This window comes from Cynocephalus volans, chromosome 2 (assembly GCF_027409185.1).
Source record: "Cynocephalus volans isolate mCynVol1 chromosome 2, mCynVol1.pri, whole genome shotgun sequence".
Taxonomy (NCBI): domain Eukaryota; kingdom Metazoa; phylum Chordata; class Mammalia; order Dermoptera; family Cynocephalidae; genus Cynocephalus; species Cynocephalus volans.
The window spans coordinates 157,741,172-157,809,864 of NC_084461.1; the positions used below are offsets into that span (position 1 = coordinate 157,741,172).

The 68,693-nt window shown below is 49.9% G+C and overlaps 4 protein-coding genes across 17 annotated transcripts in view; all 4 read right to left on the reverse strand.

The window, feature by feature from the left end:
* Positions 1 to 4,495, reverse strand: part of PDLIM7 (PDZ and LIM domain 7) — a 15,999-nt gene extending 11,504 nt beyond the window's left edge. For both annotated transcript variants that reach the window (XM_063086546.1, XM_063086545.1), the window contains exons 1-2: positions 4,395 to 4,495; positions 3,311 to 3,417 (exon numbers count right to left, since the gene is read on the reverse strand). In XM_063086546.1, the coding sequence (XP_062942616.1) occupies positions 3,311 to 3,406 (96 nt within the window). In that variant the 5' untranslated portion in view covers positions 3,407 to 3,417; positions 4,395 to 4,495. The remainder of the gene's footprint in view (positions 1 to 3,310; positions 3,418 to 4,394) is intronic.
* Positions 4,496 to 10,187: 5,692 nt separating this feature from the next.
* DOK3 (docking protein 3) lies at positions 10,188 to 16,310 on the reverse strand. Of its 2 annotated transcripts, none has more exons than XM_063087803.1 (6): positions 16,293 to 16,310; positions 14,695 to 14,886; positions 13,426 to 13,731; positions 11,470 to 11,569; positions 11,193 to 11,365; positions 10,188 to 11,088 (listed from the first exon to the last, which is right to left on the reverse strand). In XM_063087803.1, the coding sequence occupies exons 2-6, from the start codon at positions 14,764 to 14,766 to the stop codon at positions 10,402 to 10,404; spliced, it is 1,338 nt and encodes a 445-aa protein (XP_062943873.1). In that variant the 5' UTR covers positions 14,767 to 14,886; positions 16,293 to 16,310; the 3' UTR covers positions 10,188 to 10,401. The 2 variants fall into 2 exon arrangements, with proteins under 2 accessions (XP_062943873.1, XP_062943872.1); XM_063087802.1 differs by lacking the exon at positions 16,293 to 16,310 and adding an exon at positions 15,537 to 15,656.
* A 542-nt stretch (positions 16,311 to 16,852) lies between these two features.
* DDX41 (DEAD-box helicase 41) lies at positions 16,853 to 22,480 on the reverse strand. Its single transcript, XM_063086298.1, has 17 exons — positions 22,280 to 22,480; positions 22,088 to 22,198; positions 21,635 to 21,794; positions 21,469 to 21,543; positions 21,280 to 21,340; positions 21,021 to 21,157; positions 20,529 to 20,601; positions 20,243 to 20,396; positions 20,029 to 20,165; positions 19,013 to 19,175; positions 18,653 to 18,784; positions 18,326 to 18,397; positions 18,092 to 18,188; positions 17,803 to 17,952; positions 17,627 to 17,698; positions 17,397 to 17,507; positions 16,853 to 17,219 (listed from the first exon to the last, which is right to left on the reverse strand). Exons 1-17 carry the CDS (start codon positions 22,304 to 22,306, stop codon positions 17,083 to 17,085), a joined length of 1,869 nt encoding a protein of 622 aa, XP_062942368.1. The 5' UTR covers positions 22,307 to 22,480; the 3' UTR covers positions 16,853 to 17,082.
* A 2,442-nt stretch (positions 22,481 to 24,922) lies between these two features.
* FAM193B (family with sequence similarity 193 member B) lies at positions 24,923 to 56,675 on the reverse strand. 12 transcript variants are annotated; one of them, XM_063086716.1, is made up of 11 exons: positions 56,354 to 56,675; positions 42,719 to 42,961; positions 41,698 to 41,938; positions 40,022 to 40,406; positions 36,934 to 37,135; positions 35,768 to 36,007; positions 29,271 to 29,468; positions 28,448 to 29,114; positions 28,223 to 28,298; positions 27,219 to 27,316; positions 24,923 to 25,314 (listed from the first exon to the last, which is right to left on the reverse strand). In XM_063086716.1, exons 1-10 carry the CDS (start codon positions 56,561 to 56,563, stop codon positions 27,220 to 27,222), a joined length of 2,559 nt encoding a protein of 852 aa, XP_062942786.1. In that variant the 5' UTR covers positions 56,564 to 56,675; the 3' UTR covers positions 24,923 to 25,314; position 27,219. The 12 variants fall into 12 exon arrangements, with proteins under 12 accessions (XP_062942786.1, XP_062942789.1, XP_062942791.1 ...); XM_063086719.1 differs by lacking the exon at positions 56,354 to 56,675 and adding exons at positions 50,375 to 50,430; positions 55,324 to 56,135 and having other exon boundaries at positions 28,448 to 29,468; XM_063086721.1 differs by lacking the exon at positions 56,354 to 56,675 and adding exons at positions 50,375 to 50,435; positions 55,324 to 56,135 and having other exon boundaries at positions 28,448 to 29,468; positions 42,719 to 42,856.
* Between the last annotated feature and the right edge of the window lie 12,018 nt (positions 56,676 to 68,693).

Sequence of the window (68,693 nt, forward strand, 5' to 3'; positions counted from 1 at the left end):
GGCTGGAAGGAAAAATAGCCACCAGCAACAGATGAGACCATGAGGGATGACTTCTGGGGAGCAGTGGGCCTTGGTTCAAGGAGAATGGGGTGTGTCACCTAGTGGCTGAAAGAGTCCATTTATGAAGGCTTCAAATGCCATGGGAAGGAACCAGGACTTACTTGGCCTTGAGGGTAGCAGGGCCACTAGCAGTTTTAAGGCCTGGGATGGTGTATTCCCCAGACCCCTGATAGAGGTGACCTTGACAAACCCCACTGGGCCCTTCTAGCCCTTTAGCCCGACAACACAGGCAGAGGCAGCTCAGCTGTCCATGGGTCCGAGCCCATGGGGCTGCCCAGCCATCTGGCCAGGGCCTGGCACTACACTGAGCAGGCTTCTGTGGGGAAGTGCTGAAAGGCAAATTCACACTTCACAGGTGGGAGCAACTGGAGGTACAGGCTGCTGGATGCCCCAGGAGGCTCCTCAGGCGGGCCAGTGCAGACTGAGCTGAGGCAGGGAGAGGGGAGGTAAGAGGTTCCAGAGAGATGTCAGAGTGTGGAGGGACCAGACACAGAGACTGACAGCACTGGGACAAGGGAGAGCTGGGTTTGACAGCTCTATTTCATGCTTGCATGCGAGATTAGAAGAGTAAGAGAGCTGGGAGGTCCCTTCTTTACTTGCTAAATAATAATAGTAAGAATAGCATGGGGCTGGCCACTTAGCTCAAGTGGTTAGAGTGCAGAGTTATAACACCAAGGTCAAGGGGTGGTTAGAGTGCAGAGTTATAACACCAAGGTCAAGGGGTGGTTAGAGTGCAGAGTTATAACACCAAGGTCAAGGCTTTGGATCCCTGTCCCAGACAGCCACACACACACACACACACGCACACGCACACGCACACGCACACGCACACACACACAAAGAATGGCAGCTTACATTTATTGAGTACCTAATGTTTCTACATATTAACACTGAATCCTACAAAATACCCTGTGGAGTAGTCTGGGGTTCTACCCATTTTACACATGGAAAAAACACACAGAGAGGTTAAGCAACTTGCCTCAAGTCACCCAGCTAGTAAGAAGCAGGGCCAGAATTTGGCCCTGACTCTAAGGCTCTGCCATTCCACAGGCTATCTCTGCTGAGGGGCCCAACGGAAGGGTCAGCCCACCTGGAAAGACTCCCTGTCCCCCCTGTTTGGGTTTGGGACCTGGATCCTCTATCTCACGTTTAGTTTAATCCAACCCCTTATACTGGGCATGGGGAAGTGACACTCTAGGGGTAAGTCACTTACTCAAGGTCATGGTGAGTCAGTAGAAGGGAAACCCGGTCCAGCCACTTCCTACCTATATGGGCTGGCTTTGGGAAAGTGTGGGCTGAGCCCCAGGTGGGGTCTTGGGGTAAGCAGGAGCAGCTGGCTCCTGGAGAGAAGGTAAGGATCAGGGACTACTTCCTTCCCTGGAGTGAGGAAGGCAGGAAGCACATGAGGTGTAAGGGAGTGGTCAGAGCAGAGAGGTAGAGAGAGAGAAGGAGAGAGCTCTGGGGAGGTGCTGGAGAGAGAAGCAGGGAGGAGCTTAGGACAGGGGAAGGGTGAGGCCCTGAGAGACCAAGGAGGGGAAAAGCCAGGGGGCTGGACACTGCATGGGGTAGGGGTGAGTCAGCCTCAGGGCTCCAATGAGCAGCCCAACCCCCCAGTCCCAGACATTACCTCATCTGCCAGGCCGGGCCCACAGCCAGTCCTAGCCCCTCCCTCCTCCCTCCATTCTGGGGTCAGGGGAGGGGGAGGGGGCTGGCCTAGCTCAGAAAAGACCACTCCACCCACCCACCTGGGCTTAGGTCCAGCTTCAAGGCTGGGCTCAGCTGGTGGCCCCAGCTACATGATGGGGCTGCTGACACAGAAGCTCAGGCACAGAGTGCCCCCAACAGGTCACACCTGAAAGTCCATCCCAATCAATGAAGAAATGCTGAGATTAGCCAAGGCCTATGGCTCCTGAGCCACACTGGCCAGCACTTTCCCAGGGAGGGGGATGTAGGGTAGGTTTTCAGGGTTGACAAGCCTTGAGGATTGTGTAGGGGTGTGTGTGTGTGTGTCAGGGGGGCCCTTGCCCTTCACTATTCTGCTGGCAGGGCAGGTTCCAGGAGAACCCTGTGGAAGGATTTCTGGGAAGAACACTGCCTGGCCACCAAACCCAACTCCCACAGACAAACTCTGCTTTGGGGGCCCTCTCAGCCTGGGCAGTGCTGGGACAACCCTCTGGCCCCTCCAGGCTGGGCTTACCCTGGGCTTCCTGCCAACAACTGCCTACCCATCAGGCACCAGGGTGGGCCTCCCTGGACAGGTGGATGTCGGGGCAGGATGTCCCTGCCCCCTGCTGACCCCTAAGCCACAGTCAGACACCAGCCCAAGGGCTGGCCTCACCCACTCTGGGCAGGCAGTTTGCTCTGTGTCCTATAACTGGACCCAACAGCTGGAGCTGCAGCCTGGTGACCAGCCGAAGGGCCCACTGCTAAATTCAGGGGTCCAGGCCTAGGCCAGCTCTTTTCGATTCTGCAGACTCTAGGCACTGTAGGCCATCCCAGCATGGGGCTGCATTCTTGGGCTTATAAGGCAATCCCCCTGCCACAGGGGAGGAGCTTGCCCCCAGCTCCGCCCCATCAGGGCAGGCGCTCAGGAGTTGAAGTCAGAGCCCTAGAGCAGAGCCCCAGCTCACACCTCTGCTCCAGGTCAAAGGCCATTGTATCCTAAATGGGACCAGTGGATGGGGATGCAAGCCCTAACATAGGCTGGGGAAAAACGCATTTCCTACTCTCAAAAAGTGCAGGCCATCTTGTGCCTCAATTCAAATCCCTGCTTTGCCATGGACTAGCTGAGTGAGGCCCTTCACCTCTCCCAAGTTCCCTTATCTAGAAAAACAGGATGACAGTTGCTATTCCCTGGGTGTCAATGAGACTGAAGTAAGGTCCTCCAGTCAGAGTGCCCTGCCTGTGGCCTGGCTCCAAGCATTGCTCCCTCAAGCTTAGACACTTCCTGGAGATGTCAGGCTCTCATCATGCAGAATGGGCCTCCTCCTGGCCCTCAGAGGTGGGTGGCCACAGGAGCTTGGTGGAAGGGCATCACGTACAGCACAGTGCTAGAAGAGTTTGGGGGCTCCTCTCCCAGCATCCACCAAATTAAGAATCCTTGTAGGAGGTGCCTGCCACATCTTTGGACTGGACACTTCCTGACCCGTTGGTCCCTGGATTGCTCCTGCTCAGACTCCTCCCAACACTCACTGGAGACGTGAGCACCCAAAGACCCGTGGGGAGAGCCCTTCCCCCAACCTAAGCTCACCCGGGAGATGGAGAGGGGCACATTGAAGTCCTTGCCCCCTTGCAGCCGGAAGCCCCAAGGTGCTGGCCCCTCCAGCACTACCTTGAAGGAATCCATGGTGCTCACTCCTGAGAGGACAGAGGAGAAGGTGAGTGGCTGGCATCGTGGCCAGGTGGGCGGGCAGGCCCAGTCCTGGACACTGGCCTTGGACAAGTACCAAGGAGGCACGGGCAGATGCCGAGCACACCCAAGGCATGGGTAGGCAGGTATCTTGTCAGGCTTGGCTGGGTTGTTGGCTGGCAGACCTCACTTTGGAAAGGCAGGAGCAGTTCCCTCCCCTCCCCCCGCCCCAACCAAGGGACTGGGTGAGGGGTGCCCGCATCTACGCTTGAGGTTCCTTTCATCCAGGGGTGGGCCACGGGACTAATTTGGCATGGCCTCCCCTCAAGCCAGACTGGAGCCTCGGGCAGTGGGGTGAGTCAGGGGCCGGCTCTCCTCTCCCCCGCCCCCAGGTCCCGGCAGGCAGGCCGCGGCTGGAGGCTGCTCGGACTATATAAGGCGTGTAAGCTGACACTGTGCGGAGAGCCAGCGGAGGGAGCACACGGGGGCTCAAGACGTGAGGGGGAGGGGAGGAAGGAGAGGGAGGTGGCTGGAGCGGGTCCTAGTCATTCCGGGACTGGTCGAGGAGGCTGGGAGCCAGGGCGGGACCCCTGGGCGCTGAAGGGAGGGGGAGGCGAGAGCGGAGCGCGGCCCCTGCGGAGATCGGTGGGCGCCGGGACATCAAAACGTGGCCAGGACAAGGGTCCATCCTGGAGCCCAGTGAGGGTGGTGCCTCCCACCCCGACGTGACTCAGTTTCCCTCTAGTCCCCCGCCCGGGCCCCATGCATTGGCTGGGTCCCGGCCGCAGGAAGCAGCGCAGGCGCCAATCGGCCCCGCCGCAGCCGGCTTTGCCACAGGAAAGCGGGGGCGAGGGCGGAGGCAGGGGCCCGGGCCCTCAGGAGAAAGCACAGCCCTGGCCACGATCCCCAATGTCCTACATGGCCCTCAGCAGGCCCCTGGCCCCTGCCTGTTCCAGCCCAAGACGCCCTGCGCGGTCTCCAGTACCTGCTCGGCCCCGCCGGGGCGCTGCTCAGCAGCGAGCTCCGAAGAGCCGCGTTGGGATCAGCCTGCCGCGCTCTGACCCCGCCCCCGCGGCTACCGCCCTCTTTGAGCCCACGGGAAGGGGCGGGGTTTTAGAGACCACGCCCCACAGACACGCCCACGACGGCCTCTCCGCCGGCGGGAAGCCCCGCCCAATCACGAAGTCCCGTTTGTCTTCGAGCTCGGAGGCTCTACCCGCCCTGGTCGGCTTGAGTGGGCGGGGCCAGGGCGGGGCGTGAGCTGTGGGAAGCCCAGTCCGGGAGAGGCTGCCTTGCCCGAGGCTCGCCCAGACCCTGACGCCTCCTGCTGGCGGAGTGAAAGGAAAGCGGCGTTTGAAACCAGACAGACCGGGATGTTAGTCGTCGCGGAATTTTAGTTTCCTCTTTGGAAAATGAGACAATAATGCACGCCACACTAGGCCGCCGAGAGGGTCGGTGTTGTACGCGCGGCCATTGGCGACTCTAGAATTTATAAATTGGAGGGACTGGCGAGGGTGAGGGGGTCGACAGGAGAGCATGATAGGTTTGCAGAAGGCGGAAAAAAATGGCAAGAGCGGACAGAGCTGGAAGAGGCTCTTGGCCTTGCCCTGAGCCTGACCTGTGGGCCTGCCCTCACTCCCCCTGACCCTGGGCAGAGTCAGCAGCCAGCAGCCCTGTGACCCCTGTCTAGCGCCCACGACACACTGTCGGGATGGGCTGCGTCCTGTTCCACCTCACTCCACAGCGGGCTGTGCTTTGGCCCCTCTTTGCCCCAGGGCTCAGCCCGGGCAGCTGTGGCAGGCGGAAAATTGAGCATAGCGAGTGTTCCGGTGAGTGAACAGTTGTCCACCCTCCACTTGCTTGGTGGTCGCGTCCCTCAGCTCCTTCTAGGACATGGTTACTGCCGTTCTCTCCGCCGTCCTCGCATTCCTCACTCTTCTGCATCATTCCCCCTCACTACACAAATTGCTGTAAGAGTTCTCATTAAAGACGGCACCTTTTGATCCTACATCCCTCTTCAGCTACCGCCCTTTTATTCTACTCCCCTTGAGAGTAAAATTCCTCCAAGGAGTTGTCTATCTATCCCGCCTCCACTAGTTTTCCTCCAGTTCTCTCTTGAACCCACTTGTCTGGCTTTGTCCACACCAGTCCCCTGAGATCTCTCTTCTCAAGATGTCCAATGACCTCCAGGTCATCAAATCAGTGGTGGTTCTCAGCTTTCATCCTACCCCGTCTAGGACAGCACTGTTCCGGGTTGATCACTCCCTCTTCCTGGAAACTCCCTTTTCCCCTGGCTTCAGGGCTTCCTCTTAACTCACTGGCCTTTCCTCTTCCACCTCTTTTGGTGGCTCTTTATCCACCTCCTGACTACTGATCTCTCCTTTCTCCACACTCTCCCTAAGACCCCATGCTGTACCATGGCGTTCAGTAACACCTATATGCTAAAAGTTATATGGCCGGCCCTGACCTCTCCCCAAGAACTCCAGATAGCCTGTCTAGATGCCTACTAGATAACTCAAACTATCATGTCCCAATTCAAACTTCTGATTTTCTCTTTTTTTTTTGGTGGCTAGCCGGTAAGGGGAACTGAACCCTTGACCTTGGTGGTACCAGGCTGTCCTCTAACCAACTGCGCTAACCAGGCAGTCCTCAAACATGTGATTTTCCCACCTGCCTAACTCCCTCAACTCAGTCAATGGCACCACCATTCATCCAACCGGTTCAGCAGAAACTATGAAGTTATTTTTCCTTTCTTTCTTTCTTTTTTTTTTAAAAGATGACCGGTAAGGGGATCTTAACCCTTGACTTGGTGTTGTGAGCACCACGCTCAGCCAGTGAGCGAACCGGCCATCCGTATATGGGATCCGAACCCGGGGCCTTGGTGTTATCAGCACCGTACTCTCCCGAGTGAGCCACGGGCCGGCCCTATTTTTCCTTTCTCTTCTCTGTCATCCCCCAGACTCTGCAAATTCCACCTTCAAAATGTTTTACGTCTCAGCACTGCTGTTGCCATTGTCCCGGCTACTGTCGTCTTGTGCCTGAACACCTGTAACAGCCTCCTAACAAGTCTCTCTGCTTTCACCCTTTCCCTCTCCAGAGTCTTCTTTATGCAGACACCGAAGTGATATTTTAAAAGTAGAAATCACACCATATCACTCTCAGTTTTTAATATTCCAGTAGGCTCGTATTGCACTTAAAATAAAACTAAAGTCCTTAAGACCTACACAACACTAATTAACTGGGTCAGCCTCCCACCACATGCTCACTCCACTTCAGCCACTCTGCCTTCTCACCCTTCTTCCAATGTGCCAAGCATATTCCTGCCTCGGGGCGTTTCCACTTGCTGTCCCCTTTGCTTGAGACAGTTTCCTGCAGATATCTCAGCAAAAGGTTCTCTGACTTTGCTCATGTCTCTGCTCAGATGGTGCCTCCTTCCCTGATCGACCTGTCCAAAACAGCAATCCCCCAATGCCTCATCTGCATTGCAAACTAGGCCTTTACCTGCTTTATTTTTCTCCATAGCACTTTCCAATATGACATTATATCGTTTATTTCTTTATCATCCTTTGTCCCTACTAGAATGTCAGTCCCATCAGAGCAGGGGCTTGTGTGTTTTGTCCACCAACATTTCCCCAGTGCCTGCACACAATGGATGTGAATGAACAGATGAAGGAAGGAAGGAAGGATTGAGAAAGTGAAACAGCAAATGAGCAAAGGAAGAAGTGACAGCCTGGGGGTCCTGGCAGTTCTCCAGCATAGAGGACCTGAGGGTCCCATTCCTTGGGCAGATGCAGGGCTCGACCTGGGTGGAGGGGTTTATAGCACAGGCAGCCCCTGGGTGGGAACAGGACCCGGACTGGGACACAGCGCCCCCTGGTGGCTGGACTCGTGCAGCTTCTTGGCGAGGTCCCTGGAGTCTTGGAGGTTTCCAAGGACTTTCTCTTCCACAATCTTGTTGGAACATCCCAGAAATAGCTATGAAATAAAGAAGCTTAGATTTGTAATGGAGGAAAGGACACCAGACCAGGTACCCAGAATTCTGGGTTCCAGTTCTGGCCATGACCCTGACTCTCTGGGTAACCTCCAGTGTGTCTTGGGATTTGCTGAGGTGGCAGAGCTGGGCTTGGGGTTGCCACTATGCAGAGGAGGGAAGGGGTCTCTGCAGCCACCACCCTGACTGGGAGCCTCTTGGCCTCAGCTTGCTCTAAGACTTTACCCATCAGGAAGTGATTGCATAAGTAAGGCCAAAATCTGTCTCCCCATCCTTTTAGACCTTGCCTTCTGTGGCCACACACACCCTGGAACAGCACCACAGGGAGCCCCCTTTCCCCCAACCTCCCTTCACACATTAAATTTGGAGATATTTTTAGACATCCTAATGTCTAGCGTGCAGTTGGACTCTTAAATCTGGAGCTCAGGGGAGAGGCATGCACTGAAGATACAACTGTGGGAGTCATCAGCACTTAGATGGGCTTTGAAACCTGGAGACTGACTGGCTTATGTATAGGCCAGGGATTCTCAACCTTGGATGCATACCACAATCACCTGGGAAACTGAAAAAACAAACACTGATGATCAGGCCCCACCTACCCAGACTGATGAAAGCAGAGCCCCTGGGTGCAGACCCAGGCATGAACATTTAAAGAAGACTTCCAGGTGATTCTGTGTGTAGCCAGGTTTGAGCTACACTGTATCTGAGGCTAGAACCCTGGGAAGAACTCCACCAGAGAAGACAGCAAAAGAGGCTGGAAAGGAGAGATCTGTGAGGTGGGAGGAAAACCAAGTAAAGACAGTGTTTCATGAAGTTGAATGCTGCTGAGAAGTTGAGGGAGTCCAGATTGCTTTTGTTTTGAGAACAAGGAGGTTGGTGACTCTGACAAGAGGCATGTAATGGACTCTGAGAATGAAGGGGAGACTGGGAGGAGAGAAAGTAGAAATGAGAGTAATCAACAACTCTTTTGAGGAGTTTCGCTGTGAAGAGGAACAGAGAAATGAGGAGTGGCTAAAGGGGCATATGAGGTCAAAGAAGGTTTCTTTTAAGATGTGAAATTAGATCATGTTTGTGGGTAGCTGGAAATGATGATGATGATGATGATGATAGAATGAATGGGTCCAGGAGAGAGAGGAGACAACTCAGTTTGTCAATCTCTGAGGAGGTGAGAGGTGGTGGGATCAGAGCACATGCTGGGGATAGGCACTTATTCCGTGGTAGGGGCTGGAGGGAGAGGATGGCTGCAGATACTGGCACATTTGTAGATGCGGTGGAGGGAGGTTGAAGATGTTCACTTCTGTTGACTGCTGTTTTCCTAGTATGTCTGCCAGGTTAGTGGGCGGCAATGGAGAGAAGGGCTGAAGATCTTGGGGAGGAGAGAAGCTGCCACTCCAGGACACAGGCTCTCTGGGCAGTGTGGAGAGCTCTCTGTTTGAGGTTTGCAATCATATTGTTAAATAGGACACAGTCAGCCTGCTTACATGAATTTTTCTGGCTGTGGGTAGCTGCCAGGGTGCAGGCTTGGAAGAGAGTTGGATTCACTGGAAAGTGGGGACTTTGCCAGAAAAATAAGACAGAAGGAGAGAGACAAGGGAGTGACTCCACGGATAGAGCACAGAATCCAAGTGGGACAAGGATGGAACAGTGGACAAGGGCCTCGAAGACGCCACAGGCCGATGTGGCTATAGAAGAGCAGGACTGGCCATGCTAGTGGAAGTGAGCTGGAAGGAGAGGAGGTGGCTCGAGGATGCTTGGGAATAAGATTGTGAAAATGGCATCACTCTCATGAAGGCAAGGCTCAGGATGTTCTGAGGATGTGGGCGGCTGAGGTGGCACTGAGGTCAAGGGACCAACAGGCCAGATCCTTGGAGGCATGATACTTGTGTGCATGGATGGCTTCAAAAATGGTGACAAGAGGATCATGAGGAGATGAGGGGAAAGAAAGCAGGCACTAAAGTCTTCAAGGAACTTGCTTATCTACCTCTGGAATGTTGGCTCCCCGAGAGCAGGATTGAGGCTGTCCTGAATATGCCGTGTCCCCCAGCACCTGGCACGGAGTAGACATGCAGTATAACTCTAATGAAGGCATATGACTAATACGTAATTTCATCGTTATCCTGTTTTATAGCTGAGGAAACTGAGGCTCAAGGTTCCCAGCAGTATCTGCCAATGTTTGAGTTCTAGCTAGGAACAGTATTTTGGGTGTGCATATCTTTCAGCTTCCTTCCATTTGCCCCTCATCCCATCCTCCCATCCCCTATTACCTCCTCCCCAGCTCAGGCTTCCTGGTCTCCAGTTTGGCTCCCTCAAATTCGGCCTCCACATTGCTCCCTCCTGACTCTGACTGTGTCCCTCCCCTAAGGATGAGACCCAGCTCATCGCAGAGCCCCAGAGCCCCTTGGGGCACCCCTGTGTCCATCCTTATCCTGGAGAGCAGGGCTCGCTGCCCACCTGGTGGAGCCTTGCCTGCCCTTCCAGCTCAATTCAGAGGGCACCTCTCCCATCAGCAAGCCTCACATCTCCCTCCACCTGACTGTTGGTGTCATTTCTGCTGCACAGGACCACACAGAGCCATAACTATCTGCATCCCCTTTGTCTGCTTGGGAGGATTTGAGCCCACTGGTGGCAGAGGTCATGCCCAGGTCATTTGTGTCCCTGGAGCCCAGCACAGGGCACTGGTGTTTGTGACAATGAATGTGAGTGTGGGTCTGTGTTCCTGTGAGCACCTCTGCCAGTAGCTGAAGTGACAAGATGCGGACTGTGTGCCACAAGGCAGAACCAAGGGAGAGCTGGAGCAGAAGGTCTTTATTATCAGCAAATCTACACTGTACACTGGGGCAGGAAGGACGGGGTGGAGTCCTCCCCAGGCCACCTGCCTGTCCCTGCAGGCCCTAGGGGACTTGGGGATGTGTCTGCAGGTGCCCACTGTTTCCCTGCTGACCCACCCTCCTGTCCCAGAAAGGGAACCTCTCTCTCTTCTGCTACTACTCCTCACGGCTGTTCAGGGCCGTTCACAGGGGGCAGTGCCTTTTCTCCGCTCGCGACTTAGCAGTGTCACCAGCTTGGCCTTGAAGGCTGTCTGAGCGCGGGGACGGTCAGTGCTCCCGGCCTCATCCAGCTCCAGCTCTAGCAGCCGCCGGTACTGGGCCTCCAGGCGGCTGTCCTGGGATGAGCCGGGCCAGCTCAGGTCCTCATTGTTGTGGTAGATGGGGCTGGCCAAGGGGCTGTGGCCGCCAGGGCCCTCCCGGGCCTCAGGGCCTCCATCGGTCAGCACGGGGCTGGCCTCCAGCATGCACAAGTTCTCATAGAGGTGCTCGGCAGCGGTCCGGGGCCCACTGGCCCCCTTGCACACCGAGGCATAGAGCCTGGATGCTGGCTCATCGGGCATGGGGCTCAGCAGCGGTGGCAGGCTCTGTGGCCCAGGCTCAGCCACACGTGCCCTCCTGGGGGTGGACAGCTCGGGCCCTGGTGGCACCTCCCGCAGCTCTCCGGGGGGTTCCAGGGAGGGCAGAGAGGTGGCCCGCGGCAGCGGGCAGGGCCGGGGTCCGGCCCGCTCTGGCAGCTGCTCCCGCTGGCGGGAGATGGCAGCGGCCACAGCTCTGCACAGGTCAGGGGCACGGGGGCTGCTGAAGGCAAAGAGTCCCTCGCCCGTGTCGCAGCGGCGGCCAGCCTCAAAGGAGAACACACCCTGGGTACAGGCAACACAGGCAGGGATCAGCAGCTGAGGGCACCGGCCACCCACCACCCTTCCCTGTAGGGACCCGCAGGTGGGGTGGCCTCCCAGCACCTCACCTTGTCTGAGCCAAACTTGCGCAGGAAGCGGTAGGGCCAGATGTAGAGGGTCTGGGGGATGGAAGCCTCCCTCAGCTGGATGGCGTCTTGGCCCAGCACCAGGAGGTAGGGCCCTTTCAGCTGGCAGCGGGTGGCAGCCTCTGTCCTCTGCACCACCACTGGAAACTCACCCACTGCAGGCAGGGAGGGCCGTGAGGGTGGCCCCCATGGATCCCCCACAGAACCCAGCCCTGGGTGTGGTGGCGCTGAGGCTGCCCCTGTGCCTCCCCAGACTCACCTTCCTGCCAGGAGGAGTAGATGGAGTTTTCCTCCATGGGGACGAGGCCCCTCTTGGGAGACTCAGCCTCCCCTGATCCCGAGGAAAACCCCCCTGTGCCCTGAGGAATGGGCTCAAGTCAGAGGTTAGAGTCCACCCACTCTTCTTCCCCCTCCCTCCCCTTGGGTCAGTCCCAGTTCTGCCCCTGACATACTGCATGCCCCAGGCCGCTCTCTGAGCCTGTTTCCCCACCTGCAAGATGGGTAGCGATACCCACCTGGATCCCCTTTGAGGGTGCTGGGCCAGGGAAGAGGTGCCATGTTTGAGGGTGTTTGAGGTCTATAAGCCACGGGCACAAAAGAGCCCCTGAACTCTCCCCACACCTCAACCCTGACTCTCAGCACCTCTGCCACGACTGGCGGGGCCCACAGTAGCAGGGCCTGGGTTAAATGCAACAGCTTCCTCGCTAGTCTCCTTGCTCCTGTTCCTTTTTTTTTTATTTTAAAAAATGTGACAAAATACACAGCATAAAATTTACTATTTTATCTTTTTTAAAGTATACAATTCGATTTTAGCGTATTCACAAGGTTGTGCAGTCATCACCACTACTTAGTTCCAGAACCTTTTTATCACCCCAAATGGAAACCATTAGCAGTCACTCCCCATTTCTCCCTTCCCTAATCTCCTTTCTGTCTCTATGGATTTGCCTATTCTGTACATTTCTTATAAATGGAATCATACAATATGAGAGCTCTTCAAAAAGTTCATGGAAAAAAATCATCATCATCAAAGAAAGTACTAAAAGCAATAGGCAAGAAGTTCATGGAAAGATTCCTACTATCTTTTAATTTCATTTTTCCATGAACCTTTTGAAGTACCCCCATATGTGGCTTTTTGTGTCTGGCTTCTTTCACTCAATATAACATTTCAAAGTTCATCCATGTTGTAGCAAGTATCAGTACTTCGTGCCTTTTTATGGCTCAATAATATTTCATTGTATGAATATACCACAATTTTCGTTTTTTGTTTTGCGGCTGGCCAGCATGGGGATCCGAACCCTTGACCTTGGTGTATATCAGCACCATGCGCTAACCAAGTGAGCTAACTGGCCAACTCACATATTCTCTTTACCCATTCATCAGTTGATGGCCATTTGGGTTGTTTCCACCTTTTCGCTATTGTGAATAATACTGCTATAAACACTCGTGTAGAAGTTTTGTTTGAATACCTGCTTCAGTTCTCTTGGATACATACCTAGGAGTGGAATTGTGGGGTCACATGGTAATTCTATGTTGAACTTTCTGAGGAACCACGAGACTCATTTCCTTTCGGTCCATCACAGATCCTGTGAGGCTTGACAACTGTCAATGTCTGGCTTAAACCCTCCAAAGTCTTCTCCTCTCACTCAAAATAAAATCCCAAAGCCCACACCTGGCCTGAGACGGTTTCAGCTGGCTCCCACCAAACTCTGCAACTTCACCTCCTTCCACGCTCCTTCCTGTTCCTCACCCTCTAGCCACACCAGCCTTCCTTCTGCCCCCTGAACACACTACACTTTTTCCTGCCTCAGGGCCTTTGCCCATGATGCTCCCGCTGTTCAGGACACTCCTCAGATCTCAGTGTCTGAGACACTCTTTCCTCACACCTTGGCCTCGTCAGCTCTTCTTTGTCATCAGGACTCAGGCCCACTGTCCCATCCTCAAAGAGGCCTTCCTTGACCATCCTGCTTAATGTTACCTCATTTACTCTTGTTTGACCCCAGCATTTCCTTTTCTCTACAGTACCTATGGCCATCTGAGATTTGTCATATGGGTTTCTGGACTGTTTTCTAGCCTTTCAGGTGTTTGGCAATCCTTGCCGAGTGACAGAGTGTGAGCAAGCATGGAGACACAAGTGGCAGGGAGGTGGTCACCCCTCACCCCAGCCTCTGGACTGCCCAGACTGCCCTGCCCGCCCACCTGCCTGCCCCATGCTCACCGGGAAGGCCAGCTGGCAGATGGGGCCCATCCATGCCTGGCGGTACTGCGCAGCCAGCAGGTGGCTTCGCTCGGTGGTGGTGAGCAGGAAGGCATCAGTGTCCCGGGGGCAGCTCTCACCGTCGGCCGGCAGCACGGACACACAGTCAGCCAGGCGGATAACTCGCCGCTCACCCCGTCGGCCAGGCCCTGTGGATCTGTCACCCACTGGCCCCTGACCTCCATCCCGGACCTCCCAGCTCTCCAGCCGTGCCACGCCTGATGGGCCTCCCGCATACAGCAGAGCCCACACCTTCCGCCAGGACTTCTGTGGGGGTAGGAGCAGGTGAGGGGAAGGAGACCCTCAGGTGGCAGATTCTCCCTGCTGCTCAGATCAGCACAAGCTGCTCAGCAAACATGCTAGGCCTCTCAGGCTGGGCTCTGCCTCCTCCTACTTCTCTGGGAGCCAGGGATGGTGGCCTCGGCAGGGCCAGGCCGGGCAGAGGGAAGAGACTGCTTGGTGCTGGTCAGCCATGGGTTCAAATCCCACCCCACCCTTTCCAGTGGCACCAGTGTTCTCATCTCTCAAAAGGCCATCAGAACATGAGGTTGGGACTTCTAATGGATCACATCTATACGTATCTAGTGGCAGGCGCAGACTACCTGACACTGTTATGTTGGTTCCCCTCTGCCACCCTCCCAGAAAAGGACACTTGGGTCACCAGCCAAGGGCTGGGGTGGGAAGGAGGCCTCAGCCTCATACTGGCAAGGAAGGAAACATGCAAATAGCTTCAAGAAAAGGAAACAGACCGTTTATCTGCCTGGGCAGCAGCTGCAGGGGTTCAGGGCCTGCTGCTGAGGAGAGGTGAAGTCCCCACCTCCTCTGGTCCCATGACAGAGCTGGGGCCCAGGTCCTCTTCTGCAGGGCGGGGCTCCACCTCTACGGTCTCCTCTAGCTCAGCCCCTGGCCCTCTCTAGGGGCCGTCATGCCATATTAGATGGGTCAGATGGCCCTGGTGCCCTGCTCGGAGCTTTTGATTCCTAGACCCTTCCTCACTCTAGGCTTCCCCATCACTAAGCAGGGCAGAGTCTGGCAAAGGCCTATGTGGCTGCGACCCTCCCAGGCCAAGAACTGGGCTCCATCCCGCTCCCCCATACCTAGGTTGGATCCCCCACCCTGCCTCCCTTCCCAATTCTCCTAGATGTGCTAGGCTATCTGAGGCTGGGCAGAGGCTGCTTTCTCTGCCCATCATTGGTCCTGGGCAGCTGCCTGGCAGCCAGGAGTTCCCACCTTGCCAAACTTGATGTGCTGCTGATAGAGGATGCCATCCTTGATGGGGGTCTCCAGAGGCTCCATGGCCATGGCTGGGCCACAGGGCTGCTGCTCCGAAGACCTGAGACTGGTGACAGGCTGGACGGGAACTCCTCACACTTCCCCTTCTGGCCACTTCCCCTCCCTCTGTCCCGAGAGGCAGCTGCAGAGCTGGGGGGAGGGGAGCCCGGTCTTCAGTTAGGGAGTCCTGTCTTCAATTACAGGGTTGGGAAGCAGCACATATTTCTTCCTTGGGGTGCTGCTGACAAGGTGCCTACACCTGCCTGGTGGGAGGCTGCGACCACCTGAGGGCAAATGTCCCATGCCTGCACCTGGGTCAGCTGGGTGTGAGCAGCTGACCACAGGCTGGCTCCCCTGAGTCATGAGCTCCGACTCCTCCCTGTCCTGCCCTGGGCAGCTGTGCACCCTGGGACCTGGCACTCCACAGCCCTGCCCCCACCCAGGAGCCTCCTCTGGCAAACTCCTGGCTTTCCTGCTCTGAGTCTTGGTTTGTACCATTAAGCCCGCCTGAGACAGCCTCCCCAGTCCCACTCTGCTTTTCTTTCTCCCCCAAATATTTCTAATGTTCACTTCATCCTCTCCATCCTCACAGCTCCTGCCCATTGATGGCGTCTCCCCCTTGACCACTGCCCCACCTGGGCCCATCCTAGCTCTCTCCACCTACCCCAACCAAGCATTTCTCCTCTTCCTTGGGTCTAGCCTGAGCTCCTCAGCCCAGAACTCCGGGGCTTGTGTGTTCTGGCCTCCACCTCCCCAACCTCATTTCCCCAAAGAACCACCCACCCCTACAGGGCCCTCACCACTGCGCTGCTGGGGCGGTGGGCCGCCTCTTCCTCTAGAGGCCTTCCCTGACCACTCCACACCATGTGAAAGCACGAAGGCACTTGCAGTACACACACCGCGCCAGGCACCCCGTCCACACGACCTCAGATCTGTAAGCATGGGTGGCAGGCCCCAAGTGAGCCCTCCACAGAGGTTACATGCTCTTTTAAAGCTCTGCTTCCTGCTGGGCACCTACTTTTTTTTGCCTGGTCTTGCTGGAGGCCAATATAGGGCTTTGTGTGTGGATCTGAATTCTGGGAACAGCCTCATGTCATTCATTCATCCTGGGAGAGAACGTGTAACCAGGCTGAGGAACGTCATTTAGGGATCACATATGTGACCAGGACGTGTTTTCTAAGGGCCTCCTGGCACTTGGCTCTGTGCCTGCTCTGGCCTGGGCAGCTATGAGTTCCACCAGCCTCAGACACCACGTCCTCTCTGTTCTCATCGCCATCTCAACAATGAGGAAATCAAAGCTGAGAGAAATTAAGTAACTTGCCCAAGGCCACACACTAAGCAACAAACATGGCTTGAGCAACTGCTGTCCCCCTGGGGTAAGCATGTGGCCTTACACAGCAAGTGCTTGGCACAGAGGAACTGGGTGACCCACAGCCACTGCCAGTGCCATTCCTTTGCCCACCTCTTGCCAGATGCTGAAACTCTTGTTCAACTGCCAGCAGTCCTGTGACTGCCTTACATGTTTATTCACATTTGAGTCTCTCTCTCCCACTAACCTGTGAGCTTCCCAGGCAGGTGTCCACCTGAATTGTCTGGGTCCTCGTGGCCCACCAATGAGCAGGGCACAGAGTGAGATCAGTGGCGCCTCTGGCCTGAGCAGCAGTCCCTGTGGCATCTGCCACCGCCTCAGTGAACGGAGCTGAGAGTTTCCTACCAAGAGCCCGTGCAGGCAGGCAGTGGGCAAGGAGCCTGGGGAGGAAGTTGCCTCCCAAGGGGCCCCAGGAGAAGCCCCTAGAGCTTCATATAACTGACAGGAAGAAGAAGGCTGGGGGTTATGACAACCAGCCAGGGAAACCAAAGAACCCCACCATTTCCCCTTGCCCACCAATGTGGTCCTTCCTTGAGTCATAAATCCAGGCAGCCCAGAAGAGACACCTGAGTCCCCAGAGAGGGGCACCAGCGAGGCAGCTCCTTCCACAGCCAAGTGCCAGCAGGCTGGGTGCTGGCAGTGGTGACAGGAGATGCCAATGACTTGCCTCAGAGGGTTTCTGGAGGTCAGAGGTTGAGGCCTGCCCAGGACTCAGGGATCAGCACAGGCAAAACACAGAGGCAGGGCTGGGGCTGAGATAGAGAGGCTTGTGCTTTAATGGTAGCTGAGGTGAAGGGGAGCAAAAATAGTAATTCTGGGGGGCAAAGGGAACAGGTAGCCAGGCCCAGCCTGGTCCAGCCCAGGCCAGCTGGGCCGAGGATGCCGGCTTCTTGTCCAGGGGGCTGGTGTGTATGTGTATGGTGGCTGGAGTCCCGGGCACTGAGGCCTCTTGGAGAGAAGGAGGGAAGACAGAAGGCTCAAAAGTCCATGGAGCTGTGTGCCAGGTAATCCTTACGGCCGATGTTGCTGACCTGCTTGGTCTGCATAGCCTCAAGTTTGGGGCAGTTGGTGATCCGATGACCCAGGCCCCCACAGAAGGCACAGCCACGCTCTCCTAGGGGAATGGGGGGTGGGGGTCAGAAAGGTCGGAGGGCCAGGATCCATGGCTTGGACCTTGGGCCCCATTAGGTCCTCCCAGTCCACTGATGTGCAGACAGCGTGGACTTGTCCCGCCTTCTTGCCTCCCCTGCCCCCCTACCCCACTCTGGGGACTTGTGCCTTCCACAGTCACCTCTGATGTCCAGCATGGACTCGTCCCCACAGTGCAGCACTTGCAGCACAGGTGGCACCTTCTGCTTGGCTTCCAGCAACAGGGCTTTGAGGTCCATTAGCACTGATTCGTCTAGGGGTGCGGGGTAGTGAAGAATCATCAGGCCCCACCCTGGGTCCTGCAGCCAGAAGTTGGTGGCCACGAGTGGAGGACCCAGGGAACAGCTGAGGTGGCTCTGGCAAAAGACTCACCACAGGCTTTGTTGATGAAGGTGGTGGCAATGCCTGTGTTTCCTGAACGCCCAGTGCGGCCGATCCGGTGCACTGCAGGGGGAGGGACAGAGCCTCTGGCTCACTGCCAAAGGGATAGGGGCCCTGCCTGGCCCTTCCCCCACCTAGCCCATACCCATGGCCCCCCAGGCTCCAACCATAGTTCTCGATCTCCTCGGGCATGTCGTAATTGATGACATGTTGGATGGCAGGGAAGTCCAGGCCCTTGGAGGCTACATCTGTGGCCACTAGGACATCCTTCTTGCCTTCCCGGAATGCCTCAATGGCCTTGGTCCTTTCCTCCTGGTCTGGGGATGGTCAGGAAAGAGCTGTTAAAGCTACAGTAGGAGTTTAGGGAGTAGCAGCAGGCTGGCCAGGCAGGGCAAGGGAGGAGGTGAAGGACTGCCATGGAAGCAGGGTCCATGCCAATGCATGCACCACCCTGACCTTTGCCCCCATGGATGGCCACAGCCTCAACCCCCTTGAGCAGCAGATATTCGTGGATGGCGTCGACGTCTGCCTTCTTCTCTGCAAAGATGAGGACCTGTCCGGGAAAGCCAACTTGAGTCAGGGGGGCTGACTCTGCCTGGGCATCCCCAAACCTTCCCCCAGCACGCTGTCCCTACCACCCTCTCCCTCATCCCGGGGACCCTGGTACCAGCCTGGCCTGGCAGCACTCACGGGTGGGGGTGTCTTCTGCAGGCACTCAAGCAGGTATACCATCTTGGCCTCTTCCTTCACATATTCCACTTCCTGCCACACAGGGGCCAGGTCAGCTGAGGTTAGGCTCATCAGCCATGACCGTGCCACATAGGCTGGGCCCCTAATCTGGGCTGAGAGCCTTCTGCCAGCAGGGCCTAAGAATGGCCCTGACTAAGGGCCAGGGGCTTTGAATGAAACCCCCATCGCCCACAAGGTGAACCCTCTGCTCCAATCAACTTCAAGGGAGCCCTGCCAGATCCAGCCCTCACAGGTGAGAGACTTGGTCCATAGGGAGTGCCTACCCACCTGGATGACATCCAGGCTGGCGGCCCCGGCGCGCCCCACGTTGATGGTGACAGGCTTTACCAGAGCACTCTTGGCAAAGTTCTGAATCTTCTTTGGCATGGTAGCACTGAAGAGTAGAGTCTGCCGCTGGCCCTGAGGAAGGGTGTGGGCTGGGACTGAGGGCATGCAGAGATAGGTGGGGCTGGGCTGAGGGCATATGGAGGATGCAGTCTGGGGAAGCGAAGCAACTGGGACGCAGCCTCCCTGAAGTAGGAGCAGAGGGTCAGGCAGTGCAGGGGCTTAGGGTCCTCCACAGTTAAATGTACTGTGCATGGGGACAGGGTGGTGCAGGAGTGCCCTGGCCAGGCAGGAGGCGGGCACCTTGAAGTAGGAGAAGATGGTGCGGATGTCGCCCTCGAAGCCCATGTCAATCATGCGGTCAGCCTCATCTAGGGCCAGGTAGCGACAGATGTCTAGGCTGACCATCTTCTTCTGCAGCAGATCCATGAGGCGCCCAGGGGTGGCCACCATCATGTGCACACCACTGGGGATGGAGGAGACTCAAGCTGGGGCCACCTGCTTATCACCTACCTAGAGGCCACCCTCTGCCTCTGTTCTGCTCTCTGACCTCCTTCCTGTCTTTTCTCCCCTCCTCATTACTCACACCACCCTGCACTAAAAGCACATGTCCTTTCCTGGAAGAGCCTAAGCCTTCCAGCCACCACTTGGCCTGACACACCCTTCCTCTCCTCCTGGGTCACTGCTCTCACGCAGAAGGGCTGTCCTGAATCTCCAGAGAGGTTTCCCTTTGTGCTCCTGTGGCCCCTTTGTAGGCTTCGATGGGCTCCTTTTCCTGGTATGCTGACTTCATCTCTTGTGCCTGCATCTTCCCTGACACTGAGAATGCCTCAGAAACAGGGATGGGGTCTGGCCTGTCTGCAGGGCCTGGTCCAGGGCATCTGGCATATCTGTAGTGGACTGCACTGTGTTGAAAGGGCACAGGTGCCACTAGGATCCAGCCCTGCCCCAGCACCTCAGCCTCCTTGACTAATTATACTGAATGTCTCTGACCTTCCTGGACATCCTGGGCCCTCCACCTCTGTACCTGGACTACTCATCTTCAAAATTCAAACATCACCTTCCCTACAAAGATGTCTCTGACCTCCTACATCGCTGATGCTCCAGCAGGGTGGCCCATTCCATGTGCTGCACTCCCACAGTACCTGACCACATCCCTCTGCCCCACCCACCAACATTCCCACTAGACTGGGAAATTCCTGAGGGCTGGGCCCACCTTAGGCTTCTGCGAGGGTCTGTGGAATGACGAAACTAAAGGATCCTTTAGCTTCTCTAGGAGCTTTGGGGAGGCCCATGGGATAGGGGGTACCAGTACTCACTGTCGGATAGTCTCCATCTGCTCTTTGACGGACATGCCCCCAATGCAGAGAGCACAGCGCAGGAGTGGAGAGCTGTCCTCCTGCAGCAGGTGGCAGTAATACTCCAGGATGCCATGGGTCTGCCGAGCTAGCTCCCGCTGTAGGCACAGGGACAAGGTTGGCACCAGAAGGTGGCCCCAATCTCTGCCCCGTCCTCTAGGCTAGCCCATTTTACCGAGGGGCAGATGATGAGTCCATAGGGCCCCTCACGCTTGGAGAAAGGTAATCTCTTCTCTTGTTCCAGGCAGAACATGATGACAGGCAACGTGAAAACCAACGTCTTGCCTGAACCCGTGAAAGCGATGCCTATCATGTCACGGCCGGACAGACTGTTAGGAGAAGACAGCCTGAGGGTCAGGTTCAGCAGAAGACAGGGAGTGCTTCACCAACTGGACACTTAGCCATTGGTCCTCCCTGTCACAGCCCTCCTCAGAGACCCCAGGCCCACCGTCCACACTCACATGGTGGGGATGCCCTGGATCTGAATGGGTGTTGGGTGGTGGATGCCTTTCTTCTTCAGGCCTCTCAGGATGGCTAAGGAAAACAACACAGGCATCATTCTCACGTTTCACAAGTACTTTATCAGAGCCCCCAAACCTGCAAAATTGCCACTAGCCTCAAAATTTACAAAGGATGAAACTGAGGCTGAGAGAGAGAGCAGGGGGTATAAAAAGAGAGAGACGTGTCCAAGGCCTGTGGGATAGGTGGAGCCAGGATTTGCACCCAGGTCTGTCTAAGCTGAGAATCACTTTTTCACTGAAGCTCCTTGATGACAGAATATAGTGAACACGTACAGCTGGGGCAGCTGAAAAAGGAGCCTAACGAGATCCCTCCTTAAATCCCTCCATTCCCACTGGCCGGACCCAGTGCTGACGCCGCTGAGCCTAGTGGGGGACACAACCTCATAGGTGTTTGCTTATGTAAGTGTGGTGTCTCTCCTAGTTCCCAGGTACCTGCAGGAAACTTCATTTCCTTGAAGCTTTTGATGGGTGGCGGGATACCATCTCCCTCCACCAGAATGTGGTACTTCTTCCGTACTCGCTCGTGCCGCTCTTCAGACATGCTCAGGACATATCGAGGTGGTGTCCAACTGTGGGTGGGTAGTAGGGATCAAGAGAAGCTCTGGGCACAGCTAGCCTTGAGGTGTCCCTGCTAATCTCAGCCACATGTCATTCTAAGTAAGGAGCAATTGCACAGACTGGAAAGACATACCTGGTTTTGATTGGGTCGTCATATGTGATGCCCTTGGCCATCTCCTTCACTGACATCAAGGCTAAGGAGAGAGACATGGCTCAGGGCTAGCTCCTGCTTCTGAGAGGCCAGACTCCTTGAGATATGACATGCCTGACATGGCGGGAGGAGGTTCAGTCCACCTCCTCACTGCCCTGGCTACAACCATACCTCGTCCCTCAGCCACACTCTCCAGGATTTTCTCTTCTTCCTTCAGCTGCTTCTCCTTGGCAGACTCCTTGCGGGCTGAGAAAAGAAGAAGACGTCAAAGAGACACCAACACAGTGGGCCAGGCTTAGCGTCTCCCCACCCTCCCAGGCGGTGCTGCTCAGCTCACCCTCGGCCTTCTCCTTGAGGTGTTGGTGCTGATCCAGGAGGCTGACGTTGGACTGAGGGCCCAGCGGGATGTCGTCTTCATCTACCCGGGGCTCGCTGCCGCTGTCCTGCTGCTCCTCCTCCGCAGCTCCCTTGCGTCTCCGCTGCAGCAGCTTCTGGAGCTGAGGTTCCACCAGTGACCCTCAGAGTCAAGCCCAAGACAGAGTGGGGCATCGGGCCCAAGCGGCCTGCATCAGGATGCTGGCTTTTGGAAGACGGTCCTGCGCCCCAAAGCACAGAGCTGCCCTATCCCTCAGATCAGGTCGCCAATCCCTCGTCTGACTGGAGACCACGCTCCCGTGTACTGACATTCACTCCTCAGATCGCCCCCCTCCTCCCGCAGGCCGGGGCCACCCTCATCCCACTGCGACCCGGTGGCCACAACCCCATTCCTCCTCCGACCCCAGCCCCTCACCAGTAGTTGCCGGCGCTGTCGCAACGGCACATAGGGCACATAGTCCTCGTCGTCCTCATCCTCGGCCTCGGAACGGCTTCCTCCTGCCGTCGTCTCGTCGGCGCGAGCCCGCTGCAGATACACACGAGTCAGGCCCGGACCCCCCGCCTTTACTCCCGCCCCAGCCCGCGCGGACCCCAGCCTCGCTGCCACCTTCCGTTCCGGCTCCGACTCCTCCATCCTTCGCCGCACGCATGCGCGCCACGGCCCAACCCCCGCCTCAAGTAAAGTGCGACCCAATCGGATGTGAAGAAGCGGACGTCGGCGCCTAGCGACGACCTCGGAGCGCCGGATCGCGCCGAGGGACAAATGTGCTCCTCAGCTGCTGTCGTGGGGCGCGGCGTCCATGCTTTCTGTGGGTGGCTGGCTGCGCGGCTGTTGCCAGGGCTGACGACGAAAGAGTCAGGCAAGGCATTGTGGGACACTAGAGGATTTGGAGCATGCGCTAGAGGTGCAAACCAAGCGCGGTGGGAGAGGAAGACACCCCGAGTGGAGAACGCTGATCCCGAACGGGGCAGCCTGCCTGATGCCCAGCCTCGCCCGGAGCATGACGTCATCGCACGCCCCCGCCGGCGGACGCTGCGCCCTCTAGTGGCTGGGAGCTCCGGGCAAGCTGGGATAGTGCCGTGTTTCCGTCCCTGCATAGGGCCGCGGGGCAGAGTGGGGCTTGCGGAATAAATGACTCAACAAAGCACTGCTCTGACTGGTGTCCCATCGGTGTGAAACAACACCTGTGTTCAGAGTGGTGAGGGCTAAATAAAATACTGATGACAGTGGTTTTTAATGGTGAGGCCCTGTACAAACGCAAACGATTATTACTGTAAATGTTTTGATAGAGCTCTGAGTGACTAACTGGAGAATCAGAGGAGGCTTCCAGGAGGCGGCACTGGATCTGAGCTTCCAGGGAAGTTCGAGGGCTCTGCAGAAATTAAAAGTCTGTCCATGTGCAAGATTCCTCAGGGAACACAGAGATCACTGTGGCTGGTGTGAAGTGGGGATAGCCAGGGTTAAGGCTGGAAAAGGAGATTGGGCCCAGAACATGGTGGTCCTGACTGTCAGTCAGTCATTTCAACTTCATTGGGGACTTTTAAAGAGGAATGACATGGTTAGAGCTGTTCTTTCCTTCATTCGTATGTTTAATATGAGTATGTGCTGGGCATTGTGCACAGTGCCGAAGCAGACGGAGGATGAACAAGACACACCTGGTGTGGGAGGAGACCGAAATATATATACAGATAATAGTTCTTGAGGTAAAGGAGAAATATCTAAGATAAACAAGATAATACCCCTTTTGGAAGTATCACAAAGGCAGGGCAAACTGATTCTCATGTTTTTGATAGCAAAATGGCCTCAGTGGGGATGTGAAGGATAAGCAGGAATTCATGAAGGAAGGTTAATCTGGGAAGAGGGAAATATGCGAGCAAAAGTCAGGAGACCCAAGGGTACTGGGCCTAACTGGAGACTGAGGTCCAAGAATGCTGGAGGCAGGGGTCCAAGCACAAAGGACCCTGTATGCTGCTCTCACAGAAGTCTCACTCTCTCTGTAGGTAAATGGACTGCTTGATCAGACTTGTAGTTTTGAATGATGAAGCAGAATTTTAGATAGCTGTGCCAATTCAACTGCAGGGCAGGAGCCCAGTGCAAGAGTAGGAGGGGGAGAGGAACACAACTAATAAGTATGCAGAGAAAGGTTTCACAGGAAGCATCCACACGTCCTTGGGGATTGGGAAAGGCCAGGCCCCAAGAATTGTGAGCTTGTGGTCAATACTGTTGGTTTCCCTTCTTTAGAAGAGGAAGCTGGCACTCACCACCAGTCCCATGGTGGGGCCCAACCCAGAGGGGACAGCCTCCAGACAGGGCACTCCTCACATAAGCTCAAGCTAAGAGTTGATTTTAGTAGAGAAAACTACATTGGGGGCAAGGAGTTTGGGCACAAGTGTGAGTGAGACATTTTTAGCAAACCCACTATATGAGTATTAAAATCTGAGTTCAGGGCCGGCCCCGTGGCTCACTCGGGAGTGTGGCGCTGGTAGCCAAGGCCACGGGTTCGGATCTCACATAGGGACGGCCGGTGCGCTCACTGGCTGAGAGTGGTGCAGACCACACCGTGCCAAGGGTTGCAATCCCCTTACCAGTCAGAAAAAAGAAAAAAAAAAAAAAAAATCTGAGTTCAAAAACCAGATCCATTTGGGGGGCATGAGGTAGTTTGCTTGGCTGTACAGAGGGGTTCATTATCCTCTTAACTCTCAAGTCCCTTAGCCTACACGTCCCATTTCCACTGGAAAATCAGATCTAATTTATAAAAAACTCAACTTATCCCCATGTTCCCTGACTACATAGTCTGTGTGAGGAGCCTCCATGGCCCAGGATGCAGGTGCACAGTCCATAAAGGCCTCAGGGCCTTTCTTAGGCTTTCTCACATCCAGATGCACAGACACCAAGTCCAACCCCTTCAACTCACCCATCGTGCAAAGGGGAAACAGCGTAGGGAAGAGGCTACTCCAAGCTCACATACCAGAGTCCTCCCACCAGAAGGAAAGGGCACACATGCCAGAGTCATACAGTGCTCAACCCTAGTCAGCCAGACTGAGTCCAGCTGAGTCATGTTTCTGCCTTAGCTTTAGTTTCCTCATCTGTAAAATGGGATAACAGTCCCACTTAGGATTTCCGCAAGGATTAAGTGGAAGCTATGCCAAACATGCTCAATAAAGTTAGTGACTAAGGCAGATCCCAAGTGACTGAGGGCATCCCTCACCCTTATTCCCTGCTCAGAACAGCAAATCAAAAATACACAACTCTGTGTCCAAATGTTGCTTTATCTTTCGGCATGAAAGATCTTCACAGTATCAAAAGTAAAGAATTGAAAAAAAATAAAAACAAACAAACAAACAAAAAAACGAACACAAAGAGAGCAGTGTTGGGCCAGCAGTACCATCAGCCCCCGGCCCACAGGCCAGCCCAGTCCCGGGCTATGAGTGTGGAGGCTGCGTAGCACCAGGAAGCGGCTCTGCTGCGGTCCTGAAGGTCCCCAGCACAGCACGGCATCCGTTCAGCTTTTGGTTGGTCCGGGACAGTGGGGAGCAGCGAGGGTCTGGGCAGGTGGGTGGGGCACACAGAGGGAGAACCGTAGGCCTTCAGCTACAGTCAGGGTCTCAGGACACCCTAAGGAAGTTCAACCTGGGCAGGGCCTGAGAAAGAACAAAAGAGCAAGATCACAGTGAGCAACGAACGGCCCATGCCTCAACCTTCCTATGCCAACTCTGGGACCCCAACTCTGGATCCCCCTGGTGCTATTTTTGTTCCCTGGGCTGAAAACATTGAACATGATCCCTGGATCATCTCCAGTAGAGGATGATGGTTAAGACCCTGTTGGTGGACAGAGTCCTGTCAAATGTGGGAACAATCCTTGAGGAGCCCAGGACCCCTGCTGTAGCACATCCTTCCAGGAAAGGGCTAAGACCCCAGCCTCTGGCATTTGTTCTCCTGTCATCAGCAGGTACCGGGGGAGGGCAGCTGTGCACTAACGCTCCTGCCTTAGGCTCCAGGTGCATAACCTGGGCCATGCCCTTGGAGTTCCCAATCCTGCTCAGAGGAGGGTGGAGAGGGTCAAAGGGAGGGGTGGGATTTCCTGTCTTGGAAAAGAGACCAGCCAAGATTGGAAAGGGTCAAGAGGTGGGAGTGGGAGAAGATGGCTGGATTTGGTTTCCCAGATGAGAGTGGAATTGGGCTTGTGGGAGATGTGACCCTTTTTTCTCTCACTAGGTACAAGAGATTAAGTGCCTGGAGTTCCTGCTACTCCTGGTTCGTGTGGAGGTGGAGGAAAGAAGTGGGAAGGCACCCTGGCCTTGGAAGACATTCCTGGGGGTTTGGACATCTCGGTTTGGCAAAGGATCAGGGAGCTTGGCCCCCTCAGAGGGGAGGAAGGCTGAGGGGACTCTGAAGAAAACAGTCTTCCTACTCCAGGGCAGGGCAAGTGTGCCACAGGAAGCCCCAGAACCGAAGGCTACCCTGGCTTCAGGCTCTCTCGGATGCCTCTGGGGAGCTGGGGGTTCAGGAAGTCTGCTGCCTCAGCCCAGAGAGGAGCTGCCTTGGCACTGGAAAGAGGAGGAAGGCAGGTGTGGACATCCATGGGGGGTGGAGGTGGGTGTGGAGAGGGAGTTGATGAGTCTAGTCCACCTGCTCCAGCCTCCCACTGTGCCTTGAGGGCAGCTATATGGTCATCAGACAGAAAAGGCCTGACCCCAGGGACACAGCTCAGGGCTGAGATATGGAAGTGCACCGCCAGTAGGCCCCAAGCCCAGCACCAAGGCCTGCCTGCTACTGCCCTTCTCTTCTGCACAGGGTTCCCAGCTCAATGTCTTCTCCAGTCTTCTGTTCCCAGTCCAGATCACCATCTAATACCTCAATACTTCAGACAAAAGGACCTGTGTAGACTGGGAGGAGAGGGCAGTCATCTGGGGGCCAGGTCACTTTCAGGACCAGGTCACTTTCAGTTTGCTCATGGAACTTGTCCTGTTTAGGGAGAGTCCCTATCAATTCCTCCATGACTAAATAACCTGCAAGGCCCTGGTCTAGCTCGTCTGCCTCCTCAATGCTCCCTCCCTTGTGGCCAGCCCCTTCTCACATTGCTTCAGCTGGGAAGCTCCTTGGTAGCCTGCACTGAGGAGGCAGGCCAGTGGGATTCAACCCTGAGGCCTGATAATATCAGGGGTGGGAGCAGCCCCATGGGGCCTACTGCTGCCTGGGCACTTTGGGATGCAGCTGGTAAGAGAAGTAGAGCCCTGGTGGTGATACTCCAGGGGATGGCAGTCCAGGAAGGGGCCTTTCAGAAGCATGGGCAGGAGGGCTCAAGAAGGGCCTGGCCCAGGGAGGAGTGATAGAAGAACAGAGGCCCAGGGGTGAGTGGCCACAGGAGAAGAGATGGGGCCTAGACCTTTGGAGACTGGAGCTGGCTGTGTGGTTGTAGGGGCCAGGGCTACCAAGCCTAAAGCCCAACTCCCTGTGCCCTAGAGAGCAGAACGGTCTGGTGAGGGCACAGAAGGTGGCAGAGCACAGGGAGAGGGGGTGCATATACCACTTGGGGTCTCTATACCTCACTGAGCTGTGCTGGGAGTAGTTTTCTTGAGGCTAAAGTTGGTCCAGTTCACAGCAACCTTCTGACGAGTTTGCTTTGCAGAATCCAAACAGAACCTGTTGGGTTTAGGAGACACAGGAGAAGCTCAATCAGAGCTTCCCTCCCTTCCTCGCTGGATGCCTTTTCTAGACACTGTGTCCAGGTCACTAAGAAACCAGGTAGGCTCTGCACAGCCTCTCTGGCTCCCAGGTGCTGGGGTCTAACAGGCATAGAAGCTTTGCTGGTTTGGGGGCTTCCTGGATGAGGCCCAGTAACCACTGCTCATGAGCCCAGGGGACAATGTAAGAAGAGAGCGAGACTGCCTTAGGACACAAGCTCCCTTCTCGCTTCATGTCTTACTCTGACTGTATTGCGCTGGCTTCTGTACCCTAAGTATGCTGCTTCTTTTACCCTCAAACGTTTGTACATACTGGCCACACTGACAAACACCTTTTCAAACTGACCAACTCATTCTCCAGGTTTCAGCTTGGTTACCACCTCTCCCAGGAAGACCTCTTGGCCTGCCCCACCCCTCACTTTGGTGTGAAGCCCCCCTTTCTAGCTTCCCTCCCAACAGCCACATCATGCCCTTGCTCCTCTAATGGCATGGCATCTATCACAATGCTATATGTTACGGCTGTCAAGACTCCTGTCTAAGCATATATTTAGTTTGCCTCTGTCCCCAGAGCTCAGTCCAGACAGAGCTAAGGAAGTGCCGGTGAATAAACAAAGCTGGAAAAAGCCCTGGTTCCTGGGGTCTCACATGCCTCTTTCTCCCTGTCCCTTGCACCTTCACAGATGCTCAACCCAGCCAAGCAGCTCCCTGAGATCCAGCGGACAGGCTGGTGGGAGAGGGCCTGGGGAAGTGGCAAGGCTCCCCAAGGGGCCAGGGTTGTGGGAGCAGGCCTTTCTGAGGCCCAAGCATAACATGGGTCTCGACCTGAAGTTCCCTGTGAGTGGGAAAACAGGCAGCCCCCACCTACCTCTTGAAGTACTCCACCTCGCGGTCAGTCTCATCCATCTCCACCCCATCCATGTCCTTGGGCAGGAACACATCGTCTAGGAAGACACAGCCAGAAGGGCTCAGTGCCCATGGCCAGACCTCTGGGATCATGCTGTGGGGGCAGCGTTGCCCACACAAGGACTGCCCTCCACCCCGTGGCATGGCTGGGGTTGGGGGTCAGTCACACAGTTCCTGGTGCACTCACCCAAGGAGGCGGCCGACTTCTCTTGCTTGTTGCGGCTGCGGCGGCTGCGGCCCTTGCCCTGGGGCAAGCTCTGTGGCCTTGCTGGGCCTGAGGGCTGCACAGACTCCTGCTCCAGAGGCCGTGCCTTGGCCTCGCCTGGCCAATTTCGCCAGGAGCTGCCCTTTTCCTTCTCAGTTTTGGGGCTGCCAGCCCAAACTGGTACTGGCTGGCTTCTCCAGCTCCCCTCTCCAGCCTCAGCACAGCTGCCAATTTTGGGAGGCTCTGGGACCTTGCCTGGCTGCTTGGGGCCAACAGTCTGGCCCTTAGCACTGGGTGCCTCTTGGCTAGCCGGGGGCCGGGGGGCTGGGCTTGCCTCACTCTTCTTGGCCTGACTGCCCTGTCTCTTGCCTTTCCGTGGCTTCCGACCTGAAGCCACAGGCTCAGGCACCTCCTGCTTGCAACGGGGGACCTCCTTTGAGCTTGGCTCCTCAGAGCTGGGGTTGCCTGGCTTGGGTGTCTTGACCCAGATCACCCGCGACAGGTTGGGCACAGTGTTGAGTCTCCTCACTAGCCCATTCTCCGGGATAATACCAGGAGGGGGGCCCCTCACCTCTGTCCATGGTGAGTTGGGGCCTCTCATTTCTGCCCACAGTGGGGCTGGCTCGCCTGGAGCTTGTAACGTGTGGTTCTGAGGGGAGACCAAAGTCAAAGGGGACAAGTCAAGGTTGATGTCAGGCTGTTGCTCTGAGGAGCCATTGAGGTTTGAGGGGGGTAGATTCTGGGGCTCAGGCTCAGCAGCCCCCTGTTTAGAGAAGCCATTGCTGTCCATGCTGAGCTCACATACACTGAAGCTGGCACGGATGGAATCCTTGACGGTGTTCTTGATCTCCTGCAGACGGCTGCTTAGGAAGCTGTTGACTCGATCCAGTTCCCGGTCAGGCCACTCCAAGAGCCTCTCCCTGGCAGGCCTGGGCTCCCGGCTTCCAGAAACACGATTCGCCTGCTTCAGCGTTTCTGCTGCCAACTGGGCCTTCTCCTTTTCCTGCCAATACAAGAGGCAGTTTCAGCAGGGGCCTGTCAGCTGCCAGGCACAACATGACACCTGACGCATCAGCCTGGGGCCCAGCTTTGCCACTGACTTTCCAGAAGCAGAGCCTCACAATCGTTGCCTGCACACCCACCCTGCAGGACTCGGGATGAAAGGCAATTAGACAGGTACATGTCCTGGGGGTGGAGGTACAGTTACACCCAAAGAGGGTAGGGTTTTCAGCTTGTTCATCCAGAGCCCCAATGTCAGTCTTAGCGCCTAAGGTGGCTGATTCAAAGGGGTAGGATCTTGCCTCCTAGGACTGAGTTTATGTGAGCTTGAGCAATTTATTCACTTGTTGGGTCTCAGTGGACTCACCTGCAAAATGGGGACAATGATTCTGGAGTGAAGACCAAATTGGGATGCATGTGAGGAAGATGGTTACTAGAGAAGCATTCTTTTCAACTCTGTAGGTGGTGGGGGGAAAAGCCATGATATTATGGGGGGGGTCTTATAAGAAGGACAATTTGGGGGCTGTGAGACCACCATGGTAGATGAGACTGATCTGGGTGGCTGGGAATGCATGTGCTCTCCTGAAGCTGTGTATGGTTATTACTGAAGAGGACCATGTTCCTGTAGAAAGGCCACTCACTGCTCAGAGGAACTCAAGTAATCAAGGCCATACCTAAAGTGTGCCCAATGACATGCCATAGGCATCATGCCAGGCCCTCACTACGAGATGTAAAAGCAGCCCCTCTGCCCAGGTTAGGACTGGAAAGCTGAGAGGCCAGACCCTGTCAATGAGCCTTGACAGACCTAGAGAATCTAAATGAGTTTGTGGGCTCTGAGCCACTCCCACTTCTCCACCCACTCTCAAGGCACCAGCAGGCCAACACAGCCTTCAGAGGGGGACTGGAGAGAGATGCCAAAGCCTTGGCAAGGAGGCGGTGATGGTGCACCACATGACTCCCATCATCTCATGTATTTCCAGTTGATTTGGGAATGTAGGGGAGAAACAGGAAAAGGAAACTGGGGAAAGAAAAGGGCTTGCCATCACCTCAGAGTCGACTTAAAGAGGGTCTCCTTGTGCCCCGGCGGGCAGGCCTTTATTCCCTCATCTTTTTTGAACACTGGCTCCACAAATGAATAAGGTCAGTTGTCCCTGTGGGACCTTGGACTTATTCTCTCTGAACCTTATCTTCCCCATTTGTATATTAGGGAGAAAAAGTACCTGTACCTTCACAGGGTTGCTATGAGGACAGCTGAGAGGGTTTGTATCGAGTCTCTTTCCCTGTGTGCTGAGGCTGGGCCTCGGCACCTTGGTGCTCAGGTGAGCAGCAGCTCAGTCCAGAGCAGTGTTTCTAGCTATGTGTGGAGCTCAGAGGCCATGGAGATGGACGATGTACTGAAGGACCCTTCACCATCACAGCTTTGCTTTTATTTGTTATAGACTGGAATTCCATGGAAGATTTTGTTCACAGAAAAAAGTCTTGTTGCTAAACAAAAAAGCCTGAAAACTACTGGTGTGGTGGGAGTGACACGGAACCATGTACACTTTGGTAGCAAGAGAAGAAAGCACAGAAATGCACGTTTTCTGCTATGTACCATAAGCCTGGTACTTTCCATATGTGGTCTCATTTAATTGTCACAACTGCCCTTGTTGCATCATGATCCTCAACTTATAGAGGAGGAACCTCGACTTTGGAAAGTATAAGAAACTGGCTCAATGTTACATGACAGGTAAGTGGCAGAGTTGGGACAGTACACCCAGCCCAGGTATGACCTTCAGATGTTCCTGTTTTTCAATGCCGTTTGACAACAATTAACTGATCACCAGACTCTGAGGCAGTGGGTGAGGCTCTGGGAGTCCAGCTGTGCATAAGACCCAGTCTCTGCCTCGCTGATTTTAGTCTGCTAGGCAAGATAGACATGCAAACAGGCTGTTTAATTCAGAGTGACAGTGACAAATGCTAAAGGGAAGAAAGCACAGGGTGCTCTGCAAACCTAGAGGAAGTGCTCCTAACCCAGTCTGGGCCATCAGGGAGTGCTTCCCAGAGAAGGCAGTATCTACCTGCAGTGAGCACTGAAGGGTGAGTGGCGTTATCCCGGACAAAGTAAAGACAAACATTTTCTAGGCAGAAGGAATAACAAGCGTAAAGGTTGGGAAATGGGAAACACAGCATCTTTAGGGAATGCAAGCCATTCAGAGGCATAACTGGAGCCCAGATTATTTGAGGGGTGGAGGGTGATGGGAGTGGGCCGGAAGGCCAGAAATGAAAGGCTGAGAGATGAAGCTGGCAAGCTAAGCAGGGGATGGATCACAAAGAGCCCTGTAGGCCTGCTAAAGTCTGGGTCTGATCCTGAGGGCAGTGTGCACCCACAGAAGGCTTTTAAAGCAGTGGTGGTACGGTGGAGAGAAGTGGACTGGGTTAAGCATGGATAGGACTTTTGGTGATGGGTGGGGAGAGAGAACAAGACAAGTGGGAAAACAACACTGACGACCAGTGCAGCTGCTATAGCAGCTCCCACTGACCAAGTGCTCACATGTGCCAGGCACTCTGCCCAACCTTTCCATGCATCACTCCATTTCATCCTCGCAACAACCTATGACTTAGGTTCTATTATTATTCTCATTCTATGGACGAAGAAACTGAGGCTTAGAGGTTAAGTGATTTGCCCAAGGTCATACAGCAAGTGTGGCAGAGCCGAGCTTCAAACTGAGGTCCAATTCCAAGGCCTGCTGCTCTCGGTCACTATGAGGCACTCGCTCAGGATAGCACCCAGGGTTCTGGTTCAGGCAGCAGGGTGGATGATGGTGCCATTAACTAGACAGAAAACAGAGAAGGAAGAGCAGGCCTCTCTGGAGAAAGACAACTAGCCAATTTTGGATGTGCTGAGTTTGAGGTACCTGTGGGACGTCCATGAGGAGGTGCCCCGTAGCAGTAGGAGACATTAATGTGCAGTGCAGGGAGGAAACACTATCTGGAAGGCTTCCCTTTCTCTGGAGATGTCCACAAGGGGGAGGGTCAGGAAGAGGAAGAGGAGCTCACAAAGGAGACAGAAAAGAGGTCAGAGAGGTAAGTGAGAAATCTGGAGAACATGGTGTTCCCACTGCCCTTTCCCTGGCCCTGCTTGGCTGAGGATGGAGGAGCCAAAGACAATATTTAAAAGGAGAACACACACAAAATGTCAAATGTTGCTTAGTGGACAAATAAGATGGGAACAGGAGAGTATAATTTGAACTTAGTAACAAAGAAGTCACTGGTGACTGTGGACTATGTGAGTGGACAGCAGCATGCAGTGAGCTGACAAGAGAAGAGAGTGAATAGACATCATTTTTGAACAAATATGGATGTGATGACATGATGGGAAGAAAGAGATGGAGGAGAAAGAGGATAGAGCCTGAAATAACAGTTTGCTTTCAAAAAAGAGAAAGTAGTGGGCACAGTGAGATGTTGATGGGAAACAGCCTAGAGGAGAGGCCAGAGCTCCAGAACAGGAAGCCTGACCTGGACTGAGCAAGCAAGAAAGGACTGGATGGGCCTCAGGTGGGAAAAGGGAGAACTCTTCTCTCACAGCAAGGAAGAAAGTTAAGTTTGCGGGGGAAATAGTGACATGAAAAGAGAATGCCTGTCCAATGGCTTTTTTCCTTGTTGAAACGGTAAGTGAGGTTATTTGCCAAAAAAAAACAAGGTGTGGCTGGGGAAGGCCTGGAGGTTTGAGAAGAATGGGTCTGACAATGGGGTGTGGTGAACAGAAGTAGTGAGCAGCAAGAAGACTAGGGCACTGCAAGAGGCCTGCCAGGCAATGGGGGGGCTCCAGCAAGCAGGAGACCACAGGGCTAGGGTGCCACACACAGACTCGGTCATGTGCTTTCCTTGAGTTGTAGAAGGTGAGAGCAGGCTGAGTTAGATCCCAGGACTGCAGTTTCTCTGAGTGGGTGTGACAGGTGATGGGCAAGGAATGGAGAGTACTGGCAGGAGAGTGAGTGAACGACGGATGGGTCAACTTGCTCCCTCTCTTACCAAGACTCAGCGATACTTACTCAATTCAAGGGAGTAAGTAATAGATTGGCCTGGGAAGAAGAGAAAGGGGCAGGTGTCAGTCTTTGGTGGATGAAGGAGTGGGGGGTAGGGTGGTGGTGGGGTGCTTTATAGATGGCAGAGCCAGGGGCACAGTTTCAAAAGGAGCAAAGATTAACACATGAAAGTGAGAGTCATGGTCTGGAAGTGGGATAAGGGAACAGAAAGACACTTGGCTTTATCTATCGCCTGAGGTGGAGAGAATGAGCAGCCATCAGTGTTTTGGTGGACAGCCAGATCATAGTAAAGTCCAGGAGGTGGAGGGACTTCAGGGAGGAGGCTGCTGTACAAATAGATAATGACCAAAGACACCTATCACGTGACACTGCCACTGTCTGTGTACATGTCTGTCCCTGCCAGCGGCCCCATGACTCTGTCTGGAAAGGCAGGGCTGGTGGTTCAGTCTGCACCCTGGCCTTGAGACTGGGCCTGACAGACAGTAGCTGTGCAGTAAGCTTTGGAATGATTAAGTAGAGCATGATAAATGGCAGCCTAGAGATGTGCAAGATGTGGTGGGAGCAAAGCGGAGGAAGGTCCCCAAGGAAGTCTGTAAAGGAGGAAACATCTGAACTGAGTTTGGAGATAAAGTCTGTCAGGAAGTAAAGGAGAGAGAAGACAGCATTACCAGTGAAGGAGAAGGGATGTCCAGGCACACAGATTTAGGAAAAGCAATCAGGCCCAGGAACTGCCAAGTGTGCTCTCTGGGGACCTAACTGGGGACCATCACTGTAAGAGGCTAGGAAAGGCCAGAAAGACCACTGCAGCCCACGGAACACTTCTGGCTGGTCAACTCTGGATGGGAGAAAGAAGGTGCTGGCCATTTTCTGAAGGCAGTGGTGGGACCACTTGGCTCACTACTTCAGGTTGCAGAAGAATCCTGGTTGTCCTTTAGGCTGGAAAAAGATGGAGAATCACTTCTGCTTTCCAGAGCACTAGGGCTGTTTGACCACCCAGGAACTGGAACTAGCTGGCTGTCAAACCCAAATCTCTTCGGATGCTGGACTCCTGAGTGTGGCACTGTGCAGAGGCAGTTGGGAGTAAGTGGGTGAAGAGATAATGAAGCCATAGGGACAAGCCATCAAACCCTGGGGCTCATCTGGTGGCAGAGCTGCCCAGGAATAGCTCACTGGGTTCTATCCTCAGCCCCAAGGACTGGTTCATTCCCAAGGCTTCAATTACATCTCTGTGCTGGCAACTGTTAGCCCTGCACCTCCATCTCCACTTGGATGTCTCATGGGAAACTCCAAGTCAACATGTCCCAACCGAATTCACTGTCTTCTGCAAATCCCATTCTGGCTCAGTGAAAGGCACCACCATCTTGCGGGTCACTAAGCAAACACCTGGGAGACATCCCTGGCTCCATCTCTCTGTCTTGCCACCAGTTTACCAAGGCCTGTCACTTCTGCTTCCTCTGAAAATCTCTCTTGTGCTCTGGCCCCCCTATCAATACCTTCCCCATGGCCCATCATTTCCTGCCTGAGGTATCAAACTCAACGTTTTCCTGCCTGGAGTATCACTGCTCCAATCTACCTTCCATATTGCCATACCATAATCTTAGAATGTAGACCTTACCAAGTACATTCTTTGATTAAAACCTTCCACTGACTTCCCCTCACCTGCAGGATAAAGTCAAAGCTCTTCAGCAGGGCCTGTGAGGCCTTCCCTCACCTCCACTGTCTGTCCTGCCTCTCTTCTAAGTTTTATCTGTACCAAGCTGCTGTGGAATGTGCTATGTCCACTACCAGGAAGGCCCGCCTGATGAATGGTACTCACTCCCTATGACTCAGATCACGAGTCAGCCTCTTGTGAAGCCATTTCAAGCTCTCATCCCAGTACTTGTCACATGCTAATGTCCCTGCTCAGTTTTGAGTCAGTCTCCCCAATGGACTGAGCTTCTCCCAGGTGAGAATTGAACTGCATAACCCTTTGGCTCCCAGTATTTGTAGAAGTGTTTACTGAATGAATAAATGACTGACTGAAGCAAGTCCTTGACTTGGAGGAATCCAGCAAGCAGCTTCTGAGGCCAGGACATATTTTTTCCTCCAATCATTTGCCCCCAGGCTCCCTGACCCTGATGCCTCCCAAACTCATCCAGATGTTCCCAGAGCAGTGAGCCGTGCCAAAACCTCTGGCAGCCAGCAGCACCATTCATGCCCCAGAAGTCTTGGGGGTTGGGGTGAGGGATTCCTCAGGGAGAAGAGGCGGCAGAGCTGGGTTCCCCCCCACACCCACCTTCTTTTTCAGCTTGTGCCGGGCCCGCTTGGCGGCCCTGGCGCTGTTGGGGACTTTGGGCTCCGTGCTGTTGATGAATTCCAGCAGCTCATCCACATCTCGGTGGTCCACGGCGGGCTCCCCAGGGATCCCGCCCAGGGCGCCCCCCTTCATGGGCAGCTCCTCTTTCCGCCTGGTCAGCCTTGAGCGGAGCTTCTCCCGGATCTCAGTATAATTCCGACTCGTCGGGGCAGCGGGTGGCTGGGGGAGGGGGAGGTGCTGACATTACACCGGGGGCCTGGGAGGCCCACAGCACTCCCACCCACTGGCACCAAGTATGTGGTGAGAAGCGAGACAACTGTTCTTTCTACCATCAGCCACCAAGGCCAAATGGCTTCACCCTCAGCCAGGCTCCAGAGCGAGGCAGTGGTGGGTGAAGGGCATGGGAGGGAATAGGGCAGAGCTGGGTGAACAGTGGCTGGGGAGCCAGGAAAGCAGGTTTGAGCCTGGACTTCATCACTTGGAAGCTGTATGACCTTGGGCGAGTCACTGAGTCTTTGTGAGCCTCAATTTTGTCGTCTCTAAAACAAGGATAATAACTCCTAGCTCAAAGGTGACTAGCAATTTAATTACTTTCATTTCTTCCATCCTCAACTGCTCTACCCTAACCGGCAGCCCTTTCCTCTTCACCTTATGAGACTTCTGAACTGCTTTCTCCCCCTGTCCAGAGACAGCATGTACTCTGATCTGAGCCTCCTTCCTGGCGCCATCTGTGCTCACGGCCTGTCCCTCGGCTGGCTGTCACACTTGGGGAACTGAGAGCCTTTCTGCTTCCACTCTGCCTTCATCACGCACAAGCGTTCACTTCTCTGGGATTACACACGTATACATACTCATCAGAATCATAGCTTTTTGCCACTTCCTTTCCTTTTGCCTAAGGAAAAAAAGTCAATCTTAAGAGAAACCACGAGAAGAGCAAAGATAACAAAATGTTAAAAAAAAAACAAAAAACCCACCTCACAAATGTGCTGTGAGGATCAGGCGAACAGACGCTGGTGTGAGGACTCACAGGGTCCCAGCATGGTGATTACCACTGTGAGCAAGGGGGTCTCTGGGGAGAACAAGGTGCTCCTTTTGCTCACCTTGGCTGGCCCCCAGCCCTCTCTGGCCTGGGCAGGCTCACTCACCGCATTGTGGCCGAAGAACTCACAGTAGCAGCAGTCACAGAACTTCCCATCTCTCTGGTGTGTGGAGGACGAGGTGCAGGAGCTTTGCTCAGAGCTGCTATCCTCTTCCTCGCCCAGCCCCTCATCTGCCTCGCAGGGCTGGGGTAGCTGGCAGGCCAGGCCACTGTGTGCAAACTTGTGCCCCTTGCACCCAGGGTCCCTGCTGATGGGGAGAAAGACAGGCCCAGGTGTGAGGGAGGGCGATGCAGGAGCAGGCCACAGCAGGAGCCTGGGGAAGCACCCTGACCACCACCCACCATCCCCCCTGCCCTTCATCCGCCTCACTCCATGGAGGTCTGAGGCAGTCCAACAGCACTGGCGCCTTTCATAAGAACAGGGTGAATACCATTGCTGTCCCTCAGGGCCTATCACAAATGCAAACACTGCTCTTCTAGAAAGGCTTCCCCATGCCTCCCCTGCTTGTGCCCACTGCATGCACCCTTCTCGGGGCACTGTGTATGCCTTTCTCTATCCTCCTGTTTATCGTGCGTTTTTGTAATGGTCTGTTTGCCCATTCATCTCTTAAACTAAACTGTGTGCTCCCCGGGGGCAGAGATTGTGCCACTTCTATTGTGTGAGTTTCAGTATAAAGCATAACAATCTTGCACATGGCAGGTGTTGAGTATATAGGTGTCTGAATTGATTAGAGTGCTGCTGGCTCCCCTGGAACACCCAAGAGTGATTAATGAGGTCAGTTTCCTTTCACTTTCTAAGGTCCTCATGACCCAAGTCCAGTGCTCTGCCCCAGTGGGTGGAACTGCCTCAACTACAGGGTGATGAGCTGAGGAAAAGTATATATGTCCTCTGGGCCACAGACCATAAGAGCTACCATCTATGTCAGGTACTGTATTCAGCATATTATTTCTAACCATCCCCCAAGTTCTGCAAAATATGTGTTATTACTCCCCATTTTGCAGTGGAGACTGAGGCTCAAGAGTGCTTGCTTACTTTGCCCAATGGGCGGCCAGGACTCACGCCCGTCTGTGTGCAAAGCTAATGCTCTCTCCATTGCACTGTTCTGCCTCTGGATTTTGGGATGGACTGCGGGCATATTATAATATAGAATATTTTCCCAGGGTAAGCAGAAGACACAGCCTGGAATGGTCCCAGAATTAGAGCCCTAGGTTGGGCCATCAGCAACTGTATGTTGCAGGGGCAGGTGCTAGTGTTGAGGTTGAGGCTTAGTAGCAGGGAGCTGAAAAGAAGGACAAAATGAAAGGAACCAGGTGGAGTCCCAGCTCCTACAGCAGTCCAATGCAACCCCTCTCTGCTGCTAGAAAGGACAGTAAGCGTGTGGCAAGGATTAAGATTGAGGATGGCAGGAATCATTATCAGTAGTGCTTACAGAAGTTCATTCTAAATTGACCATTCTTTATCTATTACATTAGCAGAATTCATTGTAGAAAAATTAAAATACCCAGTGCTCCCGTGAATATGGAAAAACTAGCACTCATTGGTGTTTACATCAACTTGGAGAGACCTTTGCAAAGCAGTTTTTTAAAGTATATTAAGAACCCTCCTCCAAAACCAAAACTAAACAACAACAAAAAATGCAGAAAAAACCCCAGAGAACCAAACACCCTTTAACTGAGAAATTTTTTTTCACTCTGAGGACTCTATCCCTGGGAGAAAAATCCAAAAGGGGAAAAAAACTTCAAGCAAAGACATCTTTAGAGACATTATCTATAAGGTTAAAATGCTGGAATGACCTAAATGTTCAGCAACTGCAGAGGAGTGAAGTGAATTACGGTCTCTATTTTCCAGCCTTTAGAGCTGAGGGCTAAGAACAGCACACAGAAACATCAGCACGCTGATGAAAGAAGGCTAAATGAAAACCAGAGGACATAAAACTACACAGACACCATCAACACTGTGTGTGAAAGATGCATGAGGAAAAAAACTACCCAGAGTGGTTGCATTAGGGCGGTGGGATTTTAGAATGGGAAAATACAAATGCAAAATAAACACAGATCTGATTTATAACACAAGAACATCCGAGGGTGCTTCATAAAGTTCATGGAAAGATTCATACTATCTTTCAATTCTATTTTTTCCATGAACTTTCTGAAGTGCCCTCATACATCTAACTTCTCCAAAGAATTATCCTCCAAATATACTCGTATTTTAATATGATCTTTTTCAGTACTTAAGATTTACTTCTAGAAATCTCCCTAGAGGACATAATTGCTCATTTAAACACAGATTTAGCTGTAAAGATGTTTGTCTATCATGGTTAAAAGAACTGAAAATGCCTAAATGTCCAGGAATAGGGGAATGATAAAATAAATTATGCTAGAGCTACACAGTAAGATATTAAGTGGCCATTAAAAAGTTTTTTGAAGAATTTTAACTGGGGAAATTATCACAATATAATGTTAAAAGTAAGTACTACACAAAATGTACATCAAATATGGACCTAATTATGTTATTTATGCAGTAGTCCCCTCTTGTCCCCAGGGCATACGTTCTAAGACCCCAGCAGATGCCTGAAACCACAGATAGTACCAAACCCTATATACACTATGTTTTTTCCTATAGAGTAATGGGCAGGTAGCATAGACAGCATGAATACACTGGACAAAGGGATTAGTCACATCCCAGGAGGGATGGGGTGGTGGGAGATTTCATCACACTACTCAGAACGGGGTGCAATTTAAAACTTATGAATTGTTTATTTCTGGAATTTTTCATTTAATGTTTTTGGACTGCGGCTGACCAAGGGTAAATGAAAAAACCATGGAAAGCAAAACCATGGATAAGGGGGTACTAAAGTATATAGAAACATCACGAAGAAAATATACCACAGTATCAGAAGTGTATCTTTAGGTTGTGAGGACATTTTTTCTTCTTTATACATCTCTGGATTGTTGCAAGTTAAAAAAAAAACAAAACCACTTTTTTTTACAATTGGAAAAACAAGGAAACAAACAAACAAACAAACAAAAAACAGTCATCCCTTTAATTTCCACCCCCATGGTACCCTTGCAAAGTTTTCCAAAACTCTAAATTCAAGTGAGCAGGGTGTTGGCCCATTACACCGCTCACTTACCTGTGAGTGCTAGAGGGTGGCTGGGCACCTGGCGGCGGAAGGAGAGGCCCACCGCAGTTCCCACTGCAGTGCCCATTGCAGGGGTGGCTGCACCCTGAGAATGGTGGAGGCATCTTCAGGAGCGGCATGCTGGTGGAGGGCAGGTGGGGGCTCTGACATGGCCCTGGGGTGTGGGCGGCGGCAGCAGCAGCAGGGCACTCTGAAGCCTGGGCAGGGAAAGGTGCTGCTAGGGTGGTGGGCAGAAGGTGTGGGTGAGACAGTGAGCCAAAGGAGCCAGGGTGAGATGGAATTAGAGATGCTGGCTGGGGGTGGTGGCCGGTGGGGCTGTTAGGGGGAGCAGTGAGGTCTGAGTGCTGGTGGTGCTCCAAGATGGGGAAAGCCTCACCTGTGGGCAGAGGGAGGAAGAAGGGGTCAGAATGGGAGCCCAGACCGGGGAAGGAAAGCCCACAGGCTCACTGCCACAGCATTCTGCCTACTGTGACCAGAGAGCACAGCTTCTCAGGACAGGGAACCATAGAGCTGAAGAGTTTTTTTTTTTTTTTTTTTTAAAGATGACTGGTAAGGGGACCTAACCCTTGACTTGGTGTTGTCAGCACCATACTCTCCGAAGTGGGCTAACCAGCCATCCCTATATAGGGATCTGAACCTGTGGCCTTGATGTTATCAGCACCACACTCTCCCAAGTGTGCCACGGGCCAGCCCTGAGCTGGAGAGATTCTGCGTGGGAGGCAGCTCTCTGCACAGGCTTGAGGAGCCCAGGCCCCAGGGAGAAGGCCCCAGGAATGCTGGCGCCACGGAGGGGCACATGCCTCTGCTGTGGCATTAACAGGAGATGTGTGTTCTGTCTCTGAGGGTCTCTCTAGGACCTGCTTATTCACAGGCATTCCTCGGGCCCGGGGTAGGATCTGCAGAAGTCAGTGGAGGAGCAGGCAGCTAAGTGAACCACAGCAGCCAAAGTATGCCAGACTCCAGGGAGGCCCCAAATTTCAGAGAAGTGGGAAAAGGCTTTGATGACTCTCTCTGGCTTATGCACAAAAATAACTGGAATTATGTACTGCTCAACTCTCATAATTCTTGGGGCAGTACCAATTTGAAAAACTCAGCCTCCTCTATTTACATAACAAAGTCTTATTTACATAACAAATCAATAACCCAAGGTTTTTTCCTCTGGGTCTCAGTTATCTCAGAGACTAAAGAAGGGTTCTACAGCTGCTAAATTGGCTAATAATCACGGCAGCTTGCACTGCCAATTTCTTATGGATATAAATGCAGTGTTCTTATACCTATCCTTTAAGTGGAAAAATAGAGGCCTAAGAAGACAAGGTGCCCAGGTCCTCGGTGGTGCTGCAAGGGTCAGGTGTTAAGTGATCTGATTACTTCCCTAAGGTCCTTCCCAGATTCCACTTTCTACTGAGACAGTGCCCACCAAGTCCCCTCCTGGATCAATGTGGACAGCTATCAGACCCAATGACAGCTTTGAGGGGCAACATTTTCTCTATCAGCAGAATTTTTCAACAGAGATAGTTAAGGTTTAGGTTGCCCCCCATTTCCGTCAGAACAGCTCCACTTTCACTTATGTTAATAACCAATCTTCAATTTGTTTGAGCAAAGTGGCAAGGAAAATACAGCTGTCTACATTTATGGGGGCTGGCTCTCTCCCGAGCTTGGAGACTCACCGGGAATGGTAGGAGGACTCCCGATTGAGCTGCCTGGAATGGCCCCACTGGAATGCGGGGAGTTCCAGAGGCCCGACAGCTTATGTGCCGACAGGAATGAGCTGGGATCCCAGTCCCCTGAGTTCCCATGGCAGGAGGAAGAGGAGGAGGAAGAAGACGAGGATGACGAAGAGGAGGACGAGGAGGAATGGGAGTCACCCCCACAAGACTGTGATTTGCAGGATGTGTGTGACAAGGAGATCTGGAGAAGGGGGAAGAAAAAAGCTCATGGTCACACAGCAAACATTGGAGCCAACTCTCTGCTGCCTCAGCCAAAACACAATTAGCACAACTCCAGCTGCAAGGACAAATGAGCACCAGGCCTTTGCTGGGAGGGGGCTGTGGTGCTCCCAGTTACGTGAAGTGTGTGGGTACTGGGGAAAGCGATTCTGGCAGAGGCAGATACTGCCTGTGAACTGTGGGCTTTTGGGGAGTAGTGAGAGCTGCCAGCAAGAGGAAGGGCCTTTCAGCCAGAAATCTTGAAGCTAAACTGATCCTGGGTAAACGACAGGGCCTGGAGGAGAATGAGAAACAAGGAAAGTCTGGCTGTGATTCATTAGATGGCAGATGGAGACAGCTCCCAGGTATCTTGGAGGCTTTCTATCTGGGGCCACATTTCAGACCCTCAAACCAACTTTTGCCCTGCACGTCATACTGCCTGGCTTCCAAGCTGCCACAGAGCTGAAGGCAGCAGGGCCACATGAGGGGGCAGGATCATGATCTAGCAGTACCTACAAGTGGGCCCTCTTTTTGTGCAAAGACTACCCTGGGGGGCCAGTGGGCTGCCTGAAGTTTCTCTCTTCTTCCCCCAAATCTGAACCCAAGCCACCAATGCTCTGTCAGTGCAACCCAGCAGCCTCTCAGTGCCTGGGTTTAGGGGCTGCCCAAGGAGAGCCACCTGAGAGGACAGGGAAGGGACAGGCTGACTACTTTGGGGAGGCAGCCCTTTTGCATCCAGGGACCCCCGTTAGTGATTACCTACCGCCACTGCATGTTCTCGACCTGTCTGCCTCTCATCTTCCTCCATGCTTTTTCGGCAACTCTGGCAGACCCATAGAGGCATCTCGCCTAGAAGATTCTTGACGAGCTTTGGCATGAAGTCAGGGGGCAGCTTCTCACCCTGCAACACCAGTCCGTTTTGAGAAGGGCCTTCTTCCCAGCCTTTGCGTTCTCGGTGACACAGTAGGCAGCAAGTCTGCATAGACTGGCTGGAGGTAGGGGGGACCTGTCCAACAGACAGAAACAGGGTTTCCCAGGAGGAGATAGGCTCTCTTTAAAAATAATGTTAATAATATTACTGATGCTACTTATTACGTGCCAGGCACTGGGTTAGGCACTTTATATACGGGGGTCCTTCAGAAAGTTCATGGAAAGATTTGTATTCGCTTTCAATTTTACTTTTCCATGAACTTTTTGAAGTACCCTTATACATAATTTCACTTTAGTCCTTGTAACAGCTCTGCAAACAAGGTGTTCTTATTCCCAGTTTTCTTTTTAGATGAAGAAACAGATTTCAAGAAGTTAAATGAATTGCCCAAGGTTATAGAGCTAGTGAGTGGTTGAACCCCAGTGAGTCTGACTCCAAAGCTCATGCTCAAATGTCCTAAAGCCCCAATGTCCTCAAATCTTAAAAGTTAAAGAGAAGATGGCCCTTCCCTCTCTGGCATGTTTGGGAGGGACCACAATTCTTGGGCTGCCTGTGCATCCTACAAAACAATCCCCATCTGGAAGGAAAGAATGCTTTCAGTCAATGAAGAGTTTGGGAGAACATGTGAGTTTTCTGAAAAGCTGCACAACTCCTTTAGGATCACAGCAACATTTTGGAGAAGGGGTTTGTACAGCTAGTCAGAAAGCACCAACTCAACTGAAAATTGTGTTGAAGGCAGACCCTGGTACTCTTGAGAGGCAATGCGTGTGGTGAAAAGAACCTGGGCTTTGAGGCCAGACAGACATGCATTCTAATTCCTGCCTGACCACATAATAGCTGGGTGACCTTGAGCAAGTTATTTAACTTCCCTGAGCTCCAATTCCTACCTACCTTGCAGAGTTATTGTGAAGATCACTGCAGAAGCAGGTAAAGTGCCTAGCTCTGTGCATACCCATAGCGTAGGCCCCCACAGTTATTATTTGGACTTTTTTTTTCCTTCTAGGACACAAAATTGACCCCCAAATGTAAGTCTATAGGTTTTACATTGAGGGGTACTGACTGGGAGGCTGACTGCAATTAATAGCCTCAATTAATGGCTTTCCTTTATATCTTGCAAACTTTAACGTCCCCTCCCACACTGACACTAGGTGTGGCCATGTTACCTTCTTTGGCAAATGGGAGCTTAGCAATCATGCTTGAAAAATGTGTATGCAAGGGCTGGCCCGTGGTTCACGTGGGAGAGTGGTTCACGTGGGAGAGTGGGGTACTGATAACACCAAGGCCACGGGTTCAGATCCCTATATAGGGATGGCTGGTTAGCTCACTTGGAGAGTGTGGTGCTGACACCAAGTCAAGGGTTATGATCCCCTTACCAGTCATCTTTAAAAAAAAAGAGAGAGAGAGAGAGAGAAAAGTGTGTATGCATTTCTGTTTGCTTCCTTGCATGGCTAGGCTTGCTTGCTCTTACACTTCTGCCATGCCATGAGAGCATGACCAGGCTAGCTGCTGGAGGGGTGTGAGAGATGTATGGAGAAAAATGAGTCTACCCAGCTGATCAGCCAGCTAATCAGAGATATATGAGGGAGCCCAGCTGAAATCAACCAAGCCTGCCCAGATGTGCAGAAATATGCAGTCAAGCAATGGACTCCTGAGAAACAGCAAATGGCGGTGTTTTAGGCCACTAGGTTTTGGGGTGGTTTGTTATGCAACAACACTTAACTGATATACCTTCCAAATTTACCCATTACTAGGTAACATGTTTGCAGAGGCCTAAAGGAATAATAAGAATACTGTCCGCATCCTACCCACAAAACAAATGCCATCAACTTTCTTGCATGAAATCACCTTCATACAATGAGTTGGCATCAAGGGATCCCTAAATCTGTAATGTTACAATTACACTGACCTGGGTCCCTGGTTTCTTGATAAAGATAGGAACCAAACAGTAGTACCAGGAACATAATGAAACATTTGGGGAAGTACTAGGAACTTGGAAAAGAGTAACAGAGAGATAGAAATTTTATATGTGGAACTCACAAAAGATACTGCCTAAATAGTCTCCGCCAAGGGAACATTTCAGTGAGCAAGGCAGTTGCTTAATGGCTTCAAAAGGAACCCAACAATGGGGAGTATCTCATGCAAAGGGGTGAAGATTGATGGAGAAGGATGGTGTTCAGAAAAATTAAGGCAAAAGAGGCCTTTCTGAGAAAGTGTACCCAGGAAACTTCCCACAGCTACAAGGTGTCATACTAACTCTAGGTAGAAAAGGTGATGCCAATGTCCAAGTTCTAGTAATGATGGTGACCATACTCCTAAGACAAACACCAGGACATGTAATTTTACTATACTAATTTCATTTCATTTGGGTGTTAGGTTCCAATATCATCACATAAAATGAAAATTTTGTATCAGTAAAATTACTCCCCAGATTCTTTAAACGGCCTATAAAGTACAATATATATCGTTTTGTAGGTACAACCAAGAACTCAAATGTGTAAGGTGATGTGTGATAAGTATTATTTTCTGTGTTCTTTGAAAAGCGAATATACAATCCTACAAGTTAAATCTGTGACCAATGTATGCAGAGGAAACAATAACTCTGGCACTAATCCCACTAATCCTGAGACTCCATCATTTACCAGCTATATGATGCTGGGCAAGTTCTACTTACCCTTTGTTTGCTCATCTGTAAAATAGGACTAAGTCCTAATTTCTAGGGTCAGCTTTGAGAATTAAATGTGATAAAGCACGTAGTCCAGTGCCAGGCACATAATACATTGTCCAACATATAGTACAAATTATTAATGTGATGGGAGCAATGGGAACAATAAATGATCACTGTATTTTATAAGAATGCAAGAATATTTCACATGTGATGAATCTAAGGTTACTTGCTAGACATCTTAATCTCTGCTCTCAACCCATTAAGTCATTCCTTAAGTTCCCAAAATACTCTGCACTTTCCTACCTCAGCTTTGATGAAAGGGGATCCTCTGCTTAAAACTGGCTTCCTTCCCATGTTTACCAATAAGTAGCTGAGCAGGGCATAAGGGCCCAGTTTAAATCCAACCCCCTCCAGGCTTTCCCAGAGAGTCCCTCTTGCAATTCACCTCTCCCCCCCATATCCCTCTAATACATTATGCCTTGGTTATAGCATTTGTGCCTTACATTTATTTACTTGTATCCTCTATCCCTTCTACTAGACTGTACTCCTAGAAGACAGGCACCAAGTCTGATTTCTTTCTGGATACCTCACAGTGCAGCACAGGCCCTGGCTCATGGCATAGGCTCAGTTAGGCATACAGTAGCTAAATCAGATTTGTTAAGTGTCTGCATGGCAATACAGCTGGCAGGCAGCTTAGTGAGACATTGCTTAACATTACTGCTTCCTACTGAGAAAGGCCCATCTCTCTACCCTGGATCTCCATCCAAATGGCACACTCTTCAGGAATTATGATGAGATGCCTCCAGTTAGTGGAAATAATGTGACTCTCCCTAGAGCTAAACTGGTATATGAAATGAGATTAGTTACCAATGGAAGTGACTTTACGTGACAGGCTATCTTTCCAGTTAAAGGAAGAAACACGGGGCCTGGAAAGCCAATTGAGCTTTAACTCAATTGAAGCAGGGTTGATACTACCTACATTGCATAAAGCTGCCCAGAGGATTAAGTGACATTAGAGATACAATGTACTTAGCTCAAGGCACTCAATCTATTATCTAGGCCCCTTGGCTATATCTAGGCCCCAATGTATTATAGCAGTAGGCACTCTAGGCCCCTTGGCTGTTTTGTTCTTAGTAAGTCTACACTGGAGACTAGCTTATCCATTGTCCTCTCTGAGTTTGGTATACTTGAGTCCTTTCAGGTCCAGGCTTTCAGGGTAGCCATTCCCAGGATGCAATGCCCTGTGGAGCTGGGAACTTTTCTGACATTTTCATCTCTGCTTTAACTGCCAAAAGGTGGTAAGAATCCCAAGCCCTGGAGAAGTTATATTCAGTCAATAATATCACTCACTATTCCTTCACATTTTTGCTTTGGCAGAGGAAAGCCCTTGGTTCAGAGTTCCCTTAGACTACAATCTCCTGCCATTTTCCAAATTCTGGCAATCACGCCCTGAAGAGTCAGTCAATCCAGGCTTTCACTAACTGTTCTCAAGCTGTTATTTTTAGCACCTGGCACAGTATTCCCACACAAACATAATGACCAGTAAGTGTTAATCGAATGAATGAAGAAATATTCAAACATTTTTCTTCATCACAAAGGTTGCAACCAGCATCCCTGGGCAACAACTAATCATTATTCCTGCTTACCTCAGTTTAAATTTCAGAGCGTCTGAGGATACAGGTCTAGTCTTAGACAAAGATGGAGGAAGAGAAAGGAAAAGTTCTAGGGGTTCTATTGATTTTAGATCTGCTCAAAAAAGCTCTAAGATAGGGCCGATCCCGTGGCGCACTCGGGAGAGTGCGGCGCTGGGAGCGTGGTGACGCTCCCGCCGCTCCCACCACAGGTTCGGATCCTATATAGGAATGGCCGGTGCACTCACTGGCTGAGTGCCGGTCACGAAAAAGACAAAAAAAAAAAAAAAAAAAAAAAAAAAAAAAGCTCTAAGATAATTCTGCCTCACTCTCTGAGCAAAATCAGAATCCCTGGAGAGTGTGGGATTACTCACAGGGGGTCCGTGGTATAGCATGAACATCCCCAGACCAGTAAAGGGGTAAGGTGAACTCTAGACCTTGGTCACTTCAGCAGCCAGGGGGCTGGTATTGGTAGCCATTAAAACCAATATCTGTGCTCCCTTACTTGACCAGGCCCAAGAATTTTCTGTCTTGGCCTGAGAAGCATTAAGCTTGGGCATTCTAGTTCTTCCTGGATAAAAAAAGATAAAATCAAAGGACGACTTGCATATTGGCAGACATTTTCTCAAAAAATGAACATATGAACAAAATAAGCCTGTCACTTCAAGGAAAACAACTGATAGTACTTGTGGCCAATGATAAAATTCAAGCTTTCAAGTGAAAACTAGAATTTTAGGCAACTTTTATTTACCACTATGAGCTTGACAGCTTCCCAATATTTAAACTGGTGGTGATATTAACAAACGTTATCTTTTGGTATTGCAAAATTAAGTGGGAAAACATTTGGAAGATCTGCAAAACTCAGTGAAACTATTTTCCAAATGACCAAAGCATGATGTTACAGATTCATGCAGTGGTAAAAGATTCATTCACAGTGCTGGACAGCCCAATGGATTTTTATGTAAATGAATATAAAGACTTCAGATTCCATACTGCAAAGAAAAATATCTGTAATCATCTGGAAAGGTTACTAAAACACTCCTCCCTTTTCTAACTATATATCTATGTGAGGCTGATTTTTTTTCATATGTTTCAACCGAAACAACATATTTGAACAGACTGAACACAGAAGCACATATGAGAATCCAGCTTCATATTATTAGCCCAAACATAAAGAAATTTGCAAAAATGAAAACAAGACCATTCCTCTAATTTTTTTGTCTTGGAAAATATAGTTACTTTTTATTAAAAAATCGTTACTTGTGTTAACATGATAGCTTTAATACTGTTATTCTTAAATGAATTAGTGACTATTTTAAAGCTTTCTCAGCTTAAATACTTATTTGGTAAATATCAATTGATATAACCAACATAAACAAAAGCTCTTTGGGGTCCTCAATAATTTTTAGAAAGGTAAAAGGGTCCCAAGACCAAACACTTGGAGAGCTGCTGATATAAAGCCTCTAGCGGTGCCTATTGCATAGTGGATACACAATAAATAGTGATTATTAACAACAATGATATAGTTCTCATGGCACATCTGGACAGTTCTTTGGGGGCATGACGCAATGGCCTTTTTGTCCACAATTTGGGAACTGCTGGGGAATAACCCTGGTCACAAGGCCAGGCAGCTGTCAAAGACTGCTCTGAAGCTGGATGGAATTTCCAGCACTCAACTTGGTTTCATTCCTCCCATGAACTCCTCTTAGCCTCAAGAGTTCATGTATGTTTGTACAGGATTTCCCCCAGACACATGCTCTATCCAACCAGCTGCCCTGCAACAGGTTCCAAATTCTATTCTTAAACAGCCCACTCTTTTTTTTTTTTTTTGTCTTTTTCGTGACCGGCACTCAGCCAGTGAGTGTACCGACCATTCCTATATAGGATCCGAACCCGCGGCGGCAGCGTCACTACCGCGCTCCCAGCGCTGCACTCTCCCGAGTGCGCCACGGGCTCGGCCCAAACAGCCCACTCTTAAGCTCTACTCCAAGAGCTCTACTCCAAGAGCTTCCCTGTTACCAAAGCAGAGGACAATGGCAGCTAAAATTCCCTCTCAGAAGCAGAGAAAATGATTAATCCCTAGCCTAGAAAAACTCATCAGCCCAGTTTATCATCACTCACTCTTCCATTCACCTATTCATTCCCCATTCAGCAAACATTCTCAGAATCCCCAGCCTTGCGCCAACCAACCATTGTGCTAGGTGCTGGGAAACATCTACTTCTTGGCAAATTACTTCTCATTCCCTAAGATCGTGGTCAAAAGTCAATGAGGCTTTTGCTGGACCAGGCTAAAAAGAACTAATTCTTTTAGTATAGCACTTATTACATTGTGCCATAGGTGTATTCTCTGTCTGTCCCCAACCCCCTGGTAGAGTGAGCTCTTTGGGGGCAGGGAGTAGATCCGGGTCATTTAAATATGCCCAGGAACCTAGAATTGGCTTAGGCCTGGCACATAGCTGGCATTCACTGAATAAATGAATGAATGCTTAAAGCCCACCTGGCTCACATCTCAGCTGCTCAACTAAAAGGATAGAATTTAAAACATAGCCAAACCAGCCCCTTTCCCAGCTCGCTATGCTAAAGGCATAGCTAAGTCACTGAGCCACTGATGAGAGGGCAATCACTGCTAAGAATCTCAGACCATTCTAATGCTGGCAATCAGAGCTATGGTTTGTTCTCAGGGAGCTGACACAACCCCACCTCATACCCTGGAGCTTTTACCCAAACTCCCACTCAACTTGTGGGCTGAGGCCCTTCTTGAAGGTAGAGCAGCTGTTTCATACCATAAGGCCAGTTTGTGGAGAATCCTATCTGGTTGTACAAATTGAGTTGAGGTTAGGACAGTGAATATCTCTGATCCTAGTGACCCTCCACCCCCACAAGGCTAGCTCATACATTGAACCTGCTTCCTGGGTACAATCAGCCACAAGGAAGGCCCAAGTTGCTGATTTACCTGGAGCTTCAGACCAACTGCCATTTTACTACTCTAACTGCAGCACAGGTTTCTCATGGGAGAAAGAGCATGAACTTTGGAGACACACAGTTGTAAGTTCAAATCCCAGTTCTACCATTTTCAGTATGATCTTGGAATATTACTCAATTTCTTTGAGCCTCAATTTCCTCATTTATGAAATGGGAATAAAACCATACTTCACAGAGTTGTGAGGACAGAAAGAAATAAATTGTGTAAAGTACCTGGCCTGGGCCTGGCACACAGTAGGTGCTCAATACCCGTTAGTTTCTTTCCTCTTCTGCCCTGGAAGAAATGACAGGGAAACTTACTAAGTGAGACTTGCCCAAACCAAACATATTACCTGAAGCACAGGACAGAGCACTAGACAAGTGAATTTCAAGGCATCTTTGACACCCAAGTCCATGTTTCCTGCTATAACTTCCTAATAAGAACCTTCAGTGTTGGTAGTCCCTCTGGCCCCTTCTTTCTGCCTCAGTTTCTCTACATGACTTTTCAGAGTAGCTAGAGAAATCTACTCATTTCAGAATGGAGGGGGAAATCATTAAGGGAGCTAAGAGCTTTGTGTGGGGAATAATGGGGAGATGGCTATAGGACTTCAGCATGTTCACTCACAGGCTCCATAACCATGTGGCTACTCAGCTGGGAGCTGCCTAGAGTTTGAAGAATGAGGATGGAAGCATGGGCACAAAACTGAAGGGCACAAACACGGAACCCTTCCCAGGACATAAGTATGTCTCTCCTCAGTCTTTTTCTGCTTCTGCACAGCCTGCCACGAAGGACATTCATATCCCCAAATACATAAAGCAGTCACACCTTCATGCTGTTCTCTCTGCCTCTTCTTTCTCTTCTTCTTAGGCTCCATTTGGGTGTTACATCCTCCTAAGTCCATATGCAGAATGAATTGGGCTTTGCTCTGGGATGCCCTGACACTTTTTAACATATCTCTAGAATAGAGCTAAACACACATATCCTAGTCATTGAAATCTGTCTTTTCCACAATGCTGTGAGCTTTTCAAGGGCAGAGACTGTGCCCCGTGAATCACTGTATTCCAGTCATTCAGCAGAAACTGTAGCACATAGAAGGCATGGGTAAGCGCTTTGATACACAAAGGAAGATTAGCAGTTGGAGAATATATTAATAGGGCAACAAATGAAGAACTGGGGAAAGTTTTTCTTTTTTAAACTAAAACCTAAGTTTTAGTTTAAAAAATCTTACTTAGTTTCTATTCCTGCATATAGAAAAGCTCCTCCCTGCAAAGCCTCATTCTTTGAAGAGTACCCTAGGCCTCCTCAAAGATCCCCATGGCACCCTCAATTCAGCAGTTCCCAGATCCAGCCACAGTCAGAATCACCTGGGGGCAATTCCACAACAATAGATTCCTGGGCTCCAGACCTGGAGACTGATTCTATAAGTCTGGAAAAAAGGATCCAGTAAAGCACAGGGGATCTGATGATTTGTTAGGCTGGGGCAGAAGGATGGAATTGAGCAATTATAGTTGCCTTTCCCACTGAGAATTACTTCCTCACATGCTATCAGAGAGAATTTACTGAAGCACATCATGTTCACTTTCCTACTTAAAACCTTTCACTGATTCTTCACTGCCTACAGGATAAAGCCCAAACCTCTTGGGGTGGTTTTCAAGAACTATGCTAACCTCTCCAGCCTGATTTCTCACCATTCTCCAAATGAGTCGGCAGTTCTCGTGTCTGGGTCTTTGTATACGTTGCTTCCTTTGTTTAGCCCCTTTTTCTCACCTTGTCTTCTCCTCTACTCAGAAGCCCCAGAAGCCTTCTCTGATCCATTCTCCTCTAAGTTATGACTTAATGGATATTCTCAGCACCAAGCATCTACAATAATCATAGCTACCACTTGTGTTAAGTGCTTGACAAGCAATACTTGCTGGACCCTGACATTAACCCTGTGAGTTTAGATTCACTGTCACTTTATACTTGAGAAAACAAATCAAGAGGCTAAAAAAACTTCCAAAAGCCACTTATTAGGATCTAGGATTTGAACCATTACTCAGAGGAAGTTGATGCAACACCTTCTTTTAGCATTACTGCAATTACTATTTACATATTCTCTATACCATGAGCTCCTCATGGGCAGGGACCATGTCTGGTTCACTTCTGTTCACAGCTAGCTCAGGGTCTGACACAGATCAGAGGTCATTAGTGTCTGCAGAATAAACGAATGCCAGATGAGGGAGACTGGGCGTCACAACATGTATGAAATGGCTGGTCTAAATGAATGAATGACTGTCAGCCTGGCCCAGCAGTAGGGACACGTAAGAATAAAGAGGTAGAGATCTAACTTATTTCTTTCATTATAATTTAATTTAACAGCCATGTATTGAGCAAATGACCATGCATAACACATACCCCCCCCAAATGAATTAACACATAGTCACTGCTCTCAAAAATTCTAGGTGCAGTAAGCAAAGGTATTAGGATCTTAATCATCCATCTGATATCACACATTAAACTTATAGCTCTAGGACAGTTTAAGGAAATTAAAAATCTAAAACCCTGAGTGGATAAGTCTTCATCTTCAAAGGCCTTTGGCATTTTAAAATAGCGAGTCTCTACTGGCTTATGAAGAAGAACCTGAGGTGGCAGGGATCCCCCTTTAGTATCATTTCTTCCCCCTGGCAATGGATGTGGTACAGGAGGGGCAGGCAGTGATTTTAAGGATGAGGTCCTTGAGGATAGGGACTATCTCATCCATCTGCGTACCACAAATAAAGGCCCTGGCACAGAGGTCATTTTGATGCTTGCTGAGTGAATAATAAGACGTTAAACATAATAAGATGGTTTTAATAAAGATACCAGCTGATCGCCCGCTCCAATTCCTTGAGGGAGCAGGTTTACTCTGAGCAGTGGGAGAACCACGTCTCTAGAATCCCTTTAAACTAGACTGTCCCAGGGGATACCATAGAGAGATCAGAGGTGGAGAGGAACAAGAAGTTGGAAAGGGTAGGATGAGCTTACCTCCCCAACTGCTAGTTTACATTCTACCAAGTCTCCTGGGAGGTTACTGCGTGTGTACCTGGATTACAAGCTGAGCAGTCCAAAAGAGACCAAAGACAGCTAGCATAGCTAGCAGGTGAGAATGCTCAGGCTTTGGATGGCCATCTGGCACAGCTCTTGACACCTCCAACTCCTACCCTTACACGTAAAGAGCCTTTATGTATGAGGTGCTACGTGGGTTGCTTCACATTCTCTTGTGAAGTTGTTGATGAGGCTCAGAGAGGGGAAGAAACGCGCCCAGAATCACAAAGCTAGGAGGCTGGGCTGGAAGTTCAACCCAAGTATGTAAACACTATTCCCCACTGCCTCCTTCAACTGCTTAAGGTTTTTCCCCCTTTGATAATAAAGCAGTAACTGTTTTAGTCTTCTTGTGAAGTAAATGAGGATTTGCACTCTTAGTAAACAGATCAATGTGGTTTAGTGGTCTGAAACAATGGAAAGAAAGAACTTTGGGGATCTCAATTAACCTGTATTTAAATGTGTACTATTTAGGCAAATGAGTGAAGGGATCTAGAGAGAACCAGAGAAGCCTAAAGAACACATACTAAAAGGGTCAGATGCTACTCAGAGACTACAGATTACTATCTTACGGAAATATGGGCCTAGCATCACCAGATCTTTAGAGTTTTAAGTGGGGGGCACAAATCCAGTTTGTGAGGAGCCTTCTAATTTTTAAAATGTTGGCTCAAATTAACATAAAACCAGAAAGAAAACAATGTGAGTTGGGACATTAGAACAAGTCTATGGACTGGAAGTGGTCTTTAAATTTACTGCTTTTGGAGTTGGTTTGGCATATGACACTGAGTTTCACTCTCCTTACCCATTCTGTGCATGTAAGACAGGGTTATGAGTGGCAGTGAAAGCCAGAGATCCTCACCAAAGGCATGCCGGTGGACAGAGTAATGACTGACCCCTATCCTTTCACCAGGTACTTTTCACCAGGGCACAAAAGTCTGCCTCTGGTATCCAGGCCCTGCTCCCAGCAAAAAAGTGGGGCACAATCAAAACAGTCTGTCAGTTTGTTTGACCTCTCTGTGGCTGTAGTTGGGGGAGAGGGGTAAGGCCTTGTTAAAAATCTGTCCCAAAGTACACAAGAGTGTCTTTTTTTATTTTTGGCTTGACACCTATAGAGAGAATCATTTGGGCAAATGTTCACTTGCTCTGAGTTTCTGTTTCTTCATCTGAAAAAATAAGTAATAATACTTATATCCTTCAGGTTGTTCATTAACATTTGTTAATCACCAGGCACAGGGTTACAATGGTGACTGACATCGTTCCTGCATTCTCAGAGTTTATGTATAAAACAGACAAATAATAACACCAATAGTTAATTCATCATATTCATGCTGAATGTTGAGGAGAAATACAGGGGAAGTGGGATGATCAGAAGTAAGGTATGTAAAGTGCCTGGCATGAATGAATTGGCAGGTCAAGCATGGAGTAGATAAGAACACCATAGGAACCCAGATGTCAGAGGAGTTAATGAAGCATACCGCTCTTGGGAAAGTTGTGTTCTCAATAAAAACTGAACAGTTAAACCATCATCCAAGTTTTCTGGCATGGACCCTATGGTGCTGTATGGTCTGAATAGAAAGGAGAGAAGACAACAGCTCCCTGGGCCTTCCCTTCTCTCACTCTCATCTTTTGAATAATAGCACCTCCAGAACTAGTGGGGGCAGGGTGGGGACAGGGAGGTGGGGGTGTCTCCTTTGAAACTGGTGTCAGCCCAAGGTAGGAGGTGGGGCTTCTGACACTCGATAAATGATGACATTTTTATTAATTAAAAACCTTCTTATTTTGATCTCAGACACAAAGGAGACCAGCATCAAAACTGGGTTACAATAAGCACGGGTTCTGAATTCATTCATTCTCTTTCTCATTCACCTAGCTATTTCTACCGTGTGTTGGCAAGGCCTTGGGCTAGGCATCGAGTATCAGAGATAGATGACATAGTCTGTGCCTCTGTGGAGTTCACAGTCCAATGCAGGGAACAGACACATCAACATAGTGTTTCATCACAGATGGGGAATGCTACTAGAGAGAAGCACAGAGGGCTTTGGGCACAGAGGGCACCTGATGCAACTGGGGAGGTCAGGGAAGGCTTTCTGGGAATGGTACCCCAAACAGCATCCCCACTCACATGCACAATTCCAGAGATTCTACTAGAAGGCTGTCAAGAGCCATGCCTTCTGGCTGCACCAGCCTCCCAGAGTCCCCTGCTGCCCGATGCAGTGTCTGCAGAGCCAAACGCATCTTCCGCCACGCCTCATCCTCATCCGGCGCTGCATCCGACCCTCCAAGACTCCTGCAGGAGACTGCCTTCCTCGGCAGGCTCAGCCAAAAAACCAACTCAAAACTCTTCTGTCAGAGCAAGCTTAGGGAGAGCCACCCAGCCCCCGGTGCCACAACCCTCCCAGAGCAACTGTGGCCCATGCCACCCCAGCCTCTCAGCGAACACAGACAGGGTACCTCCCATTATCTCCTCTGCTCAAAATAAAGTGACCTTCCTCCAAATGGCAAGCTAGAAGCTTTGGAAAATACTCCTACTGCTCAGTCTCAGCAGGATTCGCCAAACTAGGGATATGAGGATCGGGGTGGGTTGCCTTATGGGGTAGGAATATAGAGGGGAGAAAGGGGCAGGTTTTGCTAGGTTTCCACTTCAGTGCAGGAGCCCCACCAAATAGTCTTCTGAACACCCTGGCTATCTGCTAAAACTGCTCTGCTGGGCAGGGAGAGGAGGAAGGCCCCAGGAGACAGATGCTGGGGCACAGTCGCTGAGGGAGGAGTGGCAGGTGTGAAGCCGCTCCCCGGGGGAGAGGGAAGAGGCTGCAGCCCAGCGCCCTGAGATGGCCTGTGGCTGGGTGGGGGAGCAGGTGGGCCCCGAGGGAGGTGGAGAGCAGACAGCTGAGCTGCGGCCTCAGGATCAGAGCCCAGTCCCAGACGGGGTGTACGGTCAGGGCATTCAGTCTCTGTTCCAGCCCAGAGGTGGCAGGGAGAAGGGAGCAGTTTCAGCCTGATCGCAGAAGAACGGGCCGAGGCTCGGCGTTGGAAAGAGGGGGCCAGACTCCAGCTCCAGCTGGGGCAGGATGGTCCATCCCCAACCCCGCCCCGCTCCCGCTCCGGGGAGGTGAAAGCGCCCGAGCAGCCAGAGTCGCCTCCCTCGCTCCTACCTGCAGGCCGGGCGTCAGCGTGTCCTCACCCTCCTCCCTGGGGTCGCCGCGGTCGGCCTCCGCTGGCGCCTCCGGAGGCCCTCCACCCGCTCCAGCTTCCAGGCTTGGCGGCGGCGGGGGCTCGGGCGCCCGGGGCTTCTGCGGCCCCGCGGCCCGCGCCCGTTCGCGACGGCCCGCGCCCGCGCTCGGCCTGCTCCGCCTCCGAGTCATGCCGCTCGTGCCGATCCTTCTACTCGCGCTGCTGCCGCCGCCGCCGCCGCCGCCGCCGCCGCCGCCGCCGCCGCTCCCCTCACAGGACAACAGCCAATATGGCGGCGCCCTCTCCCCCTCCGCCCGCCGCCAGCAGGTCAGAGGGCACTCGGAGCCCGCGCCGCCGCACTAGCCCCCGAAGCTGCCTGCGCCATTTTGAATAAGGTCACCACACCGGAGTTCTGCTGGCGGGGAGACTCCCTACCCCGCTACTCCCCACCCCGCGACCCTAGGGGTGTGACCTGTCGGAGGAAAGCTGTGGTAACCGTGCTGCACTGCCCTAGGTGCTTAATAATTGCATATTAAATGAATGAGTGAATTAATTAATTACTATAGTGCCATGGTACTTTCGCACTCATCTCCTGACTCCTCCCAACAGCACAGCGAGGCAGGTACAGATCATTCCCATTTTGCAGCAGAAAAAATTTGAGGCTACAGAAGGTTGTTCAACATCATCCAGCCAGAACTCGTGGGCTCGTGAACGGCCTGAGCTGAAAGAGAACAATGGATCGTGTAGGTCTTTATTTGTAGCGTGTGGTCCACTGGGAGTCCAACGTTCTGTGCTTGGGACAGAGAGACTCAGACCCGTCTCCTTCTCTCCGAGTCTGGTGGGGAAGGTGGACGCTTAAATACAGTTACAACCAGTGTGATAAAAATGAGATGACTGGGGCATGTTTCCAAAATAATGGTATGTACAGTAGAAGATTTTGAACGGTACACAATGGAACGTTTAAAAAATTATTAAATTACGCATTTCATTGTTAAAAATGACATTTTGTCTCTTTTTGTGAATATATAATAATGCTCATAGTATAATTTTTTTAAAAAAGTTTTGAGTGCAGTCTGTCTCATGCCCTGATGTTTATATGAAATGTATAGTAGCTATTGATATCATCAATGGGGCAGAATCCTGAGATTGGCTTTCTAAGCCTTGGAACAAGGGCTATTTTGAGAGGAAGAGCTAAATGGAAGGCCCTGGAGCTCTCGCTAACTTCAAAGAATGCTAATTAAAAATAGTACTTCATCTCATCACAGGGATTAGTGCTACTATCAAAGATTTGAAAGATGCAGGATGATTCTCTTTCCATCACTCTTCAGTTTGGCCCGAATAGAAGCCAGATGGCCTTAAAGAATGACAGAACATTATGACAGACTTATTCTGGTAAGGACCCCAATTGCAGACACTCTTCCGGATGTGGTCCTTCTTGGAGCAGATGTTGTACAGTTGTACAGTTGTTGGCCTCTAATAGGCATTCAGAGGTCTAGTCAATGCTTATTCTTCTCTACCAAACATCAAGAATAGTTTGCTTTCATCTTGCAGGGGCAGCAGTAAATCTTTACTTTCTTGCTTCAGGGGTATATCACTCTCTGGACACACTTAATTTACAGGGATTTTTTACGAAATCAGGCTAATCAACTATAGTATTGATGATATCATCCTGATGGATCTTGAGATGAGGAAGTAGTGGATACCTTAGATGACTTGGTAAGGCATCACATATGTGTGCCAGAGGATGGATAATAAATCCCATAAATACATATGCAGGGGCCTGTCCACTCAGTGAACTATCTAGAGTCTGGAGTGTATTGAGATATTCCCTACAAAATGAAGGACAAGCTGCTGTACATCACAGTTCCTAAGAAAAGTACAATACTTGATGGGCTTCTTTAGACTTGGGAGTTAATATATCCATATTTAGGTTCATAATTTTGACCGGTTACTGGGGCATTTGAAAGCTGTCAGCTTTTGGGGGGTACCATGCAAGGAGAGAAGTTTTTCTTACTGGGTCAGGCTGCTTAGTAGGTAGTTCTGGCTTTGGCCTTTATACCCAAGCATTGCATCATTGGATTTTGAAGCAAAGTTATGCCCTTCTTCAGCAAATTGTTTTTCTTTTGAGAAATAGCTCCTGGCTTGTTCCATGGGTCTGGTGAAATTTGATTTTGACCATGGTGACTAGGTAACCATGTGACCTGAGCTTAGTGTTGTCTGATCTACCCTGCCATGGAATCAGGGGTAGCCAGCAGTAATCCATCATCAAGAGGAAGTGAGATGTATTGCCTGGGTCCAAGCAAGTCCTAAAGCAAAGGTAGGTTGCCTGAGCAAGTTGCTTACATTCCTCTCTTGCCACCTTTCCCTGAACCTAATTAAAAGGAAAGAAATCTTAGACAAGTTTAAATTTTAACTGATTTTACTTGAGCAAAGAAAAACAAAACAAAGCAAAGCAAAACAAAAATGATTCACAAATCTAGCAGCCCTCCAAACCAGGGCAGGCTCAAAGAACTCCAACCAATAACATGATCTGACAGCATTTATAGGAAGTGGAAATGTGGCATAGACACAACTTAATTGGTTACAGCTTAATTGGTTAAGTGGTTATAGAGTCTCCAGCTATTAACTAAAGCTCAGCCTCTGTGGTTAAATTCTATATCGGTTTGTTCTATTGGGCTTAGTGCAGTATCCTAGTGTAAATCAGTGACCTCCCACAGCTTTCATTTAACAACTTATATTCATGGTGTCATGGAGAGTTGTTTGTTTTATTTTTTTATTATTTTATTTGTTTTTTTGGTGGCTGGCTTGTATGGGGATCAGAGCCCATGACCTTAGCACTGTCTTCCTGACTAGGGAAACGAAGCAAAGGAGAGGAAGCTGGAGTCCGAATATTATCTTTAGTACTGACAAAGTGATGCTCCAGGGCAGAGCATGTTGCTCAGTGTGGCTGACAGCTGAGCCCCCCGTCATGGCAGTGCTGCACTGGGCAGGCCTCCCTCCTGGTGCCACTGGAGGAGCAGTGGATGGATTTCCAAGAGGACAGAAATGAGCAGAGCATATACCGTATTCTTCCCAAATAAGCTAATCAGATGAGTTATTCTCTCCCCTAGGTGCAGAAGTTCCAGGCTAGTGGGGCCTCTTCACCTGGAAAGAGTGAGGAATAGACAGTGCACTGTCCTTTCCCCAATTCTCTCCACCCCTCCTCTTGCTCATGAAGTTTTGTGAAACTTTTTGGCTATGTTTGAGACTTCTCTACTTTTCCTTAAGTCCTTTTTGAAACCAAATCCAGAAAAAATTTTTAAAAATCTTTTTATTGTAAAACTTTAAAAAAATAGACAGGATTCTAGAATGAATCCCCATGCAACCATCACCCAGCTTCAACAACAATCAACTTGTGGCTAATCTTGATTCATCGATACCTCTACTCTCTCTCCCCAGCTCCTGTGTTATTGGAGACAAGTCCAATACATCATACCAGAAAGAATCTTGGTTCTGTTTTCTGGGCCCTGTCATGTTCCACTCCTAAGCGACAATGAGCACAAAATGAACTAGCTGTTTGAAGGCAGGTGTTGGAGGGATGGGGACAGGTGTGAATTACAGATTGAGCTTCCCTAATATAAAAATCTGAAATCTGAAATGTTTCAAAATACAAAACCTTTTGAGTGTCAATATGATGCTCAAAGAAAATGCTCATTGGAGTATTTCACATTTCAGATTTTCAGCTTAAGGATGCTAATTTGTACTCTGCAAATATTCCCAAATCCAAAAAAATCTGAAATCTGAAATACTTCTGGTCCCAGGCATTTCAGATAAGGGATACTCAACCTGTACTAGAAAAAAGAGAAACAAAGCGTAGCATTTTGGCTATGTCTGAGACTTCTCTACTTTTCCATAAGTCCTTTTTGAAACCAAATCCAGAAATATTTTTAAAAATCTTTTTATTGTAAAACTCTTAAAAATAGACAAATATAGACAGGGTTATAACATTATCCTGCTGTTACCATTTTCCTTGCCACTGTTCAAGTTCAGCACTCACCATTTGTCTCTAGCAACAAACTTATAATTAGTCTCCTTGCATGTCCTCCCTGTCTGGATTACTGGTGTTTCTTCAGATGACCACCTGCATCAGAATTACTTGGAAACTGTATTAAAATGCAGATACCTGGGCCTCTCTCCAGACCCACTGAATCAGACTCTTTGAGGTGGGTTGCGGGTGTTTTTCTTATAAGCCCCCCCCCACTGGTGATTGCAATGCTGTAATGTTGAGACCCACTGTCCAACCCAGCCTCCATACTGCCCCCAGAGTCATCTTCAAACACCAAGTCTGATGATGTCACCCTTGCTTAGAGCAACTCAGGAAGCCCCTCCCTAAGGGATAAGTTTCAAGGCACCAGGCCTGATGTTTTGGGCTCTTCATGAGCTGGCCTTGGCCTGTTCCCACCAGTACTCTGCCTTGAACCCTGGGTTTTAGCCACATCTTGCAACTTGGATTCAACTCTCTGGATTCTCTTCCTTACCCCTCCTGGGTGTAATAAACTTGTACTGATCCTTCAAGGGCTTCGTCTTTGAAGCCCTCTGTGATTCACTCTATTGTACATTGTGGGAGAAAGCTTTGGGCGTCAGACTTAGGTTTCAGTGAGCTCTGCCACTTACTAACTGTGGGACCTGAGGAAAGTTCCCAATTTCTTTGGGTCTCAGTCTCATCATGTAGGGAATGATGATAAACATAGTGTCTCATGGGACTGTGAGATGTAAATGGAGACCTCAGCACAGTGCCTGGCACACACAGTGGGCTGTTCATAAACAAGAACTCCCTAACATGGGCCTGGCCCAGAGCGTTGAAGGCCAGAGCATCTCGAAATGCTGTGTGGTTCCCCGGTGCCTCTGACAGCTAATGCAGCCTGCCCTGTCAGAAGTCAGCCACCAAAATGATTTATCACGAAAATGAAAATGAAGCTGTCACTGCTCCATCGGGCAATGACAGCCCTGATGTAGGGGCTCCTGCCTCCAGGTTTGTCTCTTCTAGCCCCACACCACCAACTGCCGTAGAGTGAGTTTTCTAACAGGTATGATAATGTTGTAACTCAGGGTTTTAGTAATTTCACATTCCAATGCAGCACTCCATGTCCATGCTTCCCAGTTTCCCACTGAGATAGTAGAACCTAAGTAATAGGAAAAATTCTTCTTCATCACTGGAAATTAAGAAGGATCTCACCTGGTGACCTCCCACTGCACACTCCTAGTCCCACTGATATATCTCGGATTAAAGTGAGGCCAGGAGATGAGAGCTCTAATCATCCGTAAGGGACATGTACTCCAGTGGGCTTGAAACCCATACCCAGGGCCCACAGTCTAGTCTATGGGGAGTGGAGATCCCGCACTGGGCCTCCCACCCAGAATGTCTATGACAGGCGGGTGTGAAAGAAGGTGAGGAGGTGGTATCCTGAAGGACAGTAAATTGAAGAAGGAGACTGAGTAACAAAATACACCGAAACTTTGTGACTTTAAACAAAAATAAACGTTTATTATCTCACATAGTTTCTGTGGGGCAGGAATTTAGGAGCAGCTTAGCTGGGTGGTCCTGGCTCAGGGTCTCTCATAGGGAGTAGTCAAGATGTCCCTTATGACTGCAGTCATCTGAAGGCTTGATGGGGCTGGAGGAGCTACCCCTAAGATGGCCCCGCACATGGCTGTGGACAGGAGGCCTCAGTTCCTCACAATGTGGGCCTCTCCACAGGGCTGCTTGAGTGTCCTCCTGGCATGGTGGCTGGCTTCCCTCAGAGTGAGCGATCCAAGCTAAAGCACGGCAGAAACCAATTTCTTTTATGACCTAGCCTTGGAAGTCACGTGTCCTCACAAATTTAGATACATTGTTCAGCTTGAAAGGAAGTAAGACACATCTCCTGGACCAGGAAAAGAGGCACATCATTCCGGTGAGTGAGCCTGGAAGGCCAACAACGAGTTAGTGAACCTTAAGGTTAGGATTTGCACCTGACCTCCTGCCGCCCTACAAAGTATCCAAGTGTCCATTTTCTGGCTCCAGGCAACAACTGAGTACACAGCGACCTGGACCTAATATTAGTCTAATCTCTCCCTGCTCTGCTACATGGATGACATCATTCTGACAGACCAGTTTGGATTCTTCCCAACACCAAAAAACAATCAAAAAGTTACATATCTTTTGATGTCCATAGTTTGGAGCCCTACTTACCAATCTAAGAATGTCTTTTTTCTCACTTTCCTGTAGTAGGTCTACGACTCCCGTTGCCCCAGCCATTCCTGCGTGCAGGGCAGAACCCTGAAAAGCTTGTGGAAACTCCAGAAGCACCCTATTATTCTTTGGCTGCTGTTGCTACTGGGGCCTCACTGGGTAGCCAGAGGTCCAGCAGGGATTGGTGGGGGGGAGCCTTTTCTGATGCAGCTGGAATGCCCTTGGGAAGTGAGGGCTTTGTCACCTCTGCCACCATCAGTGGCTTTGGGAGTGGGGAGAGCATTAGGAGGCCCCAGGATCTGGCTTTCCCTGGCTGTCTCCTTGAAGAGAGAAACAGTTATTCCCAGTGAGAGCCTCCAGAGGCTCTCTGACGCTAGGCTGGACCACATTTGTGGCCCTGAGTTTGGAAGAAGTCTTCCTTTCCCCCAGTCCAAAGCACATCCTCATTTCCTGTCCCAGAAAAGAGGGACATCGCTTGGGAAGGTGGGAGGAAACTAATCCGGTTAGTTTTCCTCTGCAGATAAATCTTTGCAGCTATTTAAAGGTGACAACCTCCCTCTAAATCCCTACCTGGAGGGCACCTTGTGGTATGGGTGTCCCACTAGAAAGCATTTCTAGCCAGGGCCTCCAGGGCTGAGGAGTTCTGCAGACAAGATAGCCCTCCACAGAGCATGGATCACGGAAGGGTGCTTTCTCATTGCCCCGTCTGGCAAGCACTGCCTCCCTTACATCAGTGATACCTTTATCTCTCATGGGTGAGTCGTGAGGTTCCCCAGCTCTTCAGATACACCCAGGAGCATGTCAATCATCAGCTGGACCTTCTGCATATCACCTAGAGTGAAATCCAATACCCTCAGCCCTTATGTGCTGCCCTTCTAGCTCTGAGCTCCTCCTCTCTGCCTTTCTTGCTCTGCCCCAGCTGCTTGCCTTTCTTGTTGTCCATACTCCCATCTCAGGGAACACGCTGTTTCCTCTGCAAGGACCGAGGCAGCTGCCCTAGGACAGGGGGTGAAGCTTCTGCCCAGGGTATGTATGGGCAATAAAGGGCATGCCTGCAGAGAATTTAAAAACAATAATAACTAAAAGTTGGTCTGCATTTTACTATCATCACCATACACTGGTAATTTGAGACAATGTCACTGATAAAATACTATCCTCTGAGGAAAAAATCATTCATTGGTCTAGATTCTAAACAATTGTTGTGGTTACTGATGAGTTTTAATATTACATAATAATTACATGAAAATAATTTATGCTTCAAATCAGCATATTTTTATTACTTATCCTTTAATAAATTTGTGTTCTGTATGTAAGTTAATTGCAAGAACTCCTAGTTATATAGTCCCCCCCCCAAAAAAAGCCACAAAAAGCCACAAAAGCAGACAAGCATTCATTTCAAGAGTAAAATTGTAACCATTCGGAATTGTTTGAGTTACAGTCAATGGCAGTTTTGTGTCTCCAACCCCATGACAGTACATATTCTTGTGTTTAAGTGGAATATTTGAAATAAACAGTGATAGCATAATAATTTTAAAGACAAGCAGAACTTGAGTTATTTCATTTCTGTCATATGTAACCACATTTATTTGTGCTTAGCATGTAAAACAGTGAGAGAGTACAAATTGTGCATTGTAATATTCTCATTTGGTAAGTGCAAATTTTAGTTGATAGATGAAGTTGTTTTACTGAATTTGAATAATGGCTTTAAAATGCATTTATTGGCATTTAGGGCTGGCTGGTTAGCTTATTGGGGAGAGCATGTTAACACCGTGGTAAGGGTTCAGATCCCTGAATGAGCCAGCCACCAAAAATTTAAAAAGTAATAAAAAAAGGAAAAGATAAAATAGAAATTTATTTGTTTTTAAATTGTTCGTTGTTTTAAAAGTTAAAAATGAATCAAGAAAATAAAACATTACATTAGTGGTACGATTTAGTACTTTCCTCAATAGTACCTTTTGCAGATGTTTATTTTTTAAATTGTGGTAACATATACTTAAGATTTATCATCTTAACCAATTATAAGTGTACAGTTTATTGGTATTAAGTACATTCACATTGTTGTGCAATCATCACCACCATTAATCTCCAGAACTTCATCTTCCCAAACTGACACTCTGTACCCATTAAACACCAATTCCCTATTCCCCCTCCCCCAGCCCCTGGTATTCTCCATTCTACTTTCTGTTGCTTTCATTTGACTAGTCTAGGTACCTCATGTAAAAGGAATCATACAACAGATGTTTTGGTTTTATTAAAATTCAATTATTAGTTACTGGACAATAACTTACATGCAATAGTATTAAATCAGACTGTGAGAAAGAGAAAGCAGCCCCTCACATCTGGAGGTGGCCTGGCCCTCACAGCGAGGCCTTGATGCTCTGCTGTTGAACATGAACAATTTTGCAGAACATCAACATCAGATAAGGTCATTCTGTGATTCTGATGGAGCAAGAAAACAAGATCATACTCATTAATCAGGTCTTTTTTTTTTTTTTTTTAATGTAATCAGGTCTTACCACAGACAAAAACGTGAATGATGTCCAAACCTCCAAAAATGACCAAACACCCCCTATCCTGATTAATCTGAGTGATTGCTGCTTCTTTATCAATCACAGTTCCAGCCTTCATTCATTCCTCATGCCTTATAGTTGAGATTTTTTTAAGATACCCAATCATAAAATTACCCCTGCTTCCTGACAGCATCCAGAGAAAAGTCCCATTTTGTAGAGAGTTAGAAATCTTGATTCTCAGTTGATTTTTAGTATAGGGTTTTTAGGTGATGCATGTATGGGACAAAAGTCCCTGGTCAGGGGGCAAAAGTCCACAGCCAGCAGGGCAACAGACCATCTAATCAACTCTAATCACTGTTTAGGTATGGGATTGTATACTTTAATGATTTTAGAGCTAATAGGTGGTTGACATACTGATCCTGTTAAGAGATTTTAAAGAATTGCTATAGGGAAAAAAGTGAAAAAATGTTTGCTAAGGGCAAGCTGTTTGTTGGTGGAAACTTTAGAGACAATTTTACTCAGATTTAATCATAAGAATGTAACTTTTGCTTAAATCATTTTAGGAGACGTTGTATTTTAGATAATGATCAGTTTGATCAACTTAGCTTTTCACAAATTGTACTTTGGAATGTTACGTTGTTAATTTTAATGTTACTAGTTTCCATTGTTTAAGCTATACTTAGCCATAGATAATTTTTGCCACATTGCCCATGTCTTTGTGTCCTTTTGAAATGATTGAATCAACTGATTTTTCCTGCGAAACTTCCTTGTCTTTACAATAAAAAACAGAAGCTAACTGAATCGGGGATGTACCCAGTTTTCTCCTTCTAATAGGAGAGTTGCTGAGGTGCAGTCCCTTTGGGCTTCTCATTGCATTCATGTTGCTTTGAGTAATCCTTTTTTGCATCTCCGTTGCAGTGAGAAGTGTAGCACCATTTCCCCAAACTCTCTCCCCAAACCTAATGTGAGCCCTAATCCCATAAGTTCTTTCCAATATCCTCTTACTGAGTTGCCTCATGGTTCTCCTATGGTGTGTGATCTCCCTCACCGCAATGAGAAAAAAGACCCCACTTGTTTAATTGTAGGTGAGTTCCTGGTGGTCTTTGGCTGGATGGCACAGACAGAAATTCACCAAGATTCAGCTGATACCCTCGCTACCTTGGACCAAGATGCTCAAGTCAGCAATAGTGTGAACATCTGAGACCCCTGTGTCTCTACTGTTTGAGGTGTCACCCTGTCCATAGCTGGGAGGTAAGCTCACACTGAACTGAGCTCTGATATTTTGTTGAAACCCTTTAGCATTGAGTTTATTCTGTTTTCTTAGGAATAGGTCCTGTGGGATTTTTGTTGTTGTTCTTATCTAATTTGATGTGTATTGTTCCTTGGTAAAAAATTGTGTTCTAGCCTTCTAACACTTGCTTCTATAGTTTATCTGCTTGTCTATTGTCTTGACTGTTGTTTGTTTATAAGATAAAAATTTTATAGGGGGAGATGGGCATAAGTCTGATAAGCTCATTATCCAGCTGCACCTAGCATCCTTTGGACATGCCTTGTCTTGGGTCACCATTTCAAAACCTTTTAAGGATTTCTTCTTTAATATTTTCCTTTTGTCCCTGAGAGCTATTATGTTGAGTTTTGTCTGCCTAGCTTCAGGAGTGTCTGGCTCCTGATAGGTGATGACTGATTGGCCTTTGGCCAACCTCCAGAGAAATAAAATTAGACATGCACCATCCTTATGGACCATTTTGTTCCATGGGCTCTTTTCCATTGAGAACAGTGCCTCTTCCAAGCCAAAAACTTACCTGTTGCCTATTTTCTCACTGTAACACTAATTTGTACGTTTATCTTTCTGGCAAGTACAATTTCTCTAACCAGTGACAGTTTAGAATCGCAGTGGCCATGTTGCAGAGCTTTTTGACATGGAGAAGATGGTTCATTTAAAAGATACCCTAGAGGGCTGAGCCCGTGGCGCATTCGGGAGAGTGCGGCGCTGGGAGCACAGCGATGCTCCCGCCGCGGGTTCGGATCCTATATGGGAATGGCCGGTGCACTCACTGGCTGAGTGCTGGTCATGAAAAAGACAAAAAATAAAAAATAAGATAAATAAAAGATACCCTAGAATGAAAAAGCAGAGAAACCCTTATGAACAGATGGTCTTACTTGTTTAAAAGAGAGATATTTTATTGAATGTAGGAAGTACCCTATTCCTTCAGTTCCATATCTTGGAGATTAAGTTCTGGCTTTCTAATTGCATGGCTTGAGAAAATTATCAAACATCCAGTTTACTGTCTAAACCAGATGTAATGTGGTTTCTTCTATTTTTATATATTTAAACCTTCTTTTCTCTATCTGCAGAGGAAACATAAGTAGGCTTAACAATGACAATTTCATATTGGTCTAAAGCCAACTCCCCTCTCACTTCTTCTATTCCTCTCTCAGTCTCTCTGTCTCCCTCTGTCTTTGTCTCTCTTTCTCTCTTATTCTTGGGAAATTTTAGGGATTAACCATTAAAAAACAAACAAACAAAAATACCCTTCATAATCTAGGAACACCTAATCCAACTAAACAGTAAAAGACATCTACAAGAAAGAAAGCACTATTCAACTGTGTTTATATATGCATAATATATTCTGTTACAAGAAACAGCTTTAATTCCAAGATGAAAGGGCTTTGAGCATGACTGAGTCTTTAAAAAGTAATTAAAAAATAATTTTTAAAAATGTCAGTACAACATTTTGGTTTATACAAAAGTAGGGTTAAGTTTCTCATGATTTAAACTTTCTAAATGTCCTGATCGATTTTGAATTGAATAAGTTACCACCGTTTCCATAACTTGTTTAAAATTAGATTGCATGTATACAGTTTTATTTAACTAAATTAATTTATAATAATGTGTGTCTTTTTCTTGTGGTAAAATATACATAACATAAAACTTACCATTTAACCATTTTTAAATGTACAGTTTAGTGGCATTACGTACATTTGCATTGTTGTGCAGCCATCACCACTATTCATCCCCAGGATCTTTTAATCTTCCCCAAAGGAAACTATGTACCTACTAAATACAAACTTCCCATTCTCCATGTCTCCCCAGCCCCTGGTAACCATTGTTCTACACTCTGTCTTTATGAATTTGACTATTTTAGGTACCTCACATAAGTGGAATCATACAAAATCTGTCCCTTTGTGTCTGGCTTATTTCATCTAGCATAATGCCTTCAAGGTTTATCCATGTTTTAGCATCTATCAGAATTTACTTCCTTTTTAAGGCTAAATAACATATATATATCATATTTTGTTTCTCCAGCAATGGATGTTTGGGTTGTTTCCACCTTTAGGCTATTGAGAGTAATACTGCTATGAGTGTTGGTGTGCAGCTGTCTGTTCAAATCCCTGCTTCAATTTCTTTCATGTATATACCCAGAAATAAAATTGTGGAGTTATATGGTAATTCTAAATGAGGGGACTTCGAAAAGTTCATGGAGAATGGAATTAAAAGATAAAAATAAAAAATATACATTTTATTTTTTAACACAACCTCCACCAAGTTCAAGGTACTTTTGTAAGTGATGATACCAGCCATTGAGTCTATCCCTGAAG

What these genes read in the sequence shown, in the direction of transcription:
- DOK3 (XM_063087803.1), bottom strand. Translation starts at nt 14,766, where the DNA reads ATGGCCATGGAGCCTCTGGAGACCCCCATCAAGGATGGCATCCTCTAT. An exon ending in CTACTCCTCCTGGCAGGAAG is followed by an intron (nt 11,366 to 11,469) that starts GTGAGTCTGGGG and finishes CCCTGCCTGCAG; the next exon opens with TGGGTGAGTTTCCAGTGGTG. An exon ending in GCAAGTTTGGCTCAGACAAG is followed by an intron (nt 11,089 to 11,192) that starts GTGAGGTGCTGG and finishes GCCTGTACCCAG; the next exon opens with GGTGTGTTCTCCTTTGAGGC.
- DDX41 (XM_063086298.1), bottom strand. Translation starts at nt 22,306, where the DNA reads ATGGAGGAGTCGGAGCCGGAACGGAAG. An exon ending in CCATCTTCTCCTACTTCAAG is followed by an intron (nt 18,785 to 19,012) that starts GTGCCCGCCTCC and finishes ACCCTTCCTCAG; the next exon opens with GGCCAGCGGCAGACTCTACT. An exon ending in CTTCATCAACAAAGCCTGTG is followed by an intron (nt 17,508 to 17,626) that starts GTGAGTCTTTTG and finishes CCGCACCCCTAG; the next exon opens with ACGAATCAGTGCTAATGGAC.
- FAM193B (XM_063086714.1), bottom strand. Translation starts at nt 56,563, where the DNA reads ATGACTCGGAGGCGGAGCAGGCCGAGCGCGGGCGCGGGCCGTCGCGAA. An exon ending in GTCGAGAACATGCAGTGGCG is followed by an intron (nt 41,939 to 42,718) that starts GTAGGTAATCAC and finishes CCCCTTCTCCAG; the next exon opens with ATCTCCTTGTCACACACATC. An exon ending in GGCACAAGCTGAAAAAGAAG is followed by an intron (nt 29,469 to 35,767) that starts GTGGGTGTGGGG and finishes TTGTATTGGCAG; the next exon opens with GAAAAGGAGAAGGCCCAGTT.